The sequence below is a fragment of the Plecotus auritus genome (assembly GCF_963455305.1).
Source record: "Plecotus auritus genome assembly, chromosome: 8".
Classification (NCBI taxonomy): domain Eukaryota; kingdom Metazoa; phylum Chordata; class Mammalia; order Chiroptera; family Vespertilionidae; genus Plecotus; species Plecotus auritus.
The window spans coordinates 79,512,476-79,584,165 of NC_137782.1; the positions used below are offsets into that span (position 1 = coordinate 79,512,476).

Sequence of the window (71,690 nt, forward strand, 5' to 3'; positions counted from 1 at the left end):
CTTCTTTAGAGAAATTAATGCTGTTCAATTGATGTTATTATGGTAGAAACCAATAAAAAGGACAGTGTGATATGACCTGGATCGAGAGGGAGTTGCTGTCTATACTGAATGTGCAGGCAGTTGAGTATACAGTCCATAGAGTGACCTCCCTTTTGGGTGTGTGTTTTCTCTCCAGGACTTGCTTTATGGCTCATTTGGTGTCATTTTGCATTTTACTCTTGGAACTCAACAAACAGTGTATCTGACATAATTACTATCATAGAAAAATATTGTGATTAAAGCCATTTCACTTGGACACAACCTCACTTTTGTGGTATGTCTGCCATAAATACTGAATGACTCTCTTCATGAGAAAACAGCAGACAAACCCAAATCAGAGGGACAACCAGCCTGTACACTTCAAAATGTCAAGGTCATGAAGAACAAAGGCTGAGGGACTGTTCCAGTTTAAGGAGCTAAAGATAAATGCCAACTACATGCAGTGTTTGATCTGAAACTGGTTCTTGGATCAGAAAAAAATGCTATAAGGAATATTATTGAGAGACCTTAAGTAGTTTGAATATGGACTGTATGTTAGCTAATTGTACCAATAACTATTTGTACCAATGTAAAATATTCAAGATTTGACCATTATTTTATAATTACATGTTTTAAAAAGTCCTTGTTCTTATGATATGTTGCTGAAGTAATTAGACATAAAAGGTTGTGATATCTGAAATTCTGAAGTGGTTCATCAAGAAACAAACAGGACCTTGTATGTATATATGCATAACCCTGGGACATGGGCAATTAGGTTGTAAAAGCTTAGGGCAGGGGGTGGGAGTGGGCTGGAGGGGACTAATGGGGAATAAAAGGGGATATATGTAATACTTTCAACAATAAAGTTTTTTTTTAAAGAAACAAACAGGAAAAAATACATACAGACGTAGAAAAACATTTGGTAAATTTAGACAAAGGATATACAGGTATTTATTGATCTTTTTAAAACTCTTCTGTGAGTTTGAAATACAGTTTAAGTAAAATGTTTAAAACATTATAAAAAAAAAGTAAATGTTTTACTTTATAGGTCACCTTGTAGACCATAGCTTATTCCTTGGGCAAAGGCCAAAATCAGGTATTTCTCATTGTGACTACTCACACAGGAGGCAGCCGTCCCGGTATAAAGAGAAATGAGTGTCCTGGAACCACAGCAGAGGGTTCTGGAATCGTTTATCCACAGCTTTCAGGTGATGATATCAGAACCTCTTCTCTCACATGTACAGCCCCAGCTCTGTTTTCTGGATTGTTTCAGTATCTAGCCTTTCTCCATCTATTTGTGGTGAAATGGCAACAGGTATTAGACCTTAGCTCAGCAACCTCAGTACTTGAGTTCTGGCTAAGAAAGAATGCAGAGGCAAGACTCAAACTATAAGAGAAAGATTATTTAGAAAATCACAGAGGTAGAAGAAGTGAGCTGTAGAAGAAATGGGCTCAGGAAATGAGTTACAGAAGCAAAAGAAGGGTCCTTGGAGCTTGAGAGAGATATACTCGTCTTGAGAGACAAAAGAGAAAGAGGGAAGATAGGTGAGGTGAGAGAGAGAGAAAGAGAGGGAGGGAGAGAAAGAGGGAGGGGGAGAGGGAGAGGGAGAGGGAGAGGGAGAGGGAGAGGGAGAGGGAGAGGGGGAGGGGGAGGGGGAGGGGGAGGGGGAGGGGGAGGGGGAGGGGGAGGGGGAGGGAGAGGGGGAGGGAGAGGGAGAGAGCATTCCCTGTATCCCTGTCCTAAGGAATTTTATCTGGAGGTCTTCAGGGGAGGATCTCAACAGACTATTCATCAGCTTTTCAGCTGTGCCTCCTCAGGGTCCTGAGGTGCTGCACCAGGGCAGGGGGTCATTAGTCAATGTAGCTGGTCTTGATGTCGCCCTGGGCATGACTCTGTCTGATTTTGCTGCTTCTCTGGGCCTGGAGCTGAAACACAGTTTAGGCCTAGATATCATCCACAGGGATTAATGCTTAAGGCAGTGGTCATGTGAGGGCCTGTAGTTTTGCCCATTTCTAAGCACCCCGGGCTCGCTGTCCCTGTGACCCTCTCTCTGCACCTGGCCTATCATTCCTACGCAGCTCATGCCTATCTAACTACTCTCTGGATGACTGCTCTCTGGTTTTCTTACCTCAGCACCTCTTTTAATGACTGAGGTCCTGCTTTCTGCTCCTGTTATCACATCTGATTTTAGCACCCTTGTTCTGGAAAAGCCGACTGGGGTGAGTCCCTGTGGCCTTCTTCAAGGAACATTACGTGGTGATTGAGGTGCTGGTCTCTGAGACATTGAAGCTATGCCCCAAGGATGGTGCAGCTGAAAATGATGTGGGGAAGAGTGTGGAGGGGGGTGGGCTGCTTAGAAGCTGCAGAAGCCTTGTCCTAAGGCAAACTGCGGCTCGCGAGCCACATGCGGCTCTTTGGCCCCTTGAGTGTGGCTCTTCCACAATACCATGGCCTGGGTGAGTCTATTTTGAAGAAGTGGCATTAGAAGAAGGTTAAGTTTAAAAAATTTGGCTCTCAAAAGAAATTTCAATCATTGTACTGTTGATATTTGGCTCTGTTGACTAATGAGTTTGCCGACCACTGTCCTAAGATACTTTCCAGGGCATGGCATTAGGATCCAAAACAGCTGGGTTTCAAACTCAACAGTTAAGGACAGAGCTCTGTGACCTGTGACCACTCCTTTGACTTCTCTGAGCTTCATTTTCCTCACCTGTAAAATGATTGCTGAGGTCCTCCCAGGTCAAAAATAATTATGATATTTCAAACTTTCCAATTCAAATTTCTCCTCGTGAGACCACAGGATGTTGTAACCTGATGATCATCCATGATATGTGAAATCATGAGTTAATTATGGAAACACGTGTTGATCAGGTTCTATGTGTTCAGACCTGTTTACAGGGATTAAAATTCAGAATCCTGAGTCCAGCAGACCTACTTTCATTATTTCTGTTCTTCCTTGCTCTGGCAATTTGGACAAGTTATGTAACCTGACTAAAACCTTAATTACCTCACCTGTAAAATGAGATCTATATTGATGCTTATCTAAAAAGGTTATTGAGTAGATTAAGTGAGATAATGAATATAGTGCAACATAATAAGCATTTATTAAAAATAGTATTTCTAAATACTATTAATAATGTTCTACTATGAAACAGAATATGGAAAACATCCCTTTCATCTAGAATATTCTAATTGAAGTTACATGAGTGAATTTAACAACTGGAAAACAATACAGAAAGGCAAGAAATTTAGTGATAAAAAATGTATGGCAGAGACAAACAAGATTTCAGTAGATGAAAGACTATGGCCAATTTGGGCTGGCATAGGACTTATTCCTGGCTTAAATATGTCAAAGTACTATTAAGTATAAAACAACTTAAATATGTATATATCTATATGTAGATATATATGTATTTATATATTTATATATAATCTTTTCATTTTTAAAATGCATTAAATGCAAAATTAATACATGGACACATCTAACTTGTAAAAATAATTGCAAGTAATACAGATTTAGGAAAAGTCTTTATTGTCTAACCACTCTCTGCTATAATCACCATTATTAGCTGGAATGAATTTGTTAAAATTTTGTTCTATTCATTTTGTTTAAATATTCTAAAGCTTCAAAATACTATGCTCAATATATGCAGAGAAGCCTGGTCAGTGAGGGAACAGGCCACTAATTTACGTTACATTAATGTCTACTTTGATGTTCAGCCTATTACTTATTTTTAATAACAATACATTTAAAACAATTTTTATATCTTTAATTTATTTTTTGTGGCTACAATGTCCCCTTAGATTTGTCTGAAAAATAGGGGTTATAATCATTCTAAAATCTTCTTTTATTTGCCACATAAACTGTTTCTTTTTTTTTAATGTTTTTTATTAATTTTAGAGAGGGGAGAAGGAGAGAGAGAGAGAGAGAGGAAAAAGAAATAAAGAGAGAGAGAGAGAGAGAGAGAGAGAGAGAGAAATTCCCATGAGAAAGAAACATCAATCTGTAGCCTCCTGTACACACCTGGCAAAGAACTGAACCTGCAATCTGGACATGTGCCCTGACCAGGACTAGAACCAGAGACCTTTCGGTGTACAGGACGATGCTTAACCAACTGAGCCACATTGGCCAGGGCTAAACTCTGTTTCTTAATTGTTGAGTTTGGTGCCCTTGAGTTTGATCACCCACTCAAGTGACTTCCTGATTTCCTATTGACCTGAATCTGAATATTATGTCTGATTGCCATGTTCCTCCCATGAATGATTATGCTGGATGAGGGGCTCTGCTTCTAGGTGGAGTGGACTGCAGCCACTCCTCCAAGTTTGGGAGTTGAAGTCAGGCACAAGATGTGTTGTTAGGCAGGGCATGCCATCTTAGGAACATGAGTAATTTCCAATCCTCCTTTTGGTCACCATCTTCCTGCGTGTTGTCTTGCCTCTCCCACCCAGATGCCAGATTCAGTCTGTTTGGACTAAGACAGTCCTGTCAAGCACTGTCCAGCCCTGCAGAAGAGTGGAAGGGGAAAAAGGGTCCACTATTTGACTTGTCTGTTGGCAGTGATTCAGAGGCTGCCTCAACCAGGTCTGCTCCTTCTCCAATTTTTGCTACCTCTGGGCTGGGAGCAGCCCTGCTGGCCCTGAAGGCACCCCATATTTAATAAGTCCTCTCCTTAATTGGTTTTCACTTTTTATGGTACAATGTAATTTTCATGTGGTCGACCAAAAATATCTCTTCTTGTTTTCTAATCTGATTATATATATATTTGTTTTTAAATATATATTTTTCCTATAATTTTTAAGATTGTGCAATGGGGAAAAAGAAGTTACAGAATATTGCTGGGAGCCTCTCTTTCTGAATAGACTTTAGAAACTGTTTTAAGTTTTTTTTCTCAAAGAGCACAGGAAATAATGTTGCATTTATTTATTACAAAGAGTTATCTTTATATCCCATCAGAGTTATATTTCAACTCCTTGAAAGCACATTGCAGTATAGAGATGCTCTTGTTAAAAGAGAAATCTTTGAAGAATGCCAAGGGTTATCCTGGCAGAAATCCACAGTAAACAGAAGTCTGACTCAAAGAGATCCCAATAAGCAGTCTCCCGGATGAATGACCCTGTGCTGTGAGAGGAGGCTCAATTCTGCATCTGCCAACAATGCGTGCGCGTGTGCGTGCGTGCATGTGTGTGTGTGTGTGCGCACGCACTTGTGTTGGCTTTTAATAGAAAACTTTAATTTGCAATTTCATGTTAATTAATGATCAGATATTTGTCAAGATTTGAAATTCAATTAGGAAATAAGTTTAATGAGAACTTGTATCTATCCCATGAAGAAGATTCTTCCAGGGAGAAAAGATAAAATGTAACTTCGACATTACATTCATACCATATAGAAAAGTGAGCATTAAGGTTTTACTGTTTTGTATATAAAGTTTAGATTTCAAAAGAAACCTCTAACAATTTACTCTGACTAGCAACAGTGAACACTTCCCTCTTGAATTCACTTCTTCTATGCTTATTCATTCTTATACTCATTGTGTTGCTTACTTTTTGTTTTGCAATGAACCACCCCAACTACTAGGGACTTAAAACAATAGCCATTAATTTAGCTCAGCTGTTGGCTGATGTTCTTCTGTCTGGTCTGGGCTTGGCTGAGCTCAGCTGGGCTCATTCATGCATCTGTAGTCAGTTAGTGATTTGGACTTATTGGCTTAGGTGACAAGGGCAACTGGTCTGACTGCTCTACATGTCTCTCATCATGCAGAAGGCTCTCATCCGCTCCGTCACTTGGAAGCTGAGTTCCAACATCAGCAAGAAGACAAGCCTCAAAGCATGAGGACCCTGGAAGCCTCAGTAGTCTCACTCTTGGTAATGTCCTACTGGATAAAGCCAGTCACAAGGTAAGGAATATATTCAAGGGTGAAGGATTAAAAGAATCATGACCATTTTGCAATCTAACTAGTCATACTTTAATTCACTCCATTAATCTAGTTTATCTACATGCTTAAAGATTTCTCCACAAATTTGAAGTTATTAAGAAAAAATATCATGGGGAAGTTACAGTAATTACATTGTAATTTTTTATTCTAATTACATGCGTAGGAAAACTGAATTCCAGACCCAGTTCACCATTTTTCTAATCAATTTGATTTGGGGCAAATTATTTAGGTTTTCAGTTAGGTTTTTTAACATTCACTAAAATAAAGGGGTTGGATTGGATAATATGAGTTCCCTCTTCTCACTCCATTATTGGTTAAAAGAAATTTGACATAAGATGGATAAAAGCAAACAGCTTTATCTGGAAGAATTTACACACAAAAAAATTTCTTTTGCATCCAGCAGAAGTACCAGAATTTTGATTCCAAGAATATGAGATTCTTATATATTCCAAGATTTGGACTTTAGATACTTATTCTCCAAATAAAAACTTTCATTGTCTCTCAAACTTTCTCCTATCTGTCCACTGAGTCTTTGACCAGATTCCTATGAAGAGGTTTGGGCTGTACCTTCTTGCCTTGCTATGCTGCTCTCCCACCCTAGATTAACCTTTACCTCATTGAGGCAGACTATGTCTTTTACCTTCTTTTTGTTCCTAGTAGCTAGCAGAGTGTCTCATGTTGATCATCAATAAAGATCAGTTGAATTAATAGAGTAAAATTGACTTGATTTTCCTCACTGAGTAGAAGAAGATGTTTCTTTGAGGAGTATAACAGCAGATATTTTGGAAAACTGAAAAATAGTGGGGGCTACACTCTAGCCCAAGTTAGAGGTTTTTCACTTTCAACAAGAAAGTGATTTGACTTGCTATGGCCGTGACAAGGGGGAGGCAAGTTGCTCTATGAGGTGGAGGAAGACTTGTGTTCTCCAGGACACAAATCAGAGGCCCCAGTCTGCTTGGAATAAAGAAAACAGTAAGAAAACCTCTGATTTCCAACAACATCAAGAAGGCAAACCCCAAAGCATGAGAACCCTAGAGGCCTTAGCTAGTCTCACTCTTGGCATCACTGATCTGGAACCTTAAAGTCGCTTAAACCATAGCTCTCTAAGGTTGAGCTTAGAACTGGGGCCAGCCCTGCCAGCAGCAGGAAAGCAAAGCCATTTGGGTAGCCCTGTTCATCTATATTTGCATGCTCCAGCCCATTTCCCACCAACAGAGTGAGCACCAAGAGGGAGGGAGGGAGGAAACGGCTCTATCATGGTTACCCTAGAAAACCAGCATTTGGATAATCAGCAGGTGATCAGACAACTTTTTTTTAAGTCATTGACTTTACATCCATTTTTCTGTCTTGGGGCTTTGGCTAATATCTCTAAAGATAAAAGATGGAAATAATCAAACTCATATTGGACTATGGGATTCCTGGCATTTAATTTAAATAAACAGCAACAACAATAATCAAAAAAAACCCAAAAACATTAAGTAGCAAAGAAAAAAATCTTGTCATTTTCACTGACTCACAATAAAACTACTAAATTTAACGCAAGATAACTTATTGATTGACTCAGTGAAGCAGGTACTAAAAATCAGTCTTGCAGGGGGAAAATATATGATTTGAGGAAAATTATATTTGAGCGAGTCATATTCATTTTAAACCTGTGTGACTAGTAATGACAATTTGAGACCTACATTTCTGATTAAAATTGATTTGGCATGGCCTTACCCAAAGCTAAGGAAATGCAATGGAAATCCTCATATCTCCCTTACATGGTTATTCTGCAATTGATTAATTAATCCTTAATTGTTCTGAATAATACTCCTCTGAGAGTATTATTCAGAACAATTAAGGAACCTGGTCAAGCACTGCCATCTTAATGAGAAGGAACACGAGGCCATGGGATGTAAAATGATCTCTTAAGTCACAGAAGGAATCCATATAACTCAGCACAGAATGTGCATCCTCCCAGCTTCTCCTGTGCAAAGAGGGGCTTTTCCTGAATAAGCAGATGGTTGCTCTTCATTCTCCACCAAAGGCAGCCTTTTTAACTTAAAGCTGGGAGTTAGACTCTGCACCAAATTCTCGGCAACTTTTCAAGCCCAGCAGCTAGGATGCCATTTAGTACAGCACCTGGATTTACAGATCTTGAATATTTACAAAGGGTTTGAAAAGGAGAGAGAAAAAGGATTGTGTAGACATGATGATCTTTATATTCTAATAACCGACTGCATCTGAGCTGCTTACTGCCTCTACAGGGATCTAGAAATTCTGAGTTGGGAGCAGGTTCTCAGAGCATTGTGCAGGCGATGCATTGTGATTGCTCAGTCAGTCACATTCTTTTTAAACATTTTGAAATGGCTCTTGCAAACCATCCAAAAGCCTTTATTTCGAGATTAAGAAGACCAAGAGAAATTATAATTGGAATAAATCCGCAAAGCTGGAAGGAGTGCGTACTCTTAATAAGTTGCCAGATAGACCGTGAAATCCCATCCGAACCGCGGGAACAACTTGGCTTCGCAGCATTTCCTTCATTCAAATTCATGGCAGAATAAATCACCGGCGTTTGAAGTACCACAGAACATGTATGAGCATGACAGGCACAGAAGGAATTACTGGAGGCATGGATCCAAGCTTCATGTGACAGGGTTGCTGAAATCCACTTTATTTACTTTTGAACCATTCAGAGGAAAAAAAGAAAGAAAGATAGAAAAATACAGTAGAAGCAGATGTTCCCTTTTCAATAGCTTCAGCAAACACTCAGGGCCTTGGCCATAGCTGCTTCCCGTGGTCCACTGAAACTGTCCTTATTCTGCAGTTGGTGGCCTGTTGGATAACAAACAACATGGGGAGATTGCTTCAAGGGTGTTCAGGGTTTGGACCTTTCTGTAAATCCTGATGTCTGGGGAAAAGAATCGTCAAGCACCAGTTAAGAGGACATGAAGTTAAGATCCTATGATCTCGGTTAAGGAATCAAATTGTCTTCTTAGCTGTTATGGGCTAAAATGTGTCCACATCCACCACCTCCATTCATATGTTGAAGCTCTAACACCCCAGTATCTCAAAATGTGGCTGTATTTGAAAAAAAAAAAAAAGGCCTTTAAAGAGGCAATCAAGTTTAAATGAGGTCCCTAGAGTGGGCCCTAATCCAGGCTGACTGGTGTCCTTGTAAGAGATTAGAACACAGAGATATCAGATGTGCCCTCACAGAGGAGAGGCCATGTGAGGACATATCCATCTGCAAGCCCAGGAGGGAGACCTTGGGAGAAACCACATCCTGAGGACTTCCAACCTCCAGAACTGCGAGGAAATACAATTCTGCTGTGGAGCCACCCAGTCTGTGGAGCTTTGCTACGGCAGCCTCAGCAGACTAAGGCACCGGCTCTGATCCTGCCTACTGTTCAGCACTCACCTACAACTGGGCAGACGGCCTGTGTCCAGGCAGCAGGAGGTCAAACATACTTCTTGAATGAATAAATGAATAAATAAATGAAGGAAATGGACATTCCTCTCCTTTGGTTTCCTTATTTCTCTGAAACAGGCATAGTTATAGTAACTCTATCACAGGGTTGTGGTGGGAAGTACCTGTCAAGTGCTTAGGATATTATGGCTAGCACATGGGAAAAACCCATAAAAGTATTTGCACTTCTGACATTTACTATTAAGCTTGATATTATATGTCATCTTTTGGTGGCTTTAGAGACAATGATCACTGAAGTAGTGGGATACATTCTTGGGCAACATAAGGATTTTACTGCATGCCTTTCCAATAGCACTCAGGTTGTTTTACTCTATTATATCTAACTAGAGGCCCGGTGCACGAAATTCATGCATGGGGGGGGGGTTCCCCTCTCCAGCCTAAAACGGCAATCAGACATCCCTCTCACAATCCAGGACCACTCGCTCCTAAATGCTCACCTGCCTGCCTGCCTGATCACTCCTAACTGCCCCCCCCCCGCCAGCCTGATCACCCCTAACCACCTCTGCTGCCTGCCTGATCACTCATAACTGTCCCCCCCTGCCAGCCTGATCACCCCTAACTGCCCCCCCTGCCAGCCTAGTCACCCCTAACTGCCCCCCCAGCCAGCCTGGTCGCCCTCAACTGACCCCCCCCCCACTGGCCTGGTCATCCCTAACTTCCCCCCTGCACCAGCCTGGTCACCCCGTACTGCCCCCCCCCCGCCACCCTGGTTGCCCCAGACTGCCCTCTGGTGCCAGCCTGGTTGCCCCTTACTGCCCCCCCGCCAGCCTGGTTGCCCCCAACTGCCCCCCTGTGCCAGCCTGGCTGCCCCTTACTGGCCCCCCGCCAGCCTGGTTGCCCCTTACTGCCCCCCCCAACAGCCTGGTTGCCCTCAACTGCCCCCCTATGCTCACCTAGTCACCCCTAACTGCCACCCCCCTGCCAGCCTGGTTGCCCCCAACTGCCCTCCTGTGCCAGCCTGGTTGCCCCTTACTGCCCCCCCGCCAGCCTGGTTGCCCCCAACTGCCCCCCTGTGCCAGCCTGGCTGCTCCTTACTGCCCCCCCCGCCAGCCTGGTTGCCCCCAACTGCCCCCCTGTGTCAGCCTGGTTGCCCCTTACTGCCCCCCCCCGCCAGCCTGGTTGCCTCCAACTGCCCCCCCCCAACAGCCTGGTCGCCCTCAACTGCCCCCCTATGCGGACCTAGTCGCCCCTAACTGCCGCCCCCCTGCCAGCCTGGTTACCTTCAGCTGCCCCCCCCCCCAGCTGGCCTGGTTGCTCCTAATTGCCCTCTCCTGCCAACCTAGTCACCCCCAAATACCCCCCCTGATGGCCTGATCGCCCCACACAGTCTACTGTTCAGTCATTTAGACATCCCACACGAACCCCCCTGCCGTCCTGGTTGCCCCACGCATCCTGCTGTCCGTCGTCCATTTGGTTGTTTCAGTTGTGACGGCCCCTGGCTTTTTATATATTAGGATTGCTTTGTGGACCAGAAAATCTCAGAAATTAGAAGTGGATGAGTAAGTTCCCATCACATCTGGTTCTTTCTTTAACAGTTGGATTAGCTTATTTTATAACTATTTGGGGTGGGAATGGACTGTAGGAGGAACAAACTGGCATTCCTTACTTTGCCCACTCTCCAGTCCTAGCAAGTGCCTTGGACTCAAAACAGGCAGGACTTGGGCCTGGGTTGTGCATTGTGGGCCAGGGAAGAAAGGTCAAGTTCGGACAACAATGCTTGAAGTATAATGAGAGATAAAACATTCACAATTTTTGTCTTAAGTCTTCCACTATGAGCTAGATTTTACTTCTCTGTTACAAAATTTCCTGACTTCATGTGATTACCCTTATTATTCCTCCCCTCAGTAATAGTGTCCCACAGTAAAAACTAACAGTGCCCATTTTTGTGCTTTTGCTCTATTTCATGGGTACAGAGCCAGCCTGCTGCATGCTGCATTAACCTCTCAAACCAGCCTCAGACTTGAGCTGCACTGAAAGTGTTTCTAATTTCAACCTGTCTGCCTTCCAGGAGGCTTTGTTTATGCAATGGGCACTGTCTCAGGGACCTGTGGCCCCTCTGCCATTCCCATTTCATCACTGCATTAGTATTAATTTGTGATTTCTCACTGTTGATTACCTGTTGATTTTCCCAGATTCTGCAGCACTTTTAGGTCAGGGGCTCCTGGAGAGCATGCTGGCGTCATTTGCGTTTTCTGTAACGTCTCCCCAAGTGTGAGCAGAGTGCTTAATGATGGGATGGGAGATGCTGTTTATAGGTCCTTTTCTACCTTCTACCCTCCTGCCCCTCAGGGTCACCTCTATTCTTTATTTCCTCCCCTTGCTCATTTCTTTCTGTGCAGTAAGTGTAGCAAAACTCACTGAAATCGACAAGTATGCCATTGAGAGGTAAGGCAGAGAGGGAGAGTGTTTTAAATTTTTTCTTTTAACATGCTGTGTGCTGCCAGAAAAAAGTAAACATGGTGGCGAACACATCACACAAAAGAATGGAAGAATGGATGCACTCACAGCAGCGGCCATCATAAGGAGAATTAAGACAGATGCCAATGAGGAAAGAGAAAAAAGGGCACTTCTCCCAGCTCTGAAAGAAAAGGATGCCAGCCAGGAGAGCTGCTGACCAGTCAAGAGAGAAAAGAGGGTGATGGAAGCAAAGGCGAGGGAGAAATACAGCAAGCAGAGCTCAGCGCAGCCTCTCAGCCTCCACCCCTTAAGGAAAGGATGTTCTGCCCCCCCCCCCGCCCCCGACACACACACACACACACACACACACACACACACATACACACACACACACACACACACACACACACACACACACACACACACTGATTGCCCCAAGACCTGGGACCCAGAGATAGTCAGCTTAGGCACAGGGGGCTGGCTGCCCCCAGAATCTCCTCTCTCACAATTTGGAATTTCCTTCTGTGATCCAAAGCCAAAGAATTTTCTTCTAGTCGTTTTCCAGTGTGCTTTTAATGGAATTGTAGAACTATAGGATATTAGAATTACAAGCAAGTTTGGAGATTTTCTTACTATTGTTGTATTGTCAATCATCGAATGAGATATAAGACGCCTCAATGAGCCCATTAATTAGGAGTCATTTATTGCACTCGGCCCAGAGGGAGGTGTCTCTTTCCAAATCTCTGAGGCCCAAAATAGGGGAAGTGTCTCGTATTTATACTTTTCAAGCCTCTTTGTTTGCAGATATTACAAAGGGCTCTGTGTGAGCTATTGTTACAGACACTTGTAACCTTGAAAACAAAATGAGTTTGTACTTGGCATAATTATTATCAGTATAAGTCTATTACATTGGATGGCTAGCTTGCAAGGTCAGACAGTTAAGTTTATCTTTTTCTATTATTTGAACTAAAAACAAAGTCATTTTACAGAATAACAGACTGTCTTAAAGTGACAGAATTTATAATGACAGAGTTTATAGGACTAGGGACTATCTAACAATAGCATAGAATTCAAACAGCAGTTTTATACAAGATGGAGGTTACTATGCTTCACTGTAAACCCTTCATTTGACAGTGCCCAGTAGCACACTGGGACACTGGGATGGGTGATTACATATCATATGCCAACCAAAGCTTAATATTTCTGTATTTGTTTTCTAGTACACTTTTGTGTGTGTGTGTGTGTGTGTGTGTGTGTGTCTGTGTGTGTGTGTGTGTGTGTGTGTGTGTGAATCCTCACCCAAGGATATTTTTCCATTGATTTTTAGAGGGTGTAAGGGAGGGGGAAAGACAAAGAGAGAAAACATCTATGTAAAAAAACACATCAATTGGTTGCCTCCCACACACATCCCGACCAGGTCTGGGGATAGAGGTATGTGCCCTTGACAAGAATCGAACTCGGGACCCTTCAGTCCACCAACTGACACTCTATCTCAGGGGTCCTCAAACTATGGCCCGCGGGCCATATGCGGCCCGCTGAGGACATTTATTGGGCCTGCCGAGTGCCGCTGCCTATCTTGCTTAGCAGCTGAGTCATCCCGGGCCCACCGTGCGCATAGGAATTTGTTCATAGTTTTTTTTTTTAAACTATAGTCCAGCCCTCCAATGGTCTGAGGGACAGTGAACTGGCCCCCTGTTTAAAAAGTTTGAGGACCCCTGCGAGCCAAATTGGCTAGGGCTCTAGTATACTTTTTATTGAACAGTATAAGTATCATACTCAGATAAAAATGCACAAATGTAAGTGTTCAGCTGAGTTTGTGTTTCACAAACTGAATATATCATACTCATATAATCATCACTCAGTTAAGAAATACAACATCCCTGGTATCTCAGAAGCCCTCATTATGTCTGTTTCCAAGGGTAACCCCTTCCCACCTCAGGTAACCTTTATCCTGATTTCTTTTTTGAAATTAAACTTATTGAGTGACATTTGTTAATAAAATTAAGTAGGTCTCATGTGTACCATTCCATATTGCATCATCATTGTGTGTTCACTACCCAGAGTCAAATTTCCTTCCATTACCACATATTTTACCTCCTTTACCCTTTTATACCTCTTCCCCATCCTCCTTTCCCTCTGTTAGTGTCTAATAGGATGATTAGTTTGCCTGTTTTTGAAATTTATATAAATGAAACCAAACAGAAAGGCCTATTCTGTGCTTGGCTTCTTTTGACTCAACATTACATTTGTGAGATTTACCTATGTTGTTGCATGCAGCAGTAGTTTGTCAATTTTTGTTGATGTATAGTATTCCATTGTGTGAATACATACCTTGTTCAATCTCTTTATCTATGATACTTATAGGTGGTTTCAGTTTGAGGCTATTCTGAATAGAATTATGAATACTACTGCATGCTTGTTGTTTTGTTTATATTTCTGTTGAGTATATAACTCAGAGTGGAATTACTGGGTCATAAAATATGCTTTGTTCAGCTTTAGCAGGTATGGTTAAACATTTTTCCAAAATGGTTGCACAAATTTACACTCCCACCAGCAATGTATAAGCAGTCCTATTATCCCACACTTGGTACTGTCTGCCTGTCATTTTAGCTATTCTGGAATGTGCGTTATAGTTTTGTTTTGAAATTCAGTGATTTGGAGTAAGTTCTGATGCCTAGTGCCAGAGAAATCTATCAACCTGGAAAGATATAATGCCTAAAATGAAATAATACAAAAGGAGTATGAGGCACTTAGAGGGCTCACACTAAACTTGGGAAGGTAAGAAATTTAAATATGACCCTAACAGGCCACAGTGAAGTAATGAAGTGTTTGGGACCAATGTTAAATGTTCCCTTTCTCTTTTTTTCTAATCTTCACCCAAGGATATGTTTTTATTGGTTTTAGAGAGAGAGAAAGGGAGAGAGATAGATAGAGAGAGAAAAAAACATTGATCAGTTGTCTCCTGTAAGTGTCCCAACTGGAGATTGAGCCCACATCCTATGTATGTGCCTGGGCTGGGAATAGAACCTACAACCTTTTTGGTGTATGGGAGGATGCTTACATGGACTGAGCCACCCTGCTGGGGCTAAATGTTCTCTTGATGTTTGTTGAATGTTGGGTATAAATTGTTCAAGACAAACAATAGGATCAGTCCCTGAACAGAGAGACGACAGATGATAGAGCCCTGGTGCTGGGAAAAGGAATGCAATGGGATTTCAGCTGGGCCTTTGGTGTAAGATGTTTGCAGGTGAAGAAAACTGTGTGAGTGGGTGTGCACATTTGTGCATAAGTAACACTGCACTAATATTTTATTATCCACAATTACCTAACTTGCTAACACCTTGAGAAGAATCGAGATTATGTCAGAGACACAAGGTGCAGGGATCAGCTCATTGAATGCTTCAAAGAATGAGTGCCATCCTTTATGTTTCAAACTGTCCTCTTCTATCTTGCATTAGCTCTGACTTCAGACATTTAGAACCAGAGCAAAAATGTGCTTTGAAATTAGGGAGGAGGTTTGAAACATGATTTCTATTTTGTTATTAACTGTTGAGAGTGGGGAAATGGATTGTGCAAAATCTATTTCTCACCTCAGATTTTAAAATAGTAAAGTAAATCTCTCATTTCCTATAGACATTTAAAAAGAAGAAATCCTATCTAATAAAAGAGTAATATGCAAATTGACCATACCTCTGCTATACCCACAAGCCACGCCCACCAGCTAATCAGGAGCGAGTATGCAAATTAACCCAACCAAGATGGCTGCAGCCACGGAGAGAGCAAGAGGCTTGGGTTTCCTTGGCAATGGAGAAAGCCAAGCTTTCCGCCTGCCTCCGCTTAAGGCCTTGGCCTCCGCTTAAGGCTACAAAGTTTTAATTATAGAAGATGAATAAATCCCAACAAAAATGGCGGCAGCCATGGAGCTGGAGAGAGCAGGAGGCTTGAGTTGCCCCCGGTGATGGAGGAAGCCAAGTTTCTGCAGCCCTGGCCTGCCTTAGCCTCTGCTTAAGGCTACAAAGTTTCAATTATAGAAGATAAATAAATCCCAGATACCAGGGCCTCCGCTTGGGTCGCCAGGGGGCATGGCCAGCCTGCAAACCACCACAGGTCCCTTGCCAAGGCCGCCCCATGCCCCAAGGGAACCCCCACCCTGATCTGGGACACCTTTCAGGGCAAACCAGCTGGCCCCCAACCGTGCACCAGGCCTCTATCCTATCTAATCCTATCTAATAAAAGAATAATATGCAAAATGACTGTCACTCCAACACACAAGATGGCTGCCCCCATGTGGACACAAGATGGCCACCACAAGATGGCCAGCAGGGGAGGGCAGTTGGGAGGAACCAGGTCTGCAAGGGAGGGCAGTTGTGGGCGATCAGGCCTGCAGGGAAGGGCAGTTGGGGGGGACCCAGGCCTGCAGGGGAGGGCAGTTAGGGGCAAACAGGCTGGCAGGGAAGCAGTTAGGCATCAATCAGGCTGTCAGGGGAGTGTTTAGGGGGAGATCAGGCTGGCAGGCAGAAGCGGTTAGGGGCAATCAGGAAGGCAGGCAGGCAAGCAGTTGGGAGCCAGCAGTCCTGGATTGTGAGAGGGATGTCCAACTGCCCGTTTAGGCCCGATCCTAGTAAAGTGGTGAGAAAAGTGCCTGATTGATAATGTTAAATCACAAAAGTATAATTTTATATCTACACTAATAAAAGAGAAACATACAAATTGACCATCATACTGCTACACCCACCAGCCAATCAGAGCGACTATGCAAATTAACCCAACTAAGATCCCGGTAGGATCAGGCCGAAACAGGCAGTCGGACATCCCTCGAGGGGTCCCAGATTGGAAGGGGTGCAGGCTGGGCTGAGGGACACCCCCCCCCCCCATACACGAATTTCGTGCACCGGGCCTCTAATGTTATTATAATCATATATCACTAGAAAGGTCTTTATGATGCTTTTATCTTGGTGGGCTTTTTTTTTAATTTGATCTTATAAATAGGAAATTTGACAGAGAAGGCTTCTCACCTCCAAATGCTAATTTTCACTTTTTGTATTTAGAAAACAATACTTTGGGCAACATCTCCTGTTAAGAAACTACATTTCCCAGCTTTGTTTATAACTTCATGAGTCCATAAAACTAAGTTCTGGCCAAATTAATATAATAGAAGTACAATTTGAGTCTTCTAAGAGACAGTGGGATTAAACTTCTTCCTTCCTGCTACCTGGAATGTGGATATAATGGCTGTAACTCCAGCAGCCATGAGGTAATCTTTTGAATGGGAGCGGAAAATAAAGCAAGAAAATAGAGCATACAAATAGAGGGAAACTTGATTCATGAATACTTTGTGCAACTATCCTGCTGATTTTCAGTTGTCTTTTATATAAAAAAATTTTGTGAGTTTTAGCCACTGCAAATTAATCTTTGTTGTTAGCAGTTGAACATGATTCCCCATTGATGCAGAGCAGTAGAAATGTGTAATCCATACTTTCCCAACCTACAGATAAAAAACAACACATTATGCTCATTATGTATGTCCAGGCCAGCAAGCATCAGCTCACACAAGCTGGGAAGAAGCTCTATGATATGGATGTGACAAAGGTCAACATCTTGAATTCGGCCTGGTGGACAGAAGATGGCATCTGTTCAACTGGTTCCTGACTATGTATGACGTTTTGAATGTTGTCAGCAAAACTGGGATCATCTAAACTGAGTCCAGCTGGCTAATTCTAAATATAAATTTTTTCAACATAAAACAAGAAAAAGATGGCCATAATAGTATCTCCTTTACCTTCACTCTCTACAGTGTGAATTTGCCATTTTCATATCAAGAAATGGAATCCAGTTTCCTTTCCCTGAATCTAGGCCAGCCTTATGACTAACTTGTAACCAACGAGAAATTGCTAAAAGCTTTGTTGTGTGACTTTTCAGGCTGGGTCCAAAAAGGTGATGAAACTTACACCTAATTTTCTTGGGACACTTGGTCTGAGGGAACCTGACCCTATGTAAGAAATCCAGCTACCCACAGACCATCAGGCTGGAAGCACCATGCTTTATGCTCCAGTTGATAGAACCATGTGAGGTCAGTCTATTAGCCACTCCTAACCACCAAACATGTGAGGGTAGATCAACCCATCCACCAGCTGAGTCCCACTGAGTGAAGAAATACCCAGCCATACTCTGACTGAATTCCTGACCCACAAAGTCCATGAGACATAATCAAATAGCTATTGCTTTAAACCACTAAATTGTGGGGTAGTTTGTTCTGCAGCAATAGTAACGGAAGCATCTCCACAGTAGTTATTCACAAACATTTACTTATCCAAGAGCCTGGCAGCTCCCTGGGAGCAGGTGGTCTGCCGGTGCTGCTCACAGCTATGTCTCCAGTAGCCAGCACAGGATTTGCTATGTTGTAGGTGTTCAGGAAAGATAAAAGTGTCCCAAAGTCTTGGTATAGTTTTAAGCAATTTAAAGCTTAGCACTGCACAATGACTTCTGGGATACCCTGTATTAAATGAACAAGGGATGAGCTCTTTCAGCCGTAGCCACTTGTAATGGAATCTGACGTTTGCAATTTCAGTCACAAGGAAGTAACTTAGAACTAATTTCTTTCAGGCTTCTAAACTGACCAGTCTTATTCAGAATCTTCTACAGAAATGACAAAATGTATTATAAGTTATATTAATATCTTTCAGGAGCTGAAATAATTTAGTAACACTAAATGTCAGAAAGTAGCTTCAAATTAAAACTGGAAAAAAACACACCGTGATTAAAGAAAGACTACTCAATATCAATAAGAAATGAGTACTATTACTTATTTTCACTATCCTTTTAATAAACTCATTAACCCATGTAATATATCCGCCAGTGGATATTAGAGAAATTTATAATAGTTGAATTGACTCACATTCACCTTAAACAAAATAGAATAGGAAAGACTAGCCTCATTTACATAATTGTTTTGGATTCCCTAGAGTCTAGGGCCTAGACAGAAATGATTTTCTGGGTTGTCTTGTCCAAACAAATTTGCAATTGAAACTAGAGGCTTCATTTTTTCCCAACTTCTTTATGATAAGAATCTAAACTGTCTCATGATGTTACATTTTGCCTGAAATGTTTTATACATATCCTGTTCTTTTGTTGCAAGATGATTCTGACCACCCTAAATTAGAGCGTGAATATGACATCTCTTTATTCCTTCGGAACCTTTCTCTGAAGGTATGTGAAAATGCTACCAACCATGAAGTCTCTCATCTAGGCTAGGCCTCAAGATAGTTTCTTAGGTAGCCATTTTACAAAGGTGCTCAATAAATCTGGGATTAAATTACTCAATAAAGGTCACCCAAAAGATGGATCATATTGATTTTCCCTTTAAACGGCAAGAGTCATCTCAGATACACCTCTTATGCACTCAGAAACCATCTGTGATTGGGAAACTGCTCACATAAAACACTTTTGAACTTTCTAAGAATTATTTCTCAGAGGTGGTTTCAATTAGTGTAAAAAGTCAGGACGACCATGACGAATTAACAGATACCCCCTAAAGCTCAGTTTATTATTTCCTGCTTATGTTATATGAGCAATTGGAACTGGTGTATGTGTGTGTAGGAGAGGTGTTCCCTAATCATTGTAGTCACTCATGGACCTAAGGGTGACAGAGGTTCCATTTATTTCCAAGATCACAAAGACAGAACAAAGGGCACATGGCAAATTGTGCTCTGGCTCTTGACACTTCTGCCTGGAAGTGATGCTTAGCTAATATCCTTACACTTCATTAGCCAAAGCACGTTACCTGACCGTGCCAATTTTCAGAAGGTGTGGATAAGTGCAAGCCTCTGTGAGCCTGGCAGGAGACCAGACTAGAATAGTTGTGAACAACTGTAATGACTAACACTAATTATAGGGTGACCCAGGGCCTCACAAAGAACCAAGCAATCTCTTGTCAAGAGGGAACAACAATTCCAAACTTTCTCACTCTCACTTTAGATTGAGTTCCAAATGCCCAGGAAAAGGCAGTTAAAACAGAGTTTTAGATAACTCCTTTGAAAGAAATAGTTGATTTGTATTTGCAATAAGAATATAGTATTCTGTATCTGGTAGGAGCTCTGTGGCCCCCTCAGCTAACTATTGTACAATACTGGATAATCTACCAGGCATTCTTAAATCTGAAATGCTCAGGGTCTTGCTACCCAAATATGGTACGGGGCCAGCAGCATCAGTATCACCTAGGTGCTTGTTATAAATGCAGATCCTCAGGCCCCCATCCAAGCTTTATCCAATCAAAACTTGAATTTAACAAAATCCCTAGGTGATCTGTGTGCACATTAAAGTCTGAGAAGCACTGGATTAGGCCATCTGGGATATGCCTATGAAATCAATGATACATAATGCTGGAAATTACATAATTGAGAGCCAAGATTTAAAAAAAGGTTTATATTTTAAATTTGGATTTTCAAATTGTCACAGGGCTTATGACTCCAAATAATTAAGGGTGTTAAAAAAAATTAACGGTGTTGAATCATAGAGGCAAAAACTCTTGTAGTTAAGAATTTTATCTGCATAGTTTTATCTGCTGCACTTAATAATTTAATCTGCTTGTTAGGTGGGCCTCATGCCACTAGCATCTTATTTTTTCCAGTTTTGAAGAGAATGGCAGTCATGTGTTTATAATTAGTGGACTTCAGGGGAGGTCAGAGGGACACTGTGCCAAGCACAACTTCTCATCTACACTAATAAAAGAGTAAGATGCAAATTGACTGTACCTTCGTGACACCCACCAGCCAATCAGGAGTGCGTCTGCAAATTAAGGCTATATGCCCAACAAATATGGTGGGTTAATTTGCATAGCAACACCCCAGGTCACTCCGGGCCTCTGGGCAGTGTGGGAAGGTGGAAAGGCAGCTCCGGGCCAGACCAAAAAGGTGGCTCGGGCTGGAGCAAAGGTGGTGCTGGCAGCCAGGGGAAGGAAGGCCCATTCTTGCATGAATCTTCGTGCATCAGGCCTCTAGTATCATAATATTAAACTTTAAGAAGTCCAGGTTTCTCCCACACATCTTTAGTTATCTAGTCTTCGAAGGCAAACTACTGCTTCCAACTTTATGAGATGCATACATTACCATAGTTTATCTCAGATTCCACCCATTTTGGGGAGAAGATGTTGTTTTGTGTATGGAAAGGTACCCCACTGTTAATATTAGCACAATAGTATGTATCAGAGGTGATAATGGCTTTTGGTGGTTTTTTTCTCCTAAAACAATATTTCTTAAAAAATAAACATAAGGACTGAAGTAAAATGACAGAAAATAATTGCACAAAGTTATTTCCTCCCTGAATTTCAGGGGTAGGTGTGCTTCTTAGTAAGTTTCAGCCAATATTAATCCCAACCAGCTAGGAAAAGGTAAACTTGATATGGTGCTCAACAATAATGCCTAGATTTGTTTAATGATGGTTGTGAAATAATTTTACTCTACATAAATTTCTTAATGAAATCACCACCTGGAGAGAGAAAGAAAATAGAAACAAATTGTCATACATCCTGTGGCTCTATCTAACATAAATGGGCCAACATTTATCCACCACAGTTTTATGATGCATTTTCCTTTAAACCCAGCCCCATCTCAAAAATACTGCAGCGAGATACTGAAAACATTTAATGAGAAACATAAAACACGTGCAGATAAGGTAGGAAAATATATGTGCATTCGTAGTCACTATGAGCAGCCTCGTTTATCATGCTTAGACGATAATTTAGATGTCTTAACACAGTTTTATTCCCAACTGTTGGTAGTAATTTTGCTGCTACCTCTAAAATAAGTGAGTTTCATCATCAGTAGATAGGTAACAGTTGTCTAGAGTGTTGTAGTGCTGCTTCTGGGTTTAGTGCCATAAAAAACAAAACTGTTTCACAGTAAGGTAAATCATGTTGCCCAACTGAAATATGAGAGACTGGACTGAGCAGAACTCCTAAGCAAATCCATTTGTTTTTCTCTTCTGTTTAAAAACAGTTGAGTTTTGGAAATATCTGATTCCTGATCTGACCTTCAAGAGGTGAATTTAATTATAAAGGAATGATGGTCGTTTTACAGCTCATCTGACCAAAGTTTTGATATTTTAATGCTCTTAATATAGTTATATAACCAGGGCATTCAAGGCATCTCACAAGGGCAGAAGAGCTCCTCTCCCCCCTTCATTCCTTTCTCAGTCCTGCTTTCAATTACTGGCTTCTCAAAACCATTTAAGAAACCACCGAGGACTAACAGGCCATTGGAAAGCCCAGATCAACTGCCCAAGGACAGAAAGGTGCACTGGTTCTGTTTAGAAAAACCTGGGGAATAGCATGTAGATCATTGCCACTGAGTTGGCTATTAGATGGGTTTTTTCTTACAGCGTAATGAATAGTAGCCATTTTTTAGTGATTAATAGAACCCAACGTGTAGTTTGATTTTAAGTCTCTGTGTTTCCTGTGTGTGTGTGTGTGTGTGTGTGTGTGTTTCTTTCCAGGTGGAGTATCTTTGCAAAGTCCCATCTTAGCCTCTGTTTGTTTTTGGCTTTAATTAATTTTATTTTATTGTTGTCAATATTACAGATGTCTCCCATTTTCTGCACCCAACCCCCACCCCACCCCAGGCCTTTCCCATGCTATTGTCTATATCCAGGGGTTATGCATATATGCATATATGTTCTTTGGTTAATCTTTTTCTGTTCCCTCCCTCTAAACACCTCCCCTCAAGTTCTGTTATTTTGTTCCATGCATTTATACCTCTGGACCTATTTTGTTTGTCAGTTTATTTTGTTCTTTAGAATCCACTTATAAGTGAGATTATGTGATATTTGTCTTTCTCTAACTGGCTTTTTTCGCTTAGCATAATAGTTTCCAGGGTCATCCATGCTGTCTCAAAGAGCAAGAGACTCTCCTTTTTCATGGCTGCATAGTATTCCATGTGTAAATGTCCCACCACTTTTTTATACCTTCATCTACCAAACAAAATAGGCACTTGGGCTGTTTCCAGATCTTAGCTTGCCAGAAGCCAATTCCAGCATGTCATAATTACAAGAGTTTTATCAAAAGGTTGATGAAGCTTGGGGGCTCAGCAAGGGCTGAGTCACATATGTAATCACCTGTTGGAACGGCTAAAAAGGCACTTCCCCCAAACCTGAATAGGATGATTGTTTGCTGCCACACAGCTCAGGGCATCTTAATCTACATGTTATTGCCTCCTGTTGGCCAAACACCTGAACAGCTGTAAGCTATTCCCCAATCTGACAATGCTTCTGTACCCTACTCTTTGAAGTGTATTATCTCCACCTTGCCTTAGGACAAATTGTGTTAATAAAGAGCAGGGGTGCCCTGACTGGTTTGGCTCAGTGGATAGAGCGTCGGCCTGTGGACTAAAGGGTCCCAGGTTCAATTCCGGTCAAGGGCATGTACCCTGGTTGCGGGCACATCCCCAGTGGGGGGTGTGCAAGAGGCAGCTGATCGATGTTTCTCTCTCATCGATGTTTCTAACTCTCTGTCCCTCTCCCTTCCTCTCTGTAAAAAATCAATAAAATATATTAAAAAAAAAAAAAAGAGCAGGGGTCCTGAGACAAGGAGAATGAAGAACTAAGAACTAAGAAGTAAGAACTTGGATCTTTAGCTCCTTTAGCCGAAGCTCCTCTGATTCCCAATGCCTTTAAAAATTATCTTTCATCTTTGGACTGTTATTTAATCTATGCACAGCCTTTCTGCAGATTGCTGAACCCTTCTTAATGCTGGGACAAGAACCCTGGCATTAGCTATTGTAAATAACCCTACCATGAATATAGGGGTGCATATATGTTTTCTGATTAGAGTTTCAGGATTCTTAGGATATATGCCCAGAAGTGGAATTGTTACAGAGAACCGGAATAAATCAAGCAATGCTCGGAGAGTTTGGAGTCACGCTTTATTCACCGGTGGGCTTAGAGAAAATGAATTCAAATTCTAAGCCAAGCTACAAGCAGAACTTCCCTTTTTATTAAAGAGCCAGCTCAATGTGTACTTAGTGGTTATCTCGCTGCTGGCCTTGAAAACAACACGGTTCTATCCAATTAAAAAATGCACCTAGCATGGCATTGAGAGTATGGGCATATCTAGTCTCTGGCCTACAAGGTCAGACAGCTAAGTTTATCTTCCTCATTATTTAAGCAGGCTAAAGCAGGCTAGAAAGCAAAATTATTTTTTTAGAATAAGAGGCCGTCTAAAAAAACAGCAGAGAATTCCAAACAGTAGTTTTACAAAATAGGGGTTAGCCTTCTCAGAATCTCTGGGTTAAATGGCATGATTTTTTTTTCTGAGGAACTTCCATACTGTTTTCCACAGTGGCTGTATCAGTCTGCATTCCTACCAGCAGTACTAGGGTTTCCTTTTCTCCACATGCTGGCCAGCTCTTGTTTTTGTTGATTTATTGATAGTAGCCATTCTGATAGGTATGAGGTGATACCTCATTGTAGTTTTAATTTGCATCTCTCTGATGATTAGTAACTTTGAGCATTTTTTCATGTGTCTATTGGCCATCTGTATGTCCTCTTTGGAGAAGTGTCTATACGGGTCCTTTGCACATTTTTTAACTAGATTGCTTGTCTTCCTGGTGTTGAGGTGTATCTTGAGAAATAACAGAGTTAGAGGTATCACAATATCGGATACCAAACTATACTACAAAGCCACTGTAATAAAATAGTGGTACTGGCAGAAGAAAAGGCATATAGACCAATGGAAAGAAGAGAGGCCCCAGAAATCAACCCACACAAATATGTCCAATAAATATTTGACAAAGGAGGTAAGAGCATACAATGGAGTGAAGACAGTCTCTTTGATAAATGGTATTGGGAAAATTGGACAGGTACTGTATTTTTTTTCTTTCCAGATAGAGTGTCTTTGCAAAGTCCCACCATTAAAAAAAAAAAATGAAACTAGACCACCAACTTATACCATACACAGAATAATCTCAAAATGGATAAAAGATTTAAATGTAAATTGTGAAACCATAAAAATTCTAGAAGAGAACATAGGCAATAAAATCGCAGGCATGTCACGTAGCAGTATTTTTACCAATATATCACCTAGAGCAGTGGTCAGCAAACTACGGCTCGTGAGCCACATGCGGCTCTTTGGCCCCTTGAGTGTGGCTCTTCCACAAAATACCACGGCCTGGGTGAGTCTATTTTGAAGAAGTGGTGTTAGAAAAAGTTTAACTTTAAAAAATGTGGCTCTCAAAAGAAATATCAATCATTGTACTGTTGATATTTGGCTCTGAGTTTGCCGACCACTGACCTAGAGCAAGGGAAACAAAGGAAAAAATTAACAAATGGTACATTTCAAACTAAAAAGCTTCTGCACAGCAAAAGAAACGATCAACAAAGAGAAAAGGGAATCTACTGTATGGGAAAATATCTGATAAGGATTTAATTTCCACCTTATTCTCTCTTAATAATTATGATGTGCTCTTGGCTAGAATGACTTGCATAATGTAGTCAGATTATAGCTTATTTTCAGAAAAATATGTTAACCATCATCATTATTATCAAACATAATTAATTGGTCAGATGTCCACATTAATGTGCATGGCAGCTTGTCCTTTGTTATTCAGAAAATTTTTAATTTAGTTTATATTTCTTTTAATGTATTAAGGGTACTCTCTCATACATCCATATTATAAAATAAGCTTTCCTGTGATTGTTTAACATTATTTCCTACACTTACGTTCATCTTCATAAAACATCACATTTGTTTAGGGTTGTCTAATTTTTCCACGAAGCTTCATTTATTCATCCCTTCATTCAATACATATTTATCAGCCACATTTCTAGATACTAAGGCTACCTGAGTGAACAAAGTAGACAAAAATCCCCGCCCTCAAAAAACTTACATTATTTCAAAATGTTGCAACTTTAGGCAACCTTTTAAAATAACATTCCCTATCTTATAAGACCAATCTATTTGGTCCCTTCTTGCATATGTCCAGCATTTACAAATAACATTTATGGACCATTTCTTTTGTGTTTAGTCACTTTATATTGAGTGCATTTAATCCTCACAATAACTCTAGAAGGAAGTTACTATTTTGATCCCTAATTTACATATGAGGAAGTTGAGGCGTTCAAGGGGATAACAAGATTAGATTCCCCTTGGCTCATAACAAACATTTCAGATGATGCTTTACATATATTTGACGAATGGATGAATGGGTATGTGGCCTTTTTGGAATTCCCGTTCAGCTTGGCCTAAACACCAACAACTTGTATTACCGAACAATCTAGGCATTTTGTGGGGAGACGGGAAGGAGGGAAGGATGATGAAAAATTTATGAGTTTTGAGTGAGTTTAGGCCAGGGGTGGGCAAACTTTTTGACTCGAGGGCCACAATGGGTTCTTAAACTGGAACAGAGGGCCGGAACAAAAGCATGGATGGAGTGTTTGTGTGAACTAATATAAATTCAAAGTAAAGATCAATACATGAAAGGGTACGGTCTTTTTTTTTTTAATTTCAATAGTTTTATTCATTTCAAACATTTTAACAAGAAGAATGTAAACACTAATTATTATAATTTGAAACTTCAAAAAATGGAGGAATCATAGCACAATAACATACCTTATATTGAAGATGGCAAAGGCAAAATAAAATTGCCTAACAAAGGAAAGGTACAAAAGCCTTTCAAATTAAACTTAAATATAATAAAATAATTTAAAACTAAAACAAATAGAAAAGAACAAAATGTGTAAACAGTAAATTAAACTTCCAAATTATGCCCGGGACGTAGATGTAGATGGCAATGTAGACTGGGTTGAAAGGATTTTGGTCTTTAAAACATCAACTTCAGTGGGAACAGTGTTGTTGGTCTCCTTTTTTAGCTAATGCATCAAAGTCTGGAGTTAGTTTTGTTGTGGCTATTCTCAGGATAGATCTGAGGTCTTCGTCAGTTAAGCTGGATCTGTGAGGGGCTTTGTTGATGTTCATGACGCTAAATGTCTGCTCACAAACATAGGTTGACCCAAACAGCACCAGTATCTTCTGTGCCATCCTCCGGATGTTTGGAAAAGTGGCTTCATTAAGTGAAGCATAAAAGTCTCTTAGTTCAAGAGAGCTGAATTTCTCCTTTAGGACAAAGTCACACTGAAGATCGATGAGTTCCAGTTGCTCCTCTTCTGGTGCTGTTTCAGGGTTTTGTGACAAAGGACAGGCCACCAGTTGAAGTCACTAAAAGCTGAAAGTCTTTGCTGTTTTATTAACAAGTCATTGTGATGTACAGAATGTGGGAACAGGAAAAAATTGTGTTTGAGTAGAGCTCTTAATCTTACCTCAGAAAGGCTCTGATACTGTGCTCTCCAGGGGCGTGTCTCCCTACATCACCAAGATAACGCGTCTATGCATTCCCAGGGTGATGTCGGGGGATGCGTCCGCGGGCATTACAAGGAGCCTCTGGAAGATTGAGAGGTTGTTCCTTCTACTGAATGGGCGGATATAAATCTGCCCACTCAGAAGGAGCTGCGCCCGTGTTTCCCGACATTGCCATGTTAACACTGCTGCTGGTGAAGGAGCGGAGGGGAGAGCAAGAGAACCCTCTGCTCTTTCGGCTCTGAGGGCCGGATAGAACAGCCGAACGGGCCGATCCGGCCCGTGGGCCATAATTTGCCCACGGCTGGTTTAGGCTGATGACTTTACAGGTGTTTGGTTATTAGTCGTGTGGTTGTCTCATAAGGTGAGAGAGCTGGACGGACACCAACTCCCTCCACGTTGGGGCCTCAAGCTGAGGTATTCCTGGGATTCAAGTCCATCAGTAGTGTTGGAGTGTTCCCGCAGAATCCCAGGAGCCGGAGGAGACTTGTGGGGGTACTGGCTGCCCTGAATGTGATGTTAAACCGGGGGCAGCCAGAGCCCAGAGAAGGGCGAAACTAGGGCGCCTGCCCTGGCCGTGGGCCTGGGTGGCTGCACCTGGAAAACTGTATAGGATTTGGAAAGATGGACGGTACCTTTGCGTGGGTTAAAGCCGCGTAAAGTCGTGGTGGGGGAAATGAATCACTGAGCTCCCCTTTCCTCTCACTCTATGGCCCCAAGATTTGTTTCCTCCACACGGTTCCCACAAGCTTCTTCCCCTTCATTCCCCACCACCTCTACCCACATTTTCTCCCCGCCCGCAGGGCGCGCATGCGCAGAGAGATTCCAGGTGCAGCCGCGGGGCATCGATCGATTCGGTGCTCGGCTTCTCCACTGATCGGCGCTCCATTGATGCTCCTGGTGCAGTTACTTCCGGTTTCTGGCTCCGTTTCCGGCTTCCGGTTGTTTCGGTACGCCGGGCGGTTCTCAGGTGAGTTTGAATGTGATCTGTCCCTCTGTTTCGGTCCTCCAGGCCGCAGGTTGTCCCTCGGCCCAGCGCTCCCTTGTGGGAACTGCGAGTGGACGGGGCGGCGCCGTGGGGCTGGATGCACGGGACCTGGTGTTCGCGGAAGGCTAGGCCAGCGGGCGGGGGAGGAATGGAGGCTGCCGCGCTGCTCCGGCGAGGCCTCCCATCTTAAATAATTAAAAAAAAAAAGTTGTTTTATTAGGTAGATGGAAAATCATTATCATTTGGTTAAAAGTGGATGAGTGGATGATAAGTATAAAAATAAATTTATTGTATAAAATAATGTTAAAAATCTTACTAGGTACTAGTGCTCCATCAAGCATTATTCTTCTTTTGTTTAAAAAAAGAGAGCTAGCAAGAGTTGGAGAGCTTTAAAGACTACTGCCAAGCTGATATTTTCTGGCATTAGGGAATGAAAGAGAACTGAAAAGTTAGTAACACTTGTGTCCTAATGTCACACCAAGAGTATGAGTTGAGTCTTCCCTGTTTATAACAGAGTATTTACTGTCTCTTCAGGCTGTTTGGACGGTTTAACCCAAAAGATGGATATCAGACCAAACCATACAATTTATATCAACAATATGAATGACAAAATTAAAAAAGAAGGTGAGTGTGCTTTAAAAAGATTTGTTCATAGCCAAAATGTGCTTAATTACTACTGTCTTAAAAATTGTACTGCTTCAAAACTCCTCATTTAGTTATCTTGCTCAGTGCCTGAAATTTTGGTTTATCCCTATTTGGGTAAGGATTTTAAGGCTTAAAAATAAAAATAGGTAAGGGCTGAAAAATGTGTTGAATCTGTTTTCACTCGTAGATAAAATGACTTCAAATAACTTTAAATCAGAGAGCTAAATAGTCTGATGTTATTAAAATGTATAACTGTATAAATGAATACATGAATGGTCGAGAAGCACTTAATTCAGTGTCGTTTTATGAAGAACTTTGTCATTGTTTCATTCACAAATAAGTTGTTTCCCTTCTAATTTTACACAGAATTGAAGAGATCCCTGTATGCCCTGTTTTCTCAGTTTGGCCATGTTGTAGATATTGTAGCTTTAAAGACCATGAAAATGAGGGGGCAAGCTTTTGTTATATTTAAAGAATTGGGCTCATCCACAAATGCCTTGAGACAGTTACAAGGATTTCCATTTTATGGTAAACCAATGGTAAGTTGATTTCGGTATTTTGGCTTTAATCTCTACTTATGGTATAGTAGATATGTAAATATACAATTGAAACTATAGCTATTGCTTTTTACTTTTAACTGCGTGTTAGAGGGAGTTTGGGTTTGTTTTATTTATCTTTATAGAAACAGTGTTGAGTTTTTCATTTACTTCTTAATTTATGACAGTTCATATGGACAAAAACAAAATAGCTTGAGATGCAGAATATTTTTAAAAATAATGGCAGTATAGGCAACATTCTTATTTCAAAATAATTAGAAATTAATAAATTAGAGGATTAAAAGGAAAGCTTTATTTATAAACTTACAAAAACCAGGGGTCAAAGAGGAAATCTAATCTGTTAGATTTAGAAAGTTTCAAAAAACGCCATAGTAAAATACTACATATCAAAAGCTAGCAGTCTAGATAAAGCAATAATCTAAGGAAAATTCAGACTTAGATTAATAGGTTTTATTAATAAATGAAAATGAAATAATTATGCATGGAAAATTTCGAGCTTAGCAGTGACATAAGGAGATTCATATAGCTGCTGGATAAAGATTGGATTGTAGGAAGGCCAGAAGGAAAGTAGTGAACTCAATTAGGAGACCCTTGGTGTAAGTCAGAGATGATAGAGGATTGGATCAGGATGGAGACAGAGTGTAAAGCAGGGGTTCTACTTGTGTGAGTGAGTACACAGTACCTGGATTCCAAAGTGATTTTCTTCTGGAACTGAACTGTGATGGGAAGGCCCAGCATTTAAAGGACCCTGGTCCTCATTCTGGTTCTGCCAGTAACTAGTTTTGTGCCTGTTTTCAGTTTCACCACCAGTAAAATGTAAGCAGTTTGGATATTTGTTGGTTTAATTCAGAGTTCAGCAAAAAGTCTGTAAATAACCAGATAATAAATATTTTAGGCTTTGTGGTCCACATATAGTTTTCTTAAAGTCCTTTATTTATAGGCCATACAAAAACAGGCCAAGGACTGGAGTAGACCCGCAGTCTGTAGTGCAGACCACTGACCTAAACCCTTTTATTTTATTTTACCATCTGGCACAGGAAGGTTATTTGCTTATCTAGGTTATACTTAATATTTAACGTGTGACAGCACAGGACTTAAAAGCTAATCTCCTGACCCTGGGTATTGGGATTGTTCTTTTCCTGAACTAGGAGTCAGCATATTAGCAATAAAGGGTCAGGTGGTAGATACATTTTTTTAGGTTTTATAAGCCAGCTGATCTCTGTTGCAACTACTTACCTATCTTTATAGCAGGAAAAGTAGCCCTAGTCAGTGGTTGGCCAACTGCGGCTGGCGAGCCACATGTGACTCTTTGGCCCCTTGAGTGTGGCTCTTCCACAAAATACCACGGCCTGGGCGAGTCTATTTTGAAGAAGTGGCATTAGAAGAAGTTTAAGTTTAAAATATTTAGCTCTCAAAAGAAATTTCAATCATTGTACTGTTGATATTTGGCTCTGTTGACTAATGAGTTTGCGGACTACTGCCCTAGGTGGATGCAAATGAATGGGTGTGAGTTTGTTCCCGAAGACCTAATTTACAAAATCAGGCAGTGTTGGCTGTGCTCAGTAGTTTGTGGATCTATACCACAATGTTTAATTGAAGAATGAGACTTGTGTCTGTTACTAGAGCAAATTTTCTTCTCATCCTCTATCCAATCCTTTTCCCATCACTTCCCACCTGGTTGGGCACAGTTTGTGTGGAAAGGCCCATCTGTGAAAACGAATTGTGTCTACATATCCTAGTTTTCAGTAAATTGGCACTTTCTGAAACTAGCTTATCTAGTAATATGAAGGACTAGCATAATTGAGATCTCAGTTGGCAGGAGCATAGACTGGGTTTAGCTTAGATCTAAAGTTATATTGATATGAAGGGGCAATTTTTCCTTCAGGGGGTTTTAGGGCTGCTTTGCTGAGTTGAGATGAGAAGTTTGCATGTTCCTATTACTCAGATCTGGGAAAGCTGGAAATTATTTGCTGTATTTGGCACTACTTCACGTTGTCAACTAATTAGTTTAAAATCAATGGGAAAAGTCCATAGACTGATCTTATATAAAAGGTATTTAGGATTTCCATTCTCTGCCTTCAAGAAGGTAGCACATAGCTGCTGAATTTTCGGTATCCTAGGAGAGGGAGAAGAACATTCTCTGAGCCATCTTGTTTGTACTTATTGAGGTGGTTATAGTTGCTCTTCTATTTTAACTCCAAAATACCAATCAGAAAAGTGAGCAAAATTTGCTATAACTTAGAACTCAGAGGAAAATTATTCTCTGATTCAAGGACATTTGATCATTTAATGCCAAAAATACCTCAATAAAGTAGATTCACCCTAAAGGGCTTCTGTGGTGAAACCTTTGGTTTAAACGTAAATGTTGCCTCTTCTCGAAGCTGTAGATGGGCTTTTACCCTTGATCCATATTTAGTCTCGACCAGGGTTTTTCAACACTGGTACTTTGACATTTTGAACTGAATAATTTTGTTGTTAGTTGTGGAGGTCTGTCTTGTTCATTGTAGAGTGTTTGACAGCATCCCTGACCTCAGCCCACTACATGCCAGTTTCATGACAGCCAGCAGTGTCTCCAGTTAACATTGCCAGCTATCTCCTGGTGGGCAAAATCACCTCTGACTGAAAACTACTGTTCTAGACCAGCCAGCTAAAAATGATGGCTGAGATCAGAGATTATCACAGGTTATTGCCAAAAGGACAGACACCAGAGACCTGCTCAGGTCAGGGAGAAGATAGAAGACACAGGGAAGGGGATTGGGAGGGAACCCTTGAAATTAAGTTGTCAGTTAGTCTAAGCTCTCAGCCTACCTTTGGTCAAATGATGATGCCTGAGACTAGCAGCATTGCTTGCAGGGATAAGTACACTTAGAGCTACTCCAGCACAGCAGCCCAGACCAGCCAGAGAATGCCTAGTGGTAGGCCTGGTCCCCTCCTGTTATCCCAGTACATTCATCTCTAGATGAAGTGAACAAAAAAAAGAATTGCTCTTGTTTTTGACAGATTTGTTGTTTTCAAACCCACACTACTTTATTATTTTTTTAATATATTGGTTTTTTTTACAGAGAGGAAGGGAGAGGGATAGAGAGTTAGAAACATCGATGAGAAAGAAACATCGATCAGCTGCCTCCTGCACACTCCCTACTGGGTATGTGCCCGCAACCAAGGTACATACCCTTGACTGGAATTGAACCTGGAACCCTTGAGTCCTCAGGCCAACGCTCTGTCCACTGAGCCAAACCAGCCAGGGCTCAAACCCACACTACTTTAAAATGTCACTTGTTCCTTGCATACTGATATTGAATTCTTGTTGTATAAGACAGTTTTGAATAGTAATTTGTTACATATCTTGTTTTTTGTTTTAATTTTTTTTAATCTTCACCTGAGGATATATTTTTATTGATTTTAGAGAGAGAGAAACAGAGGAAGGGAGCGAGAAAGAGAGAGACAAACATCCATTGGTTGCCTCCCATATGCACCCCGACCAGGGATCAAACCCAAAACCCAGGTATGTGCCCAGACCTGGAATGAAACCACAACCTTTTGGTGTAGGAGGATGCTCCAGCCAACTGAGCCACCCATCCAGGGCTCTTGTGTGTTTTGATTGTTGTGCATTGATATGCTCAGAGGTAGACTTTCAGCTCTTATGGCTCCAGGGAAGAAATGTTTCCTTGAAGCAGTGGTTCCGGTTTTGTACACTGTAGGTAACAGTTTAACTCGTAGCAAACGTTTCAGGATAGTTAATTGTATTGACTTTAGCTCCGTGATAATGCTTTAGGCCAGAGCCTAAAAACTACTCAAAGTGTGGCACCCATGCCAGTAGTATCACCCACACCTACTGCATTGGAATCCGCACTTTTACAAACTCTTCCGGTAATTGGAATGCACATTCTAGTTTATGAAATGCTGTCCTAGACCGATGTTTTTCAACGCTGGCCTGTTGTCTGTCTTGTGCATACTGTTCTGCTGGCTGTGGCCTAGTAAGAATGAGCCAGTGGTCTGGTTGCACAAGTTGTGATGCCACCCTTTGGTTTCCTTTCAAAGCATTTTAAGTTCAAGTTGATGCCACTATTATTTTATTTAAGAATAATAGAGCAGATTGAGAAGAAAGTCATTCCCAATTTTTGATGCTTTAACTTTGGAAGTAACAAATGACACATTTCACAGCTAACTAACACATATTGACCCTTCTACTGACCCTGCTAAGGGACAGGCAACTTTCTCTATTCTAATGCAGTTTTCTCTATTCTTTTATTAAATGGAGAGAGGCAGTGGTACAGCTGTTTCACAGTCATGTTTTTCTCATGAAAATCTATGGTTTTTCTAATAAGCACAGTTGAATCTAACTTTGTATAAGTTGTGAACCATAGGCCACAACTTATTTTTATTTGGCACTCAGTACATTTGACAGATTTCCTTATGGATGGGTTTAAAATTATCTTGTAGTGTATTTGGATTATGAAATTTGAAATGTTAATGACTAGTGTAAACAACCTTGAGCATAATGAAAAGTAACTTGTTTTCATATAATTAAAACAGCGAATCCAGTATGCAAAAACAGATTCAGATATAATATCTAAAATGCGTGGCACCTTTGCTGACAAAGAAAAGAAAAAAGAAAAGAAGAAAGCCAAAACTGTGGAACAGACAGCGCTGACTGCTAATAAGAAGCCTGGTCTGGTAAGATGGACAAAAGTTCTTTATTTTCTGGTGTTAAATTTTGATAGGATGTCTTTGAGGTGCATGCATGCACATGTGTGTATATGTGTTTAAAAGGTGGATTTTTAAGAAGCTGGACTGGTTGAGTTATGAAGTTCCAATATTAATGTTTAAATAAATTAAAAGATAAACCTTTACATGTGCAGATGTATGTTTGACAGTTTTATTTGAATTTGTATGACAGTTCATCATTCACAGGATATATTAATATCTATTGACTTATTTCTCAAGTTCTGCCTATAAACGGTAGATATTATCTTTAATCATGAGTACTCCAGTCAAACCTGCTTTCTTTGAACAATTCAGGAATTCAAATTTTAATTTAAAATAGTAGATAAAAGTAAAATTATCATCCAAAAGTAATTATTTTTAGATTAAAAGTGATTAGAAATCAGTTTCATAAAGTATAATGCTTGACCTTTGTCTAATTGTTTAAAAAAAAGCTAAGAAAAACTGTTCTCTTGTTTTTTCTCTTGTATATTTCTTCATAACTTTAAGGCATAGAAATTAAATTTTATGACATAGTATTTAAAATTTAGGGTTAGACCTTTCAAAAATACTTGACAAGCCAAATACATGAATGTTTGAGTCAGAGCTAAGATGTAAATTCTTAAAGTAAAATTAAATGGAATAAAAAATCTGTTTAAATTAATGTTATTTTTATGTAGTGATTACAAATATAAACATGTGCTGCTTTTTTTAGAGGGATTGAGAATTTTAACTGTTTCTCTTTCTTTTGTTTAGGGAGCACCAAATTCAGTTAACACCCAAGGAAATGCAACGCCAAATCCTCAGGTATTGCTTTAAAATAAACTTCATACAGAGCAATTGCAACAACATTCAACAACCTGCATGTCTCCAAAAACTAAAAATAATTCCATCTGTAAGATATAACATTAAATTATATAGCACTTCAATGTAGAAACTCACTCGGAATATTTTAATCTCCTTTAGGAGGAAGAAAACCAAGATGACTTTACTAGTATTCCTCACTTTGACTAATGAATCAGTGAGGGAATCAAAATGACAGATTTTGAACTGTGAGGGCCGGGAGCAAACATTCCGTAGCCAAGGGCTGTACAGACAGATGGCTTGAAGAAACTAGCCAGGGGATGGGCTCGTTTCTATTCCAGGTGGCTGAAGTGCTAAACCAGCTTTTCTAACGGACTTACACAAAGTTGTTTCCTTTTTACCCTTGCTCTTTCTTCCTCGGCACAAAAGTCTCCTTGTATACATATCTTACAAACTCTTCCAGATCTCCTTGCTAAAGGCCTCAGAGAGGAAGCCTCCAATGTGTACTCATGGTTTCCTTCTTGTCTCCTAGGTTGCTGGGGTCTGACAACATTCTTATTTTAAAAGTTATATTTTGTTTTTATTGTTGACATTATTACAGATGTCCCCCATTTCCCATCCTTATTCCTTCTGTCCCTAGATCCCGCCTTCCCATTCCTTTGGCCCTCACCACATTGTTGTCTGTGTCCATGGCTGTGTGTATATGTTCTTTGGCTATTCTCTTCACCTTCTTTCATCCCATTCACACCACCCACCTCCCCTCTGACAGCTGTCAGTCTGTACCATGTATCTTTAATTTAGAGAATTCCTTATATCACTGAGGTTTTGCTGCTTTGGTTTTAAGTTATTTACATTTTCTTGTATTATCTCCTTTCCTTCTTTGAACTCTTATAACAATTATAGTCTAGTTTACAAATGCCAGCACTGAGTTCTCTAAGCCTTAAGTTGTTCACTTGTTATTCTTTACACTTTATCTTTTTCCCCCATAAAATTAGCCTAAGAGGGAAGCTTTTTCTTACATACAGGATGGTCTCTCTATAGATCCTTATTACCTGAGGATAGGGTATCAAATAGTTTAATATCTAAGAACAGGGCTTGTTTCTACTTAATTGTGGATAACTAGACAACATGTATATCTCATTTACTTGCAAAAAAACATGAGAAATCACCAAATAGTGGTTCTCAATTTTCTTAAATGCTGGGAGGTAGTAAGCAGTAATGCAGAGAATTGAATATCACTGTTCTTACTTGGGTAACAAGCTGAAGGAGGGTGATATTGTTGCCTTCTCTAGTTTTGTTAGCATCTGTCAATTATGTAACCCAGATGACAGAATCCTCCATTTTGACAAAATTTAAATACTGGTTTAAATATTTTTAAATACTTAAAACTGATAAGATTTATGGTTTGCCAAATTTGTGTTAAGTGATTTGAATGTGTGCTTAGTTACTGTCAGGTTTATATTTATTCCTCTGGTCTTGGTTTTCAGCTATAGTGTTTGATGCATGCAGTAAGGTTTCATAATCCCTAATAAATATACAGTGTAGCTCTCTTGAGTTTAGATTTTATGTAAGAGCCAAATGGTTTACAATATTTTTCATACTTACAAGCTAACTTTGCCTTTTTTCTTTTTAATAGGTCCCTGATTACCCTCCAAACTATATTTTATTCCTTAATAATTTACCAGAAGAGACTAATGAGATGATGTTATCCATGCTGTTTAATCAGTAAGTTTTATTATTAAAAAGTTTGTGTTCCAAGAGCCTTCTGATAGGACAAATAGCACTTTCATGGGTTGAATCCATTTGTGTACCATACAGCAGTAATTTCTTACAAGTTCGTTGATTTGGTTTGGGATTAACCATGAATTAAAGTTAGTTTGCAAATTTAGCAAATAAAGACATGAATTACCACTGATGTTTGAATTACGAATTCTGATTGATGAGTAAAACTGAAAACAAAGCTTTGATATAGTAACAAGAATATAATTAGCTTATATTATTCCTGCGATTCTTCTGGTGTTAATTATATTTTAAATATAATATTATTAATTATCTTTATCCTACTCAGGATTTTTGGTAGGAAATAGTACTTTTCAGGAGGTTGCTTAATAAGTTTTTAAACACAGAATAAACATTTATGTATGTTTTTACATATATATAAATACAGTAATTTACATATATATATAAATTGTTTTTCTTCACAGGTTCCCTGGTTTCAAGGAAGTACGTTTGGTACCTGGGAGGCATGACATTGCATTTGTTGAATTTGAAAATGATGGACAGGCTGGAGCTGCCAGGGATGCTTTACAAGGATTTAAGATCACACCATCTCATGCCATGAAGATCACCTATGCCAAGAAATAACATTTGGGAGACTTGTCTTTAAAGGACTTGGTGTTATTTATAGTGTTTGTTTTCATAACAATTGGTCAGGCCATTTTAATAGTTGGGGCTGGAGGAAATGCAGTAAAATTTTTGTGTAGGTTTTTAAAAATTTACCTACTAGTGAACTATGAAATGTGAAGGCCTTAATTTTGTACAATAAAGTTTTATACATAATACTTCATTTATTTGCCCACTGTCCTATTGTCAGATACTTGTGCTAAGTCTAGAGCACATGTTAAGGTAAATAAAACTGCAATAGGATGTTTTTCTGGTATTATTTTGGAGCAGCTAATGAGAAACAGTAAACCATTTTAGTAAAAGCAAAGGAGAATTAGATCAAGTCCTTGATTGGATTTTCTGTAATGTTATTTTGTATGCATATGAACTGGGCAGGAGCTAAATTTGATCTTCATATTCTTCAAATAAATGAGCATAGTATTTTGCTAATAGGCATTTCACAAATCTTTTCAGTGTTGAATAAAGGCCATTTAGGAGTAACTACTTACTGTTTTCTGGGAAAACAGCAAAAAAATGCTGTCTGTAAACTACATTTTGGGCTCTTACCCTCTTGAGGCATGACTGTTCCTAAGGAACACCTGTGTGGTTAATATTGAAGCTCTATTGAAAGACCTCAAGGTAAAGATTTTACAACCTACAATCTTTTTTGAGAAAAATAAGCTGACTTACAAAGGGTTGCCAATCCTAATCTTGCTATGTTTTTGTAAGTCTTAAATACCAATGTTCAAATATTTTCAACGCTTATGTTCTTTAGATTTGATTTATATCTGACGTCATTGATCAGACCCCTGCTTGTAAAACCATGGGTATCTAAAGAAGTGGACAGTTTTTTTCATGGATAGTACATATTAAAGTGACTTTTTAAAAAAATGTATTTTTAATCCTCACATGAGGAGGGGAGAGGAGGAAAGAGAGAGAGAGAAACATCTATATGAGAGAGAAACAGATCGGTTACCTCCTGTACACCCCAACCAGGGATCAAACCCGCAACCTAGGTATGTGCTCTGACTGGGAACTGACTCTCCAACCAACTGAGCCACACCAGCCAGGGCTAAAGTGATACTGATCATTTTTTCATATTCCTGTTTTAATATTTCCTTGAACAAAACTTCTTACCACTTGGATTTTTTATTGTATGTTTATGGATAAACATTTAGATTTATATAGATTACCATATCACTCTTGTCCATGGAGTAAAAAGGAAAATAATTTGTTTTCCTAAAACTTTGCCACATTCAGAGTCTGACTCATGAATAGCATCTTTAACCTAGTTGTCAAGTTTATGTACTTTTATAAAATTTTACAGTGAATTGCTAGAAAAAGGACCATGCTCTTCAATGTTACAGCAATGCTAGTTGCTAATTACATTTTCTAACTGCTTATGCTCAGTAGATGTTCTTAACTTGTCTCAGAACAGAAAACATTTCACAGACTGGCCCTCCTTGAGTAGCTGGATGAGGAGGTAGAAAGGTGTGGCGTGACTAGTGGTGTGAGGAAGAGTCGGGGGGAATTGGAGAAGGGGTTTTTGTAGGCCTTTTAAGGATTTGTTTATACTCTGTGAAGTGGGAGAACTATTGGATGATTTTTTTAAATTGAGTTATTTACATACAATAAAATTCACCCATTTTAGTGTTCAAATTGGAGTTTTGGCAGTCATGTACAGTTGTGTAATTATAAGATGTAGAGTGTTCTATCACCCTTCAAAGCTCCCTGTGTAGTCAATCTTTCCCCCAACCCCAGATAACCACTGACGAGCTTTCTGTCACTATAGTTGTGCCCTGTCTAGAATGCTTTTGAGGTTCATCTCTTGTATGTACCAGCAGTTTGTTTTGCCAGTGGATGGGCGTTTGGGTTCATTTTGAAGTGAATGAAGTGGCTATGAGCATTCACTTAGTTTATGTGGACCTTTGATATGTTTTATTAGAACAGCGGTCACCAACCAGAGGTCCGTGATGTTCAAAAGGTTGGCAACTGCTGGTTTAAGAAAACCTTCGGAGCAGCAGTTGCCAACCGATGGTCCGCAGACCACTGGTGGTCCATGAGGTCCAAAAGGTTGGTGACCACTCTATTAGAAGATTTTGAGTATATGAGTGACATCTGATTTACTTTTGGAAGCTTTTTATTTTGGTATAATTTCCAATAGATACAAAAGTGACAGAAATAGTACACAGAGCTCTCATAAATGTTTCTGAACCATTTGAGAGTGCATTGACCTGATTGCTCATTATTCTTTAAATACTTGAATGTGTATTTCCCACATAACAAATATGATCAGCAAAATCAGGAAATAACAATCCAATATTATCCAACCTAATTCAAATGTTGCTGATATCTCAATAATGGCTCAAGAAACTAATTCAGGCTCATGTGTTGCAGGTAGTTGTCATATCTCTTTAGTCTTCTGTTGCTTCTTAACCCTGTCCTTATCTTTCACGATCTTCTTTTTTTCCTAGGCCCAGGTTCAGCTTTATTACGTAACAGAGCCCAGTATCTGGAACATTAAAACTAATTGTTCCAGACTGTGGAATCTCAGAGGGAAAGCGGAGGTGGGTGGGAAGAGATCAAAGAACTTGTATGCTATATGCATAACTCATGGACATAGACAATAGGGTGGTGAAGGGCTGGGGACGGGGGCAGGCTAAAAGGGACCAATGGGGGAAAAGGGGGACATGAAATACTTTAAAAAATAAAGATTTGATTTAAAAAATAAAAAATTTTAAATACTCTAATTGTTCCAAAGTTTAATAAAGAACACAATTTATAATTCAATAACTTCTGAAAAGCATTTCTAAATTAAGAATGAAGAAATATGTCCATAATATATAATCAAATACAAGTTAGCATCATTTCCCATCAGGCCCACACTCAGCAACATCAGTCTTTTTGCTTTCTTCAAAATTCGTTATACCCACTGGGCTGTGTTACACGACGGGGCAGGGGATGGAAATGCCCATTGCTTTCCAAACTCCGTACATGCTGACGACATTGCCTGGAGTTACTTGCTGTGCAAGTTCTTTAAGGTTTTGGTCACTGCTCGGTGAGATACATTTCTCTTCATGGGAGACAGATCATTTTGGGAGTAGGTCTGGTGCTCAGGCACTTGTTTTGGGTTCCCTGGAGCTCACTGAGCAATTTGGTTTTCTCATTTCCTCTGAAACACCAGCTTCTTTAGTCAAAAAATGTTAACTGGAGCGCCAAAATTTGCTAGTGCTTCAAGTGCTGACTCCTGGAGTCCACCCTCTGGGCTGGTTCTATTTCTGTAATCTCTATTTCTTTGGCTGTGTCGAGTGTCCTAGTCTGGCCCTCACCTTCAGGTGATAACGTCTCCAACCTCTGCAGGGTTCTAGAATGTCCTTTTGTGAAAACATCCAATAAACTATCTTCCATGACATATAGATAATCTTGACATGTGGCCAAAAACTTGTCTTTGCTGAAATCTCGGGGTAGATCAGAGTCTTTCCCTTAGGTTGACTAGATCAAATCAGAATTGTCCCTGCTGATATTGGCAAATGTGGAGTCATGGTGTGGTGCATAAGAACTATAGGGCCTGCAATTCAAGTATAACACCAGAGTTACTTTTTTCCTTTAATCTCCTTTGAACCCCTGCAGAGTATTCCCCCTGGAGCTTTCCAGTGGTCATATCCTATCTCCAGGGGCAGTAGCCAGTTAGCCACCTTCTCCTACAATGGGATCCACAGGGTGAAGTCCCAGCATTGTTCCATCTGGTTTTCTTCTTTCAAATTCACACTTGACTATTAACAAGCTTCCAGGTCAACTTCCCTCCTGCTCTCTCTTTCTAAATTATTGCTCTTAACTTTACCTTCAAGCACATTTTTGTCTTTCTTTTTGTTTTCCTCTTTGGGACTCAAAGGCTTGTGTTCCCATCTTGCCTGAGTTCTCCCTTTTGGTGGCCAGCAACTGCCATCCTCCCCTCTCTGCGGGGTGTCCGTTCGGTCTTCCTGCTTTCGACTCCTGCAAATCTGCCATGAAGTCTGTGCTCTGCGTCAGGCTCTGAATTCTCTCCTGCCTAATGTTCACTCCTGAGTGCAATAGCTTCATTGCAGCTTTATAATAAGTGGTCTCTGGTTTGTTGTAAATCATAGCATCAGTACACATAAGCTTGAAGTTATCCTTCAGTTCTGTAGACTGGTAGTCATTGTTCTTGGTCTTTTCTTTCATGGTACTAAAATCTATTGGGTGGTTAATGATCATGAAGTAGCTGGGAGCAATAAAGTCAGTCACAGGAAATGAAAAGAAAGCACTTGGGTCTTTTATTTGCAACTGTCTCATCACTTGATTCAAAGAGGTGTGTGTTCTACTTGTTTGGCTAAGGAGCTTGAGAGGCTTCTCAGGAGGCAAGTCTAATCCTGCAGGGGCTTGGCCCTGAAGGTCTTTTTCTGCCTCATTCTCCACATGATCCCGATCTGGCTTCTTTTTATCCTCTTTCACACGCATCTATGTTTTCTCCCTTGGACCTGCTTCTCATCTTTCTCTTTTTCTGAGTTCTGTCCTTGTGTTTGTCATGATCCTTCTTGTCTCATAGAGGCTTGAGTCATGCCCCGAGCTGCAGGTGGAGAGCTTGTTGACATCTTTCCCTCCTACTTGGAGGACCAGCTTCAAGGGCTTCTCTGCATGTTCCTAGTAGAGGCAGGTGTTTGCTTTTGTAAAACCTGTGCTTCTTGCCCATGTCCGACCAGAACCATGGTGCCTGCCCCTCGAGCCAGGCCCAGGCCCTGCAACACCGCATCTGGTCAGGGCCAGGTGAGGAAGGGCCCAAGTGGGGTCTGAGAGAGAGCTCCACACCCTCCAACCCAGCCCGAGCCCCTCATGATCTTAATTTTATAGAGAAGATCTATTCTAGCCCTCCCCCTTATTTGTAACTTTCCACCAGTCCCATTAACCTCAATGCATTTACTGACTTGCTCAACCTCCCTGTGTGTAATCAAACTTTAGAAAGCAAAGCTTCAAGAGGGAGGAAAGGGAAGGAAAAAGGAGCTAATTATTCTTTGAAGAAGATGTGATCAAACTAGGCTTTTCTGACCTTCTTTACCCATCTGTGGGAGTGGGAGTGTCTAGGAGTATTTGGAGGGAACAGTGTTGCTATCCATCTAATATAGTGGTTCTCAATTTTGGATTGACTTTCGACTTTGGCTGCTGCCGGGAACCAATTCCAACATGTCATAATTACAAGAGTTTCATCAAAAGGTTGGTGAAGCTTGGACTCAACAAGGGCTGAGCCACATATGTAGTTTACCTGTTGTAACAGCTAAACGGCACTTCCCCCAAACCTGAATAGGATTGTTTGCTGCCAGACAGCTCAGGGCTTCTTAATCTGCATGTTATTGCCTCCTGTTGGCCAAACACCTGAACAGCTGTAGGCTATTCCCCAAACTGACAATGCTTCTGTAAACCCTACCCTTTGAAGCCCTACCCTTTGAAGTGTATTATCTCCACCTTGCTTTAGGACAAATTGTGTTAATAAATAGCATGGGGTCCTGAGTCAAGGGTTAGTCTTTAGCTCCTTTAGCTGAAGCTCCTCTGACCCCCAATGCCTTTCAAAATTATCTTTCGTCTATGGACTCCTTCTTAATCTATGCATCAGTGCCTTTCTCCAGATTGCTGAAACCCCTTGTAATGCTGGGACAAGAACCCCTGCAGGCTGCATGTTAGAATCATCTGGGAAGCATTTTCAAACATTTTCTAATCCACACTCCATATCAGTTAAATCCAGGTTGAAACCCATTCATCAATCATTTTTAAGCTCCTGGGTGGTTCCAATGTGAGTCAAGGTTAAGAAATAACTAACAAAGTAGATTTCTAACATACCTTAGAAGTATGTTATAATGATTAGATCATTCTTTCAAATTGTGTTTTTCAAAGTCTATATAAATAGAAGGTAGTATAAATGTGAAAATTTGTGAAAGGCTCACATCTCCATTTTAAACTTTAAGGCTTGAAGTATTTTCTGTTTGGGTATTTAATAAGCATTTTGTCTTTGGAAAATGTATCCAGCAAAGACCTAATGAAGAATCTGGAGTTCTGGCTAAAACATTTTTCTTTATTTGATTTGCCCTTTAGCAATTCTTCTCAAGCTTTAATGTTCATATGAACCCTTTGCATATCTTGTCATAATGTAGATTCAGATTTAGGAAGTCTGGGGTGAGGTAAGAGAGACTATTTCTATAAGATGATTTCAAAGTTGCTTGTCTGCAGACCATGCTTTGGTGGCCTGACCACTGAGTCTCTGCCCTAATAATTTAGTCAGTGAGTATTAATTTTGGAAGAATGAGCCTCTTTTTAAATATGATAAAACCTAGGAACTTTCACCAAAAAAAAAAAAAAAAAAAAAAAAAAATGGACATGTGCATGTATATAACTAAGCATACTATTTTAGGGGACTCATGCATTTATTCAATGAATACCTATTTATGAGTACTAAGTATTTTTGAGCGCTAATTATAGAGTGATGGGCAAGATAGACAAGATCTCCACCTCATGGAGCTTTGATTGTAGCGCTGAGGGACAAAACACCACCAAGTAAATAAAAAAGGCATGCTACATGTGATCAATGTGACCAGGCAGCTTGTCATGGTCCCATGATGGAGAGATTGGTTGGAGTGCAGGAAGTGGTCTGGTAAACTGGTCTGACTGTGGAGACATCTTGGCCAGAGACCTGAATGTCACTCACTGGAGGGAAAGCATCCCAGGCAATAAACTCAGAGGTCTGATGTGGAAATGAGCTCAGCATTTTCAAAAGACAGCAGCTGGTATGGCAGGCACAGAACAAGTGAGGGAGAGTGACAGGAGGTGACTTCAGAATGGCAGAGGCCAGATAACTCAGAGCCTTATAAGGTTGTGACAAGGAGGTGGCTTCCACCCCACTCACTTGCCCAAGCCTATTTCTCTACCAGCCGTGGGCAAACTACGGCCCACGGGCTGGATCCGGCTGTTCTATCTGGTTCTCTTGCTCTCCCCTCCGCTCCTTTACTTTGAATTTATATTAGTTCACACAAACACTCCATCCATGCTTTTGTTCCGGTCCTCCGGTCCAGTTTAAGAACGCATTGTGGCCCTCGAGTCAAAAAGTTTGCCCACCCCTGCTCTAGACCCATGTTGGAATTGGTTCCCGCCAGGAAAAAATGTCTTATGGGGATTAAAGACTCAGAAAATACATCTGAAAATGCAGAGGAAGGAAGTAAGCAAGCTCAGGACGGAGCCATTTTCTGGACCCCCAGATGAGCAGTGTCTCGAGCATGGCTGCCAGGCACAACTGCTTGCTGAATTATTGCAAGTTGAAGTTGCTATTTGCAAGCAACATTTTATAGACGCCTCTCTCCAGTCATCACCATGTCTCTGCCCACTTCAGAATGCTAAGACATCTCAGGCCTGCCCACAATACACTCAAAAGGCTTGATATCTCTTTACTTCTTCACCTTCAAATGCCCAATAAGGGCTTTGTATTTGCTGAGTTGTGAGAGCTTGGATGTGGCTTTATTCAATATGTCTCTCTGCTTTGGGGAACCTTTATACAGTGTGGCAATCTGACTTTGCGCAGTCTCCATTTCTTCAAGTGACTCAAAAGGCAACTTTGAACTCTCCTATGTTGAGGCTTTGGCTTGAGACTGTAAACAGTCTGTAAAACAGCTGCCCCATCAGGATTAAGAAGATATAATACTTCACTTTCCCCAGAGATCCTCTTAGATCCCTAAATCAGAGGAAGGAAAATGCACTGGCATTCTGGTTTCTAATTCATTCTTTTCTTGAAGTGAATCTGAAAATAAAGAATTCAAAATCCCACTTCTAATTTGACAGCAGACGTATGGAAACAGCACTGAACCACAATCCTGCTAGGCAGCCTTTAGACTGTGTAGTTTACTGGGCCTCGGTTTCCTCATCTATAATGAAGATATTGAATTAAACAAGCTTCTAAACTAGGGCCCACTGTATGAAAGATCCTCCCCTGAAAATCACACTGACCCACCCCCCATCCACACACAAACAAAACAAGGAAACTTTACTACACACACACACACACACACACACACATACACACATACCCCAATCAATCAATTTTTAAAATCCTACTGTAAATATATTTTGCTTATTCCAGTTTCTCCCTTGGAGAATTATTTTGTACAAAATTCATTTGTAAGTTGAATGGTTGGCCTTCATTTTTTGAGGTGACTGCATTTGGGGGCTGGGTCGGAGAGGCAATGCTCAGAAACGTGGTCATCCACCAAGTGGGCGGGGCATCCTGACAGGGACCTCTAGTCCATAAACCATGGGTCAGGGCACTTTATCGGAGAGATGCCAGCCCCAAACACTATATAAAACTAGCAACCTACTGTATGTCTCTGCTAATAGGAAGTAAATCTGTGAGACTAGAGACTCTTTTATTCACTCCTATGTCTCTAGTGTCTACAACAGTGCCTGGCACAAGGTAGGTACTTAGTAAATTTGTTGAATAGATGGAGCCAGGTATTGTGCTTCAACTGTGGTGGCTTCCAGCTGTGCCACACTTTCCATGGGAAAGATGCCCGGGAGCAGGGAAGGGGTGGGAGTGGTAACACAAACCTCTAGCTTTGCTCCCTTCTTTAGGGTCCATAATCCTTGAACATTTTGAGACTGACTTTCAAAAGTCTCAGATAAAGTAGGTGGAGAAAAGATTGTTCCATTTTTCCAACCCACCCATTTCTTCCTTTTCCCATTAGTAGGGTCTGAATGTGACTCGTGTGCTACAATCCATGTCCGCCCCAAGACAGACACAATTTCTAAGAATCCTATTATGAATGACTTCTAAACTCCAGCGTCCTTTCTTTTATCTATTATATAAACCCAGATAGTCAATTGGATTTGCTTAAATCAAAATCCTTTGGACCAAAGATGTAGCTCTCACAATTTAAACAGATTCCTACAGTTAGCACATTTTTGCTCAGAGTTTGAAAGAATATGAGAATTGAACTAAATTTTTTTAAAAAGATTTAAAATTCTCCTAGTTTTTCCAACAATGCCCTGCTGATGCAGTAAACCACAACTAAAGTGGCTTTAACAATGATGGACCAGTTGAAAATCATTTGTGTATATATATTAAAAAAAAAAAGACATGGAACTTGAGTCTCTTTGGAAAATCAGATTCTAAGTAGCCCCTGGAGCCCAGTAGCTGTTATGAAAGCAGAGGCACCTTCCCATTGGCCGGGGGAATTTACCCAGATGTCTGGCTTTCACATAAAAGACAGGAACCACTGAAGTCAGTTTCCACTTCCACTCAAAGGGCAATAGCATAAGCAGCAAAGAAGGCGATGGCAAGACTATTGTTACTTTTCCTTCCAGGTCTTGTGGCCGTAGGCACCGTGCATGGAATATTTATGGACAAACTTGCTTCCAAGAAGCTCTGTGCAGATGACGAGTGTGTCTGTAAGGACTTTTTAAATGCCTTTTATTATATTGTTTTTAAGCAATTGAAAAACTATCCACTAACAGCACAAAATCTGATTGTTCTTTGAAGTGAATCTTCTCTAATGTGTATGTTTGATTGGCATTGTTTTATCCTGGTCTGTATCTCTAGAGAGTTAACCATAGAAAATTTGTGTGGCTAAGATTCTGTTGGATGCAGCTTTAATGTTTTGTATTTCTTACTCCCTTTGAACTGATCAGAAGCTGTGAATGGGGAGGTATTAGTCACTCTGATTTCCTAGTTTTCTGATCTGCTCTGCCTTTTTGCTTTTTTAAAATCTAGGAGCCAAAAAGGTAGTCATTCGATATTTTGTTTTGTTTTTCCTTGCAGATACTATTTCTCTGGCCAGAGCTCAAGAAGATTACAATGCCCCAGACTGTAGATTCATTAACGTTAAAAAAGGGCAGCAGATATATGTTTACTCAAAGCTGGTAAAAGAAAATGAAGCTGGAGAATTTTGGGCTGGCAGTGTAAGATGAGATTACTGAAAATATACACACATCTTGACATATGTTGCTCTTAATTTTTTTCTCTATTACCTATCTTCAATGCATTTTACATGTTTAAAACTGGCTGTTAAGAACAATGTAGAGATTGTAGATGCAAGTTCAAAAATTCATGTATATTTGTTTTTATGGTATTTTGAAGAACAATGACAATTTTATAACAGAACCAAATGCAGGCTTATGTGATATTTTTGCAAGAAAAACTAGTCAGATACATGGGAACTTGAGCCTCCCAAAGAATCTGAAACTTATTAAAAGTCACTTGGATTAGCCAAATAAAGGGATGTATGTTAGCAGTCGGTCTGTTTCAATATTTTTAAGGAAACTTTAGCCCCCTCTTTAATTCCAAAGAATTGGCTTTTTTTTTTTTTTTTTTTTTTTTTTAGTTAAAATGTGTAGTATGGGTCCTGGGGAGGGGTAAAGCAGGACTGACTTACTGTCCTTATCGGTAGCGCCACGGATAGATTCTCAGGTAATGAAGAATTAAATCTTAAATTCACTCAAATATCTGTTCATTTAAATTTTTAAAAACTGAGAAATGCAAGTCCTTTAAAATAAAAATTTACTTTTAAAAATTTACTGACTTTATTTATTTATGATTCCAAAATGACTTCAGGCAGCTCACAAGATTGCATAAAATAAAGGAATGCTGAAGTAGTGAGACCAGTAAGAGACTGGGCCACAGAAGAATAGATACACAACTTCTATGGATTGACTTAATTCTTTAAGTGAACTTAAAATTTAAGTCTGAGCCCCAGAATCCAGAGTGAAATGCAAGGCATTGGCAGTTATGTCATTCTCACTAACAGCAAAGGGGATGCCTGAGGGTTTCTGAAGACTCACATCCACTTTCCCCTGACTAGTCCGTTTCTGGGCACAGGTGTATGGTGATGACCATGAGGATGAGATGGGAACGGTGGGTTATTTTCCCAGAAACTTGGTGGAGGAGCAACACGTGTACCAGGAAGCCACCAAGGAAGTCCCGACCACGGTAAGTGTCTCAGAGGTGGCCAGAGAAAGACTCAGTTCTTGGCATAATGCAGGCTGATGTTTAACATGTATCATGTAACTCACAACATATATGGAGCAAAGCCCCAGGTTCCCATGGTGACTTCTGAGACAGAGAGGTTTGGGAGAGTATCCATACCTACTATCAAGGTTGAAAGAGTATTGAACTTTCTCCACTGACTCTGCTTTTGTTTTAGTTGAAAGTAATTCATTTCACAAAGAAAGAAACCAAAATAGTATCACCTGACTTACTGATTGATGGTCACATATTTATTTGCTAAAGATTTGGGCTGGGGAAAAATATATCACCTGTATTTCTTAAAATCAATACATTCTGGGAAAATCTTTGAATACCTTATTTTTGTGGTAGATAGACTCCACTTATGTATAAAAAAATAAATTACATTCTTTCCAATGCCCTGGGGTCTTGTAAGCCCAGGACAGAAATAAAAGATCCCCTTAGAACTACTTTGTAAGGTGGTTATTTTGAAGCCATTCTCCTAGAGCTAACTGCTTTGCTAAATAATTTCAAAACATTGCCCAACCTAACCAAATGGGACTCACTTGTCATCACCTGTTAGCACTGAACTTGAATATGTCAAATAACCATACATTAAAAGTGTATTTGAGAACCTTCATTTTAAGTAATGTTACTTTAAAGTGATAATTATGTCATAATCTTTGGGTTTCAACCTTTACTTATTTTAAGTCCAAATTAACCTTTGATTGTGTATGATTTTAAATAAAGAATCTACATCTGTTTTCTGGCCCCACCTCTCAGTTCATTCTCTTTTTCCTTTTGTTTCTGTTCCAGGATATTGACTTTTTCTGCGAGTAAGAACTTAGACAAATCTGCAAATAGAAAGAAAACATCAAAATTAAGAAAAAAAAGCAAACAAACAAACAAGAAACTCCAAATTCTGTGTTCCTTATTTTGGACTTTGGTTTCCAGGATTTGTTACCTTACAGGAGGATTAGGGTTTGGGGCCAAAGGTGGCAGAAAAGGAAGGGCTTCAACTCAGTTTCATTTTCTATTGGCTTGGTTTCAGTGCAAGTGGGTGATTGAAAGCAGAGGATTACTTGTCAGCCTTCTCTTACAGGGTGGTGCATAGAGAAGATGGTTCATCCATAGCTACTTCTAAATAGTAATTCTTCCCCGCTCTTTAGCTCCCTGTATAAACCTGGTAGATCACACAGGTCTTCCCTTTGGACATGCTGTTTTCTTCCTACGTGACTTTCTGGAAAATTGGAATGTTATAATTTACTCAAAGGCACTGTATCATAAGGGAATACTCCAGGATTGTTGTTGCTTTTAATCTTTGATGGCTTTGGGATGTGAAGTTGTTGGGGGGGAGGGAGCTATTTGGGCTCATAGATGTTTGAGCTATGCTTTTAAATTTATATTTTTTAAAAGTCTCACAAATTATTTCATTTGAATAATTTTACTCTCTAAATGATCAATTTACCCCTCTCCAAATTTTAAATAAGTATGTGTGTACATACTGGGGGTGGAACAGTTTATAAAATATTTTTGATGAAATAGTTTCCCTTCAATGTGCTACCACTTGGTGTTATTCAAGCTTCAAGGGAAAAGACACAGAAAAACAAGTCTGTAGGTTATTTTCTCCTTCTGTTTCAACTTGAATTTCCTCTTCCTGTGCAAATTCCCCAGTCAAGGACGATGTGGCAAGAAAATCTGGTGAGGGACACAGATTGGGTGGTTCCAATTGACCCATAAGTTTTCCTATATTTAACTGGAAATCTGCTTTGGTTTTGTATTACTAATGTAATTCCTTTGATGTAGTCATAAATTTGTGTTGTCTATTTACAATGTTAATAAAAATGTCTCTACTAGACTCAAAAAATTTCACCATTTCTGAGTTTAAATTTACTTTAAAAACATTTTTACCTTAGGGTGTAGAAAGTCGTGGGGTGGGGGTCTGGGAATGGGGTGTGTTCCTTAGTTTTCTGTGGTCTGGTCATCCCACAACCATGAAGAGGGGGACATTTAAGGCAAGTTGGAGACTTAGACCCCAGGGTCATTTTTCATCTAGGTCCACTGTGACTTTAGATGAAGATATTTTTGCCAAATTATTATGGAGTTCAGTTAGGTAAATGATACATGCCCCCCCCCCAAAAAAAAGCCTAAAACCCCCAAACTAGTTTATTTGTTTCTATCTCACTTTATTCCATTGAAAGTTTCAGACAACATGTAGGACTCTCAACACACTTTTAAGTAAGAAGAGTTTACTCTACCTTTGTTTCTGTCTCTCGCCTGCTGGCTCCCCCATTCCAGATACCCCATCAGCCCTGGAAACACCCAGAAGCCCCATGGTCCTCTCAATCTGCCCAACACCCCCCATCTGTCTGGCCTCATGCATCCAGCCTCACTTCCCAACCACAGGGCTTCCAACTGCAGGCTCCCTCTTTGCCCCAGCCAGCTCCTACCCACCAGGACTGACATCTACCTTGAGAAAAGGGGGCTGAGTAGTGAAGGGTGAGGGTTGTCGGGGGCAATGAGGCCCCTGGCACCCATTTTCACTTGGGGAATTTTCCTTCCATTCTTCCTTCCCACTAAGAGCAAAGACATTTTAGCAACTCTGAGAGGCTATCACCCACTGACATTGTTGGTTCACAACCTTAGGAGTTCCCCGGGTTAAATTTGAAACTGGCCCCTGTACCCAGAGGGCAAGGAGAGTGGGAAGAAAGGGGCAGGCCACTCCAGACTGGTAGATGGCAGATAAGAAGCTAGAGGACTTGCATACGAGGCCACCAGACCTCGCAGTGTGACTAAGTTCAGCAGCCGTTTTTGTGTATTAGAGCTTTAGAAAACTCTGGCATATTTCCTACCCTTAGAAGAAAGAGAAGTCAAAGGAACTGTTGCCTTTAGCATCACGCACCCCTGCCCCAAGATAAATGTGGGCATTTATTGCTTCTCGTGTTTATTGGTTGAGGAGATACTCGTGCCCTCATGGATCTGATTAAATACAGGGACAGATTAAGCTCATCTGTGTGGTATTTAAACAAATCTCTGGAGGGAGTGGATATTTCAGCTCTGAGTGGAAAGAAGAAATAGGAGCTAGCACTAGGAAGAAAATCTAATTTCTTCAACCATCAGCCTCATCTATCTGAAATGGTAAACAAAATAAGAGAAAAAGAAATTACACAAGCTAATACCATTCCACATGGTACCGTTGAAATGCAATTTTCATGACTTAAAGGCCTTCTCATGCTCTGGTGTCGTCTCAGCTGTGTCCCCTACAAACACCAGGATATATCAGCAATTCAATCAGGAAATGACATATTGATCACATGCTTTATATAACGACCCTCTAACCCATCACTAACGGAGACAGAGAATTCTCCCCAACCCATGATTTAAATATTTTTTCTAAATGGAAATGACTTTTCTGTCACACATGAGCAATTGTTTTAATCATTTTTTCTCAAGCATGTGCTATCCTAAAGCCAGTGTGTGTGGGAGGTAAAAAAAATGAGGTGGTGCTACTAATAGCTCACCCTGCTTTCCCACCGCTCATCTCCTGTTATCCTCCCTCTCCCCTTTTCCTAGTTGCTTCACCATGTGAATTTATTCTGGACACAAGAACCAGGTGAGGTAGGAATTAGCATGTTACCCTTTTATTATTATAGATGGCTCTGGGGAAAAGAGGAAGGGTGAGAGGAGCAGCAGGACAGGTCAACAAGGGTGCAGCCCTACAGTGCTGGTCTCTGCCAGATCCCACTGGGCCTCAGAGAGTTATCCTCAGGGGCTGCCTAGCAGAGTCTAGGAAGCTGAGCTTCTGCTGGCTTGTTGGTCTCCCGGCAGTAATGGCCCTCTCTTCATATGGGCACAGTGGGCTTGAGCTGGCTGTAGGTGCTGAGGGTGCATGACAACACTGAAAGGGCATTCAGGGCCCTGGGATTGGGGGAGCAGTGACTATCTGCTATAGCCTGGCTGTGCTCAAGGTGCTTTTCACTTCATTTCATCTTCCCAGCAATCTGTTGTTACAGAAAACCAGAGAAGAACCAAGCAATACTTAGAGAGATGGAGTTACATTTATTACGTGCGGGTCCAGAGGAAAATGTCTCTCAAATTCTGGGCCCCAACATGGAGGAATTTTCTCTATTTATATGTTTTTACCTTCTTTGTCTCCCAAATATGGGGTGTTTCCGGCCCCTTTTGCAAGTTCTTAAAGAGCCCCTATGTGCTGGGGCCTTGAGACCTCAACCAAAGGCCTGGCCTGGTGCCAGCACTGATAATTTTGTCCGGGGAAGGTTTAATGGCCTCTCCAAAGTGGGAGTGGTCTCATTTTCCTTATTATTTAAGCAAGCAAGCATTTACAGAAGCCAAATAGCAGGTTTAAAATTTCAAACAGCAGTTTTTATATAAGATGGATGCTTCATTCCGCACTGGCTTTATGTACATGAGTCAAATCATTGACTCTTGGTCATTGTCAAGGAGGGAGTTATATTTACCCCAGAGGACTATAATCTTAATTTTCTGCCTAATAAAGTTAGTGGGCCTGCTTATAAGATAAGGGCCCAGAATGAGGGCCAGGAGTAATCTTTAGAGAGTCCGAAAAGTCCTAGACTCTCTATTTTTCCTGGGCTGTCTTAAGCTGGGTGTGATGAAGCCACGTTGGGATTCCGTTGACCTTGACTGCCGTGGAAGTGGTCCTTTCCAGGTAGGAGTCAGTCCTTAGGTGGCAAATTTCTTTACCCAGAGTCACCAGGGTGGAAGGGATGAACTGGATCAGAAGTTGGTACAGGTAAAGCATCTCAGATGTGCTTCTGGATTGCTTCCTGGGTAGACTGTAAAGCCTGTAAGAACTTGAATAAAGACTAGTTATGGATTTCAGCTTTTCTAGATTGGGTAGATCAGTGTCTGGAAAAGTCACTAGAATCTGTAGAGGCCCCACTGGTTTTAGGGCAGCCTCCCGAGCAGCTTCATCTGTGGCCCGGTTCCCTCTTGCTTCTGTGGAGACCCCTTACCTTGTAAATAGCACTATGTATGTGAGCCATTGTAAATGCATACCTGCTATCAGTATAAATTGTTACAGAGTTTTCTTTTGTCTACCAGAGAGCCTGAAACTGGGTGAGTGACTCGAGTGTTTGACATCCAGTGCTCTAGTGTGTTCCGGAGTAAAGCCTCGACCTCATGTGGGGCAGTTATGATTAGTTACTGCCCTAGGGTTAACTTATTTGCTTTTTCCATAAGCATAGCTGTGGAAGCTACAGCCTGGATGCAAGTAGGTCATCCAAATGCAGAGGGGTCAAGTCTTTTGGACAAATAGGCTACTGGCCTTTTCTAAGGGCTGAGACTTTGGGTGAATACCTCTTTGGCTATGCCCCTTGTCTCACATACATAGAGATGGAAAGACTTAGTTACATCTGGTAGCGCTAGTTGGCCCATCGTCCTTGCTCTGCTTATGTCTGTCTAACTGCCTAATATATTACCTCAAAGATCCTGGCTCTGAATTCTTTTAGGGAAAATGGACATTGAATTTCTTCTGTAGCTGCTTCGTGCTGAGGAGGGACGGAGTTTTCCCTCAGAGCCAAGAGATCCTTGCTGTCTGTCAGAGGGACGATGAGGCCTGGGCACAGAAGGAGATGGGCTTGTGACCTGGCAGAGACAAACTAACAAATGATCTGGTGGAAGGGAAAGAAAACATTTCAGTTTTAATAACCTCTATTGAAATAGAACTTTTCTCCTCAAAATTACCTCTATGTTTATTAAAAGAGCCAAATCAAGACCAATTTACCTATTGTATTTAATTTGGCCTGATTTTTTGCATAAACACAACAAGAATGGTAACTAACTACCTTTGCCAGAATTTCATGATTGAATCTTAGTGTGCCCCCTAGGGCTAGGAAGCCAAGCCATCCAGCTGCCATCTAGCCTGCCTGCAGTATCTGCTGAGTTAGGTGAATCCCTCACCTGCAGCGACTCCACCTGGGCCCACACCCTAGGTTTTAAGGCCCATCTCAGTAGCCCTCCTACTCATTGCAGCCTAGAGTGCTTGGGGGTTCCGCAGGGATGCAAAGGCATCCTTATTGCTCCCCTTCTACTCTGACCAACCGCCAGTGATGGTAGGGCATTGACCTGATGCTCCAGCACCAGCCATTTTCAGGCCTCCCAAGCAGGATACCAGGCTTTTACTTGGCACTCTTATTGGCTTCAAGTCTTCAGAGTTCAGACAGGGCTCTTTAAAACATGATACTCCAGTCAAAGTTTCCAGTCAATAAAACCACTATTAGAAACCGGTCTTATTGAATTTATGCAAAGAAATGTATTGCCATGATTTATTAAGCATTGCCAAATTTCAGAGGAATTATATACTGACCTGCTTTAAGATCTTCTGATTTTCCTTGTCAGTCCTTTCTATGGATTCTTCAGAGTAATATAACTGTCTTCAAATGACAAGGAGAAATTCAAAATGTGTCTATATTCAAGTAGACAATTATAGCTGTCCTTGTAGTAGGGTTCCCCCTACTTGACTTGTCCTTAAAATTTCATAAGGTCTCTGGGAGGGGTGACATGCCCTCTGAGAAAGGACTAAGGGAGCATTATTGCTTTACAGGGTCTCATATGTCACAAGACCTCACGGGGTCTGTAATTCCCATAACAGAAGGCTGATACTCACCACTTCCCTCTGTTCCAAACAGGCCTTCCCCAGTTTCCTAAAGCTGAGGTTTGTGCCACACCTGACGTGGGTATGGCCACACAGGCCTACAAGACAGTATACAGGCTGCCAACTATCTTTCAATAGAGACCAAAACCAGATGGGTATTTTCCTTGCCCATTTGGGCACCTGCGCTTTTGGCAACTGCATTCAAATCTGTAAGGTTAATGCAATATTATTAACATAATGAAGTACAATATTGGCTCTGTGGCCACCTTAGGTAGCCAAATCTTCTGCTACCATATATGACACATGGTAGGGCTATACAAATATCTTAGGGAGGTGACTAAGGTCTATTCTTGACCTTCCCACACAAAGCAAAATTGTCCTTGTCTTTCTGGAGTCATGTCCATGAAGACACAGGCATCATCTAAGTCTATTATACAGTTTTCTGCAGGTCACTGTCAGGACTGTGCATGGTGGCCAGTTCTTCTTCCTAGCCACAAACACAGCCTGTCTAATTTCCCTAAAATTTATTCTGGCATGGGAGAAAGTTGTTTTTCTGTAAACAGGCAGCTTAACCCCTACATAACTGGGCTTGGACATCTGCCTAGAAAGCCATAATTTATAAGTTTAACATGTGGCCTTAGGTCCTTCCAACCCAACGGGGTCTCTGGCATCCCTCAGTCAGACTCCTCCTCTCTTGGAGAATCTCAAAGTCCTGAAGGCTCCCTGGTCCAGGGAGAGTGCCTTTCCTTTGCTCTTTGACTTTAGGTTGCCAGTCCAAAACAGCCAGAGTTGCAGTTAGAAACAGCTTTGCATATTGCAAAGCGCTTCTGTGGCAGTGGCTTGGGTATTAGACCCCTTGTCTTCCCGCCAGTCCCTTTGTGGCAGAGCAGGGACCAGGCCTCTCCCAAGGGAGTGCACTGGAAGGGGATCTCAGCCCCTCCTCTTCCAGCAGCAACAGGTACTGAACCTTTTCACTACATTTGCAAACAGGGAGCTTTCACTAGCTCTATCTGCTGCTTTTACAGATCCCGGGCCTGCTGCTCTATTCCTGGGGCTGCAGGAAGGCCAGTAGCAGTCACTGGCTTCTGGTTTAACTGCTGCAGCCAGCAAGCCAAAGGCCTAAGTCTTATATTGCTTGTTGTAAAACACTCATTACTCACTGGGCAGCAGGCGGGGTAGCTCTAGTGTCAGGTAAATGTCTGCTGTCCCCCGCTTTCTCGCTGCTGCTGCTTATTCCAGGGCCACTGCAGGTTGCTCAGGAATCCAGCCCCCCTTCTTTTACCTGGCTCTCGGGGGCTGAGTCTGCCTAGCAACCAGTTTTAAATCACCAGGGCAGCTGCGGACTTCAGCTCCGTTTCTCCTCCACTGGGCTCCTGGGAGTTCAGTTTTTTTAATGTATTAATTATGCTTGCAGAATACTTGCGACCGTGAATCTAGTGAAGTTCTGATAAGACACCTGGACCAGACCCCTACGCCAGCAGAGCGGTCTGCAGCCAGTAAAAATCAACAAAAACCTCTCTCTCCCTGCTTCATAATTAACTGCCGACATCCCCCCCCACCCTGACCCACTCTGCTTTTTCTGCATTAACCATTTACTCTGTCCTGAAACAAGGCAAATGGTCTAAGATCCTGTATATTTAGGCTTTTTACATTTAAGGATACTTTTTTCTTTCCGTAACCGTTGTTTTCCCTCATAGATTTTTCCTCTTTACTCTAAGCCCCTAGAGTATCTTAAATCCTCCTCCTTTACCACTCTTGATTTCTCCGACCATTCCCATTCCCCAGTCCAGTTGCTTATCTCCCTTTCCTATTGTGAGTCAGAGGAAGACAATTCCTACAGAGGGGAGAAATAGAAACAGTGGGAGTTTCAGAGAAAACCACAGACTACCGCTGTAGTAGTCTTCCCTTTGGAAGGCTGGGGTCCGATCTGTGGAGGAAAATGACTCTCAGTCAGCCTGGAAAGATAGCGGATGAGGATAAGGGTGTGTAGGGAGATTTCTTGCGAACTGAAAGCCTGGATAGCCTCCTGAAAGAAAAGAGCTTTAATCCAGTTACAGATGCTATCAGAATCAGGATGAGAGAGGAAGGGAAAGACCAGGTTATGTCCTCTGTGAGGATCCTAATAAATAACTGAAAACAGCAAGTCAAACAAGACACACAACCAGGGTTAATGGGGTCCATAGACAGTTAATAATAACTTCAGCCTTGGTTCCTCCTCAGGTGGCTCACGTTTGACTATGATGTCACAGGCAGGGACAGGGCCTGTAAATCTCTCCGCCCTGCGGAGCTGTAAGCCCTGCCTCTGGAAGTCTCCGACCACCGAAAGAGATAAGAAAGCCATAAATAAAAGTTCTTTGTTCTTTGAAATGTCACAAATTTATACCTTTATATCAACCCTAGGACTTTAAAATTTCAATTTAATATAGCAAATTTACAAATCAGAGCAAATTGAAACCCTTACTTATACAAAATTAGAGAGAAATTTTTATTAGCTAAGTGGGCTGATTCCCTCTCTCACGGAGAGCAAAAGACTCTGAGAAAAAAAAAAAATTCTCAGCAGTTGCTAAAGACTTTTGCATTCTGTCACAGCAGGTCTGCCCTATCTTTAAACAAATTAAATAATAGAAAGAGATAACAAATACTCTCCTGTGTACAGCCAGAAGGCACAAAGTGGCTTTCACTTCACACAGACCAGTTAATGAGCAGATAATTATGCCAAGACAGACAAACATCCCTGCTCACACTCTCTCAGTAGACTAGCCCAGACTAGAACTGAGCAGATAAACGAAACAATGCCCAACTCCCCAGAAGGGCTTGGGGGCACTCCCGGCACCCATGCCCCAGAACAGAATTCTTGACCAACGTCTTGGTGAGGACCTACCGGAGGAGTTAAGACTGTGTCCAGTCCCCCTTCTCGGTAGCAAATTGGCTAGTCCCACACAAACAAACAGCAGAGTGAACTCATAATTCCTTAATCAAATCTGAATTCATTCACCTCCAGAGTCCCACATTTATATATTAGCTAGTCTGAGTTTTTTACTTCTACCAGATATTTACCCAGAGTTTACACAACAATCCACCCAATTCCTGACTCCTGATTAATTTGCCTGAGGAAGCCGTATGGCTTCCAGGGAGGTGATCAAGCTCCCCCTTCCACTCACTTGGAATGGGCTGAACTGACGGGGCCCCTACGTTACTGATTCTGTCGACAGGTCCAGAAGTGTCCATCCACTCGCTCCAGATGCCGGCCAGGTCCTGGGTTGAGGTCCGGGAGTGCCCGGAGTCCCCTGGTTCAATTCTGCTAAATCAGCAGAGTGGCAGCTCCCGGAGGCCTATCCAGCTCCCCCGGGCCCCAAACCCGGTCCACTCACCAGAGGCTAAAAAGCCAAGCATGGGTTGGTTTTCCCGGAATCTCAGGGAACCAATAATGTTACAGAAAACCGGAGAAGAACCAAGCAATACTCAGAGAGATGGAGTTACATTTATTACACGCGGGTCCAGAGGAAAATGTCTCTCAAATTCTGGGCCCCAACATGGAGGAATTTTCTCTATTTATAAGTTTTTACCTTCTTTGTCTCCCAAATATGGGGTGTTTCCAGCCCCTTTTGCAAGTTCTTAAAGAGCCCCTATGTGCTGGGGCCTTGAGACCTCAACCAAAGGCCTGGCCTGGTGCCAACAGTGATAATTTTGTCCGGGGAAGGTTTAATGGCCTCTCTGAAGTGGGAGTAGTCTCATTGTCCTTATTATTTAAGCAAGCAAGCATTTACAGAAGCCAAATAGCAGGTTTAAAATTTCAAACAGCAGTTTTTATATAAGATGGATGCTTCACTGTGATCACCCAGGAGCCCATACCATAACGTTCCTGGGACCAGTGAAGGCTATTCTGGTCCCACATTTCCTCCCAGATCCCCCTACATGGGCCCTGAAACTTCCTGGTGTGAAAGTTAGCTGTAGTGAGAAACTTCAGTGGGACCAGGGTGACATCCAGTGGTGAGCTTGGGATCTGGCCTACAGAGAGATTTCTAAACCAGTCAGCATCCCAGGGTGTGAGCATCCTTCACAGCACTCTGAATCATTAATATCAGGGCCGCCTCCTAGGACGGACTCTGCATACTTCACCCCTCCCCTCCAACACACACAATCTTAAAATCTACTTGTCACATGGCAGAGAGAGGGCTATTCATATGCCTTTATCACTGACCTTAAAAGACATTAAACGGATTTGAAAATTCACAGGTTAGGGGAAAGCTGACATTTCACTTTCGGATCTGTTTTGCATGTTTGCCTTGGATGTGGAGCCCTGCAGAGTTTGTAGATTGTTTTACTTGATTTAATCCATTTACAGAAAAGCAGCAATAGCACCTTGAACTCAGAGAGTAGAAGCTTCTCCAGAGAACAATTAGCAGGGCCCCAGACCCCCTCCAGGGGTGTCAGGGGGTGGCTGAAAGGCATGGGACTCAGTGCCCCAGATCACTTACTTATAAAGTGTGAGTGCAGGCATCTGCAGCTAGACAAGCCGGCTTCCAGAGCACAAGCTCTCCAAGGCCCCACCCTGGGACATGATCTAATTCGTCTAACAGCTGGCTACTCTACAGGGGCCATTTGATCCCATTCCCCACCTCCTCCTGGAGACATTTGGCAATGTCTGCAGACTTTTTTTTTTTATATCCTCACCTGAGGATATGTTTTTATTGATTTTTTAGAGAGGGAAGAAGGGAGAGAGAGAAAAAACAAACAACACGCATTGATGTGAAAGAGAAACATCAATGGGTTGCCTCCTGTACATGCCGGAACTAGGGATCAAACCCACAATCTAGATATATGGTGCCCTGACTAGAAATCAAACCTGCAACTTTGGGGTGTACGAGGCGATACTCCAACCATCCGGGCCACCCAGCCAGAGCTGTCAAAGACATTCTTGATTGTCACAATGGAGGGGGGCAGTTCTGGCATCTATTGGGCGGAGGCCAGCGATGCTGCCAAACATCCTATAGCACACATGAGAGCCCTGACCAGGAACGATCGAGACCAATGTCAGCAGTGTCCACTTGGGAAAGCCTGCTCTCTAAAGGGTGATATTAGTCAATGGGTGACCTTTGAAAGAATGGTAAGTACTAAAAAGGTCAAAGCAATTACGTGGCTGTGTTTGTTCTCCAAGTTCAGTCTGGAGTATAATTTTTTTGTAATGAATCATTAGGTAGAGCCAGAAAAGCAGGTCTGTGCAGGTTTATCTTGACACGGGTACACCATGCCTTCTGTGCTGGCACACAGCACAGAGACAACCTCCATCTTGCAGTCGGCTTACAAAGGAGCATCAGCAATTCCCTTTCTCCAGGATTTTAAATGCAGCCCTTTGCTTCCTGCTCTAGCTGTGCACCCTTACTCTGGAAGTAACATTTTCCTCAATGAATGCCCTTCAGCAGTTCCAGGAGGTCTGGGCTCCTGAAGAGCTGATGCAAGATGGGAGCGGCCTAAGGCTATTTGCATTTCTTCCCGCATCCAGACTGCTTAATTGCTTTTCAAACGGCTATCACGTCCTCCCAGCTTTACAGCTTCTTCCAGAAGATGATTACAATGTCCTATTATTTTTCAAGCAAAAATAGTGCTTCCTCCCCAGTCGGTAATGTATGCACTGTCAATTTCAATAGTGCCAGCTGTCTTCACCTGCCATGGATCTCTCTTCCCCCTCTTTGCTATTCTCATGCCGGTTAACCTTTCTGGGGAGAGCTTACTAGGCACACAGTTATATTTATAGTCTCTGTACAATTAAAATTTAACGACTAGCCCAATATTGACATTTCTCACTCCTTAGAGGGAGAGTTTAGGTAAACATTAACAACTAAACGTGCTGTGTACTTTCCAGTGCATACTTCAGTGCTGAGAAGGGGGAAAGATATCATACAGTCCTCTTCCATTAGAATTGTGGGTTGTTTGTTTGAAAGAGATCTGTATTGAAGACCTAAAGCCTAATTTGAACTTTGTAACTTTATCTCACACTAGAAACAGAAATGAATATCAATTTTTTCCATAAAACCTAACTTAACCTCTGCTTATTATGGTTCCTGAGCTTGAATAGGCCTGATACAATGTACTTTTTTGAAGTTGCCACTGAATTTCAGTTTACAAAAAGGAAAACATTCCTGCCCTTGAGTGACCTGGCAGTGCCTTTTTCAAAAGGAACAATCTTGAGTAACAGGAGAGAAAAAGCTGGCTGGAATACACACTAGCGACTAGAATTTGGGATTGGGTACTTTACATCCTGCACTCCCTTGCCTTCTCCCCTCCTGAGATGCCTGAAAAGAGAGGGGCATCCACAAAACACAAGAACCAAGTGAGTTGCAAAATATTAATCAACCGCCAGGCAAGCATCTGCAGATACCTCCTCTCCTCCTGTAGGGCTCCTGAGGCGTAGGCTGGCCTGGGGAGTGTGGCTCAGACTGGGAAGCCTGCCAAAGGGTTTTTAGTCCCTCCTTCCTCCAATCTCCTCGGTCACCTGGTTCTGTGGCACAGAACTCAATAGCCAGGCACACAAACAGCAGATCCCACTCAGCTATAGATGGAGAAATTATAATAACAGAGAGGAAGAGCAGATGCTCTCTATACCTGGTCCATGCCACCTGCATCTCTTTGCCTGATGGCGTTTATAGTCACTGGAGTTTGCTCTACTCTTCCAGGGCAATATGAGAACAGCCAGAAATTAACACCTCCTGAGAGAAGCCCTTCACCAAGGACTGAAGGGGGTTTAATATATCAGCACCTCCACCTTGGGAGGGGATCACTCTTAGGTGTATAGTCTATACCAGTGGTCGGCAAACTCATTAGTCAACAGAGCCAAATATCAACAGTACAACTATTGAAATTTCTTTTTTTTTAAATTTTGATAATATATTTTATTTAACCCAATACTTCATAAATATTATCAGTTCAACATGCCAACGATTGAAATTTCTTTTGAGAGCCAAAATTTTTAAACTTAAACTTCTTCTAACGCCACTTCTTCAAAATAGACTCGCCCAGGCCTTGGTATTTTGTGGAAGAGCCACACTCAAGGGACCAAAGAGCCGCATGTGGCTCGAGAGTCGCAGTTTGCCAACCACTGGTCTATACCGTCTCCCAGAGATCCCCAGTGAAACTGAGCTCTGGGTGCCTTCCTGGATAGCACACCCTTCATAGTGTTATATTGTAAATCAGCAAACTAAAACAGGAGACGCCTTAATCAATAAGCCAAATTAATTTGGAACCTTTTATTTTTATGCTAGTACTAGCAGGCTCAGAGTAGAGTGTCTGTCAAATTCTGGGCCCCAAATAGAGGAAGTCTTTCCCATTTATATGTTTTTCAGCTTTTTGTCTTCCAAATTTGGAATGAGACTTCCGGACCTTCTGAGAAAGAGGTCCTGTGTGCTGGGATGGGGACGTGAGACCATATCTCAAGGCCTGGCCTGGCGCCAGCACTGACAACTCTGTCTGGGGCGTAGTTTATGGCCTCTCTGGAATGGGAGTAGTCTTATTTCTCCTTATTATTTAAGCAAGCGAGCATTTACAGAAGCCAAAATAGCAGGGTTAAAATTTCAAACAGCAGTTTTCACACAAGATGGCTTCAATAGCCGTCTTCTCCTCCCTGCCTCACTCCCGCACTGCCCTAGGATGTTCTCTGCAATCGCCACAGGAAGACATTAATTCTACTCAGATCCTTGTTTCATATACGTTTCTCAGGAAACCTAGACTAAGGCAAAATGTGTGGCTGGGTCTGTCCTTTGTTACTGTAAAAAACCATTGAAACCTGTAAAGAATTTTTGTGAGTTTATTTGAGCCAAACTGTCGACATATGCCGGGAAGCAGAACCTCAATGAATTGAGATAGTGCTCCGGAGAATGGTGGATTACCTCTGTATTTGTACATTGCAGTCAAAGGAAAGGGACATAGGTGGGTTACATGAAATTCATTAGTGATAGACTAGAGAGGCGGGAGAAAGCAAAGTGGGGAAACCCCTGGGATTGGATAAAAAGTAAAATGATAGACACATACTTAGGTGGGTGCAGGAACAATTAACATGGTAATGAAGGAATTTGTGGTATCAGTCCTGACGCCCACCACATTTGGTTGTGCCCCAGGGGCTCCAGAAAAAGGGAAGTTACAAGTTACCCAGACATTTCAAAGGGTATGTTATTATAGATGCCAAAAGACAGATAGGCTCAGTTAAGGTAAAGGTTGACCTTGCCAGTGAAGATACCAGCCTAGGATATAACTACCCACCATAACTGCTTTTAGTTAAAGTTTAATTTCAGACCATCCTTTGTGGTTACTTTAGGTCTCTGAGTTTGCAAGAACGCCATGCAGGCCTCCCCTGAGCTTGTCAGGTTAGCATGTGGCCCCTTTTGTCCACACCTTACAGCCAGGCCCTGTCCAGGGAAGTCAAAACCAAACAGGCTGGGGGAAGGAGACCTGGCACACAAAGGTGCTGGAGGTGTAAGAGAAGGAATTGGCAGAGCTGTGTCTTCCAAGCCCAGCGGTCCCTCCCACTAGAACTAGGCCCGGTGAGTGTCTCAGATTCTGACCATTAAGATCTGCAATTCCTTCTCTATTGTAGAAGAGGCGGTGGAGGCAGAGTGGTAGAAAGGTTGGGGTTTTTCTCTCAGGTTTCCAACCCCCTCCAATAAAATTGTTAAAAGGCCCCAGAAAAGCTTCCCCTCCCAACAGCTCAGGTTTAACCCAGGCTATCCCCATTTCAGCATGGGGTGGCAGAAGTTCCAAGCTGCCTCTGGGCAGGACTCCCAGCAAGCTCTCATCCCTGCAGGGAGACCAGAGTATTTGTCTCTAATTCATATTCAGAGCTTCCAGTACCATTCCCAGCCTCCCATGGCTTTCAGATTCATCACCGTGCGTCTTACTATTCAAACAAGGCAGTTCTGAAATTTCTGGACTTTCTGGTATGAACATGACCCCGAGCTATGAAAAACTTGTAATGCAGCCTTTTGGGTGTATTTTATTAAAAGGGAAGATTATGCTTGAAGCAAAGGTTAGGCAAACATTTGCTTAATGGCTTAGAATTCAACAGGCAAGGAACATTTTCTCAAGCCAGGAAGCTGAATAAAATGACTGCTGGTGAAGGTCAAACCACCAGGTCTTACTTAAAGGTCAAACCATAATATAATGGAAAGATAAAAACAGTTTGATATAGGCCTGTGTGTGTGTGTGTGTGTGTGTGTGTGTGTGTGTAAAAAGGGAGACTGATTCTAAGTGGAGATTTGTGACTTCTTTTGAAGTTTTAAAAGTTTGTATGTCATGGAACAGAAAGGGGAGGGATGGAGGGGAGGGTGGGTGAGTGGGAGGTAATCAACCAAAGACTTTGTATGCATATATGCATAGCCCATGGACACAGACAATAGGGTGGTAAAGGCCTGGGGTGAGGGTGGGGGAGCGCTGGAGGGGGTCAATGAGGGAAAAAGGGAGATATATGTAATACTTTCAACAATAAAGAATTTTTTTTTAAAGTTTGTATGTCAGATTTTGAATCGCAACTTTTCTCAAAAATAAACATGTAATTGCAAAAGTGCAGTCAAAGTGGCCCTCAGCACAGCCTCAAACTTACACAGGAGGAAAATGGCCAAGAGTTTGGAGGGGATAACCTCTCCCTTCCCTGCTCATTCATGGCACCTACTCCCCCAGGTACTCCGGTTTTCTGGATTGCCAAGCCCAGCATCCCATACCCCACGGGGACAGGCGGGTGGGAAAACTGAGAGCCATTCTTGAGGCTGTTATGGGCCAGAAACTCTGCATTTTGCAGGTGAAACCAGCACAGTGCCTTTCTGCCCGAGGAAGGAATTGCAGAGGCTGGCAGGAAGCCGGGGTAATAGCCAGGAAGCTCCTCAAGTTTCCTAAAGCCCCACCTGTGGGAGATCATCAACACTTGCAGCAGGCTCCAGGCGTACTTGTCCCAGGGCCAAGAGAATGAAGAGGTGGGGGTGCTGTCTGGTGCCTTCCCAAGCCTTAGCCACACTCTCCCAAGGAAGTTCCAGCACCTTTTCTCATTTCACCAGATGTAATCAAATCCTCTCTCAGAAGCTTGTTCGGCCTTGTTACATGGTATAACAATGGCACTCTAATATCCCTGGATTTGACACTTGGTTTTTCATGACTAAAAATTAATGGCAGGTAGTTAACTTCTGTAAGATTCATTAGTACTAGTTACATTCTGAAACACTGCTTTACTAGTTGGTAAATAGTCACTGCCCTGAATCCCCTCTAGGGTCCCTTTGCTGCCACCCATGCCCACAAGCTCCTCCCCTGGGATCACCAACCTTTACAAGGTAAATACCCAGAAGCACATCTACCCCCAGGACACTGCTCCATTCTGATGGGCTGGTGCTTATCACTCTCGATTATACTGACCCAGTGGGACTCGGCTCTCTGCACTCCCTTCTCTCTGGGATCTGACTCAAGGCCTCACTGCCTCGGTAGCTCTCTGATGGCTCAAACATATTTTGTATATTTTGTCCAGGTTTTGGGTTGTTTTTGGTGAGAAGGGTGATGTACAATAGTAGCAGTCTATTCCTCCTGGAAGCAGGAATCATCCGTGGACTTTTTATGTGAGACAAGTGAAGCTACCGAGGGCCCAGTGATTTGCAGCCCAATGAATTCCTAACTGATAAGCTTGCTATCACTAGGACCCTGCCCTGTGTGTGACCCATGTTCCCCTGATCTGTGTAAGGACTAGGGCATGTGGTTTAAAGAGAAGGAAGCTGAGCAGGCTGCCTGGGATGGAGAAGAGAACCAAAAAATCGAGCAGAATTTTGGAAAAAGTAAGTTCTTCAGGGTAATCAGAGAAGGATAATTTGGATTTCTTCATTTTTGGAAACAAAAAGAGGAAGAAATCTATCAAGTATACTAACAGGATGAAAGGGTTATTAGAGAGAAAATTTTGGAAACTACTGAGTGGTAATATTTCTAATCCAAGTTAATAACTTGCTGGAAACCTAAGAGGAAAGTATTTCATCTTAGCTTTGCCATTCAGCACAATGCTATAACTTTCAGATTATAACCCCCAGAGCTCTTCAGATTTATAACCCCCAGAGCTCTTCAGATTTCAATAAAAAGTACTAAATAAAGGCTGATACCATCCAAGATGTCTCAGAGCCTGGGTATCAGAGGTAAAGGTCAGACTCTAGGCAGCAGGAAGCCCATGGATGTGAGTAGGTTAAAGGAGAAACATAATTAACACACACACACACACAATAGGTAGTTGGTAAGTATACTCTACATAAATCTCATGCCCCTGTGGCAGATTGTAATTTCCAAAGTTAGCCCCATCAATATGTCCCTCTCTCACTGTCTTCTCACAATGGTCATAGACTCCTCCAAGAGGTGGGGGTGGGACCTCTATTTCTTCCCTTTGCATCTGGGTGGACCTGTGACTACAGTGGAAGTGATGCTATGTGACTTCCAAGGATAAGGCATAAAGGGCAATACAACTTCCTCTGGCTTTCTTGGGACTCTGGACTTGGGATTTCTGCCACCAGCCACATGGAAAGAAGGCCATTGTAGGTATCCTGACCATGCACCTACTTGACAGCCAGCATTGACAACCCATCATCAATATCATCATCAGTGGCCATGCGATTAGTGAGGCTTCAGAGGATTCAGCCCTCAGCTTTTGGGCTGCCCAGCAGATGCTGCATGGAGCTGTCCCCACCAAAACCTTCCCAAAGTGCAGGTTCACAGGCAAGAGAAGTGGTTTTAAGCACCAAGTTTAGGAGTGGTTTGTTAAGCAGCAATAACCAGCCCTCCTTTCTCACCTCTAAAAGTAATGCTCACAAAGAGTTGCTCAGATGTCACTCATGATGGAGCATGTACCTGAAGAGACACAGAGTCTCCCAAATGCCTTTGCTGGCCCACTGAACACATGAAAACACACTCTAGTTGTTAACAGGGCCTCCGCCTGGCATGAGGCCTTTTCTATGGAGATGCTGGCAGAAATACAGTGACTGAAGTTCTGGCTCCACCCTTAAATGGTACTATTATAGTTTCCCTGTTGGTGGCTTTATTAAGAAAAAAATTAAAGTTAAGGGCTATTTGACAGAGACCATCAATCAATTCCCCAAATATTTCTCCTCCTTCCTTTAGTAGAAGTTCCTGAATTTCATCAGTGCACTGGCCACTCAGAACAAAGACTCCTGTTGGAGGTGTTTGTGAGGCCCTGTGCCACTCCTCTGCGGTCCATCTGATCTCACTGCAGCCTAAGACAGGTCCATGTACTATTTCTTTGTCCTGCATTAAGTGCACATGCTGTCACTCTGCTCTTTCTTCTCTGAGGCTGCATAAACACAGGTGCAGGAATGACCCAGGCATGCAGGGGCAACTGCGCTGGGCACAGCCCTCAATCAGTGGGGGATGGAAGCAGGAGGATAAATGCCACAACTGCCCCATCTTCAGATGGAATAATTCGGAGCTGTGTTCTACAATGTCCCTCAGAGGGCCTTTGTGGGACTGAATCCCAGTTGCCCAGAGCAGTAAGCCGCTCATTTATGCTTCTTTTACGGACCTTGCTCTTTTCTCTGTCCACTTTCCTTACTCATATGCCTTAATGAGATTAATTGCCTCCCAAATAAACTGCTTGTGCCTAAATCCTTATCTCAGGGTCTGCTTTCCAGGGAACCCAAACTAAGACAATTACATTTCCCAGCATCCCTTGCAGAAAAAAACCTGCTCTGCCTGGCCTGCACAGTTATGCCGTAAACTTTGGTCTTTTTTGTTTCTCTTAGTCAACAATGGTGTGATCTATTGTCTGAATTCCCTTAGCATAGCAGTTAAGACTGAACTGTGGAGCCCTCTGAACCTGGGTTCTAGATTCAAATCCGGGCTCTTCCATTTATCAGCTGTCTGACCATGGGAAGAAGAAAGAAGAGATGATGATGATAGCAGTATTCTTACTGTGGGTATTAAATGAAGAAATATATGCAAAGTGGTGAGAAAAGTGCCTGATTGATAATGTTAAATCACAAAAGTATAATTTTATATCTACACTAATAAAAGAGAAACATACAAATTGACCATCACACCGCTACACCCACCAGCCAATCAGAGCGACTATGCAAATTAACCCAACTAAGATCCCGGTAGGATCAGGCCGAAACAGGCAGTCGGACATCCCTCGAGGGGTCCCAGATTGGAGAGGGTGCAGGCTGGGCTGAGGGACACATTCCCTCCCCCCATGCACGAATTTCATGCACTGGGCCTCTAGTGTTCTTTATAAAATACCTAATCATTTAATGATGAATACAGAATGCAAGGATTCCCAATCCTGACCTTAGATACTCCAAAGCATGAAGGATTCGAGGACCAAGGCAGGCACTCTGGCTTAAATAAAATCCGGTGAATGCCAGAACTGCAGTTGGGCTGAGAGCACCAAGGAGACAACTCAACACCTCACTGTCGTGAAGTGACTTCCTGTGATTTAAACCTCACGAAGTTTCTGCAGAAATGGGCCCAAATAGAGGTGCCAAGGTTGGAGAGGAGGAGCAAATGCTGATGTGCCATGGGGACTTGTGAGATTGGTCACATAATCAGGAACCTTTAAACAGTGGAAGCTGTGTTAAAAGTATTCCAGACAAGGCTGCGAGCAGTGAATCAAGACTTGGTAGCAAAAGCTGATGTATGCCTCATGTCCCAGTTGGGGACCCTCAGAAATTCCCATCTCACAGAGTGGCCTCTTTTCAGCAGGAACTGGAAAAACAGTAACTATTAAAGTTAATGAGGTTCTATTGTTTTCATGGCATGAAAACAATCATGGATTATTTGTAATGCTTTTGATAATGATAATTAACACTGCCTTGCCTCATTGAATCTCAAATCAATCTTAAGAAATGGGCAATTTTATTATGCCCATTTTATGGATAAGACTATTAAGAGAGGTTAAGTAATTTCATCACACAACTAGGATTTGATCTCAGATAGTCTGGCTACAAGCCCATGATTATAGCCACTATTCTACAATGAAGCAACTGCAGCTCAGAGTTTAATTTTAAAGTTCTTTTATTATAGTTCCTGAAAAATACAAAATTTGGAATTAAAAAATTTGTACTGTATTCCTAAGAGACACTGATCATCTTTTTTAAAGAAAATATTTTTATTGACTTCAGCAAGGAAGGGAGAGGGAGAGAAAGATAGAAAAATCAATGATGAAAGAGAATCATTGATCAGCTGCCTCCTGCATGCCCCCTATTGGGGATTGAGCCTGCAAACTGGACATGTGCCCTGACTGGGAATCAAACCATGACCTCCTGGTTCATAGGTCGATGCTTAACCGCTGAGTCACACTGGCCAGGCCATGATCATCTTTTTAATTGTTTTCTCCTCTATGCCATACTTATTCTCCTCTTCTTTTTTTTTTTTTTTAAATATATTTTATTGATTTTTTACAGAGAGGAAGGAAGAGGGATAGATAGTCAGAAACATCGATGAGAGAGAAACATCGATCAGCTGCCTCTTGCACACCTCCTACTGGGGATGTGCCCGCAACCAAGTTACATGCCCTTGACCGGAATCAAACCTGGGACCTTTCAGTCCGCAGGCTGACGCTCTATCCACTGAGCCAAACCGGTTTTGGCTCTCCTCTTCTTTTTTTAATTGAAATAAATTTCAAATAACCTAAAATTCACCATTTTTACCACTTTAAAAATGTACAATTCCTGGATTTTTAGTATATTCACAATGTTCTGCAACGATTATTAACTATCTAATTCCAGAGCATAGCACCTGAAAAGAAATCCCGTACCTATAAAGCAGTAACTCCTCATTCTACCCTGCCCCACTCACCCCCCCGCCCCCGCCACCTTTGCCAAACACTAACCTACTTTATGTGTCCATGGATTTGTCTATTATGGGAGTTTTCTATAAATGCAATCATACCATGTGTGGCATTTCTTTGGCTTTTTAACTTAGCTTTATATTTTCATGTAAAATTTAGGATCAGCTTATCTATTTCTCCAAAAATGCAGCTGGAATTTTTATAAGATTTGAATTGAATCTGTTGATCAGTTTTGGGAACATTGCCATTTTAAGAATCGCTTTCTGATCCATGACCGTGAGTTTTTTCCCTTTTATGTAGATCTTCTTTAATTTCTTAAACAATATTTTGTAGTTTTCAATGTACAGGACTTACAATTCCTTGGTTAAACTTATAAGTATTTTATTCTTTTCGATGTTATTTTAATGGAATTGTTTTCTTAAGTTTATTTTTGTTTGTTCATTGAAACTACATAAAAATATAATTGATTTTGCATATTCATCTCATATCCTGCAACTTTGTGAAGATCATGTCATGTGTTCTGCAAAAAGGGACAGTTTTACTTCTTTCTAATCTGGATATGCCTTTATTTATATTTATATGGGAAAACAGAGTTACATAAAAAAGTTCTGGAATGAAGATCTACTGTTTTGGTAAATTGGGTCCCCAAACAAAAGAGAAAGCAGGTGAGATATAAAAAAGTTGTGCTGTCCTTTATGATGGCTTTGCCACAGGTGTGAGCATTGAGTGGGAAAAGTGCTGCCCCACAGCATTGCAGACAGGTGTCAAATAGTTGACTGGTGACATTCCTGAAAAGGTGAAAGGAAGGGACAGAGAAAGGATCTGGTGACAGTTTTTGATAATAAAATTTACACTTCTAAAAGCAGAAGAGACAAATGTATAGTTCTTTTAAAAAATGTCTTTCTTCTTTTATTATAATATTAAGGACTGGGTATAATTTACTTGGCTTTGAGATTAAAGGAGACAGCTATGTATAGAAAATGGTAGTGAATAAAGTTATTTTTTCCCCAACAACTATTTAGTTAACAAATATTGATTGTGCACCTAGTGTCTATGCATGGCACTCTTCTAGGCCCTGAGAAAATAATGGAGGAAAAAAATAAAGTCCAAGCTGTTAAAAGCAAAAATTTATTAAAGGCAAAATTATGGCTTACAAAGAAATATAAAATAAGTCTGAGATTTTATTCAATTCATTAATTAATAAGAAAACCAAAAAGATGTTACAACTATTTCATAAGAGATTCCAAAAGCCAAATATGTATAGGCAATAAGAAATGTTAAAATGATTTCCAGATGGATGCAAAGTTGATTAATCAGGCAATAACTGATTGAATGTAACTCATTTGCATTTGTGTGGCCAAGAATCATTTGCTTGTTATCAGTTTTCTATGCAGTACAGAGTTATAAAGTAGCTCAAAGTCAATGAAAGGCAGGAAAAAAAAAAGCATAAGCAGGCTCTGAAAAGACACTTTAGAATATTTTTACCCCCATTTCAAAGTCTTTTACAATTTTCTCACTTAACAGTCAACAAATATTTGTTTAATGAATGGATAATGATTCAGAAACAAAGGAATAGCATATTTCAAGAAGTAAAATGTAATCAACTGTGTCAAAACCTATTTCGAGTGTTAATGGTGAATAGCACCAGATGTTAGACTTGGTCCTTGAGTTTGGCTAAGAAAGAATTCAGATCCAAGACTCAAATACAAGTGAAAGTTTATTTATAAGGTCACAGAGGTAGAAAAAGTGAGTAATGAAAGAAGAAGTGAGCTAGCTGAGTTGTGTGGACTCAGGAAATAAGTTACAGAGACAAAAGAAGGGCACTTGGAGCTTAGGAGAAAGAAAGCAAAGGTACCGCTTTCAGGGAAGAAAGGGAGAAGGAAAGGTGTGGGCATGAGAGAGAGAGAGAGACAGAGAGAGCCAGGTCTTTTGTCTTAAGGGCTTTTATCTAATTTCCAAAGACAGGGATTTTAGGGGAGGACTCTGGGGAGAATCTCAATAGAATATTCACCAGCTTTCTAG

The 71,690-nt window shown here is 41.3% G+C and overlaps 2 protein-coding genes and 1 pseudogene across 4 annotated transcripts; 2 read left to right on the forward strand and 1 right to left on the reverse strand.

Moving 5' to 3' along the window:
• Positions 1–28,019: 28,019 nt before the first annotated feature.
• SNRPB2 (small nuclear ribonucleoprotein polypeptide B2) lies at positions 28,020–37,428 on the forward strand. 2 transcript variants are annotated; one of them, XM_080686484.1, is made up of 7 exons: positions 28,020–28,134; positions 28,687–28,776; positions 29,164–29,336; positions 33,891–34,031; positions 34,815–34,865; positions 36,499–36,587; positions 37,067–37,428. In XM_080686484.1, exons 1-7 carry the CDS (start codon positions 28,056–28,058, stop codon positions 37,224–37,226), a joined length of 783 nt encoding a protein of 260 aa, XP_080542610.1. In that variant the 5' UTR covers positions 28,020–28,055; the 3' UTR covers positions 37,227–37,428. The 2 variants fall into 2 exon arrangements, with proteins under 2 accessions (XP_080542610.1, XP_080542611.1); XM_080686485.1 differs by having other exon boundaries at positions 28,129–28,600.
• Positions 37,429–40,186: 2,758 nt separating this feature from the next.
• Positions 40,187–41,952, reverse strand: LOC308256523 (bromodomain-containing protein 7-like; annotated as a pseudogene). The gene has a single exon. The product of its transcript is annotated as a bromodomain-containing protein 7-like (transcript).
• Positions 41,953–46,542: 4,590 nt separating this feature from the next.
• OTOR (otoraplin) lies at positions 46,543–49,939 on the forward strand. The gene is made up of 4 exons (XM_080683848.1): positions 46,543–46,679; positions 47,050–47,189; positions 48,106–48,216; positions 49,048–49,939. Exons 1-4 carry the CDS (start codon positions 46,565–46,567, stop codon positions 49,069–49,071), a joined length of 390 nt encoding a protein of 129 aa, XP_080539974.1. The 5' UTR covers positions 46,543–46,564; the 3' UTR covers positions 49,072–49,939.
• The last annotated feature ends 21,751 nt before the right edge of the window (positions 49,940–71,690 follow it).

What these genes read in the sequence shown, in the direction of transcription:
- OTOR (XM_080683848.1), top strand. Translation starts at nt 46,565, where the DNA reads ATGGCAAGACTATTGTTACTTTTCCTTCCAGGTCTTGTGGCCGTAGGC. An exon ending in GAGAATTTTGGGCTGGCAGT is followed by an intron (nt 47,190 to 48,105) that starts GTAAGATGAGAT and finishes TTCTGGGCACAG; the next exon opens with GTGTATGGTGATGACCATGA. An exon ending in CCAAGGAAGTCCCGACCACG is followed by an intron (nt 48,217 to 49,047) that starts GTAAGTGTCTCA and finishes TTTCTGTTCCAG; the next exon opens with GATATTGACTTTTTCTGCGA.
- SNRPB2 (XM_080686484.1), top strand. Translation starts at nt 28,056, where the DNA reads ATGCTCCTGGTGCAGTTACTTCCGGTTTCTGGCTCCGTTTCCGGCTTC. An exon ending in TGACAAAATTAAAAAAGAAG is followed by an intron (nt 28,777 to 29,163) that starts GTGAGTGTGCTT and finishes AATTTTACACAG; the next exon opens with AATTGAAGAGATCCCTGTAT. An exon ending in CTAATAAGAAGCCTGGTCTG is followed by an intron (nt 34,032 to 34,814) that starts GTAAGATGGACA and finishes TCTTTTGTTTAG; the next exon opens with GGAGCACCAAATTCAGTTAA.